This window comes from Carcharhinus amblyrhynchos, chromosome 21 (assembly GCF_965287045.1).
Source record: "Carcharhinus amblyrhynchos chromosome 21, sCarAmb.v2.hapA, whole genome shotgun sequence".
In the NCBI taxonomy this organism is placed as follows: domain Eukaryota; kingdom Metazoa; phylum Chordata; class Chondrichthyes; order Carcharhiniformes; family Carcharhinidae; genus Carcharhinus; species Carcharhinus amblyrhynchos.
In genome coordinates this window covers 19,836,903-19,897,850 of record NC_137344.1, presented here as the reverse complement: position 1 = coordinate 19,897,850, position 60,948 = coordinate 19,836,903, and the positions used below count along the sequence as shown (strand labels likewise).

General features: G+C 40.4%; 1 protein-coding gene across 1 annotated transcript; it reads left to right on the top strand.

Annotated features, from left to right (window-relative positions):
* Positions 1–4,997: 4,997 nt before the first annotated feature.
* cbx2 (chromobox homolog 2 (Drosophila Pc class)) lies at positions 4,998–34,910 on the top strand. The gene is made up of 5 exons (XM_080209593.1): positions 4,998–5,082; positions 5,187–5,230; positions 13,397–13,462; positions 13,820–13,889; positions 32,100–34,910. The coding sequence occupies exons 1-5, from the start codon at positions 5,011–5,013 to the stop codon at positions 33,564–33,566; spliced, it is 1,719 nt and encodes a 572-aa protein (XP_080065719.1). The 5' UTR covers positions 4,998–5,010; the 3' UTR covers positions 33,567–34,910.
* Positions 34,911–60,948: the final 26,038 nt, after the last annotated feature.

Genomic DNA, 60,948 nt, shown 5'->3' with positions numbered 1-60,948 from the left:
GGGAGGCTGGTTTGCATGATGGATTCGGCTACATTCACAATCTTTTGTAGTTCCTTGCAGTCTTGGGCAGAGCAGGAGCCATACCAAGCTGTGATACAACCAGAAAGAATGCTTTCTATAGTGCATCTGTAAAAGTTGGTGAGAGTCATAGCTGACATGCCAAATTTCCTCAGTCTTCTGAGAAAGTAGAGGCATTGGTGGACTTTCGTATCTATAATGTTGGCATTGGGGGGACCAGGGCAGGTTGTTGGTGATCTGAACACCTAAAAACCTGAAACTTTCAACGTTTTCTACTTCATCCCCATTGATTGAGATGGGGCATGTTCTCCTTTATGCTTCCTGAAGTCGATGACAATCTCTTTTGTTTTGTTGACATTGAGGGAGAGATTATTGTTGCTGCACCAGTTCACCAGATTCTCTATCTCATTCCTGTTCTCTGTCTCGTCATTGTTTGAGATCCAACATACTATGGTGGTGTCATCAGCAAACTTGAAAATCGAATTGGAGGGGAATTTGCTCACACAGTCATAGATGTATAAGGAATATAGTAGGGGGCGGAGAACACAGCCCCCATGTGACAATAATAAATCAAATCAAATATATTGTCTTTTCATGTTCTTCCTACCAAAACGCATAATCTCACACATTTCTGCATTGAACTTCATCTCCCACCTATCTGTGCACTCCACCAACTCATCCATGTCTTCTTAAAGTTTTAGACTGTCCTCTTCACAGTTTACAACACTTCCAAATTTTGTGTTATCTGCAAACTTTGAAGTTGTTCCCTGCACACCAAAATCTAGATTGTTAATATATCAGGAAAAGCAAAGGTCCCAATTACGACCCCTGGAGAACACCACTGCAAACTTTCCTCCCGCCCTAAAAATATCCTTCAACCATTGCTGTCTGCTTCTTATTATTCAGCCAATTTTGTATCCACACTGCTACTGTCTCTTTTACTCCATGATATAATGTTTCTCAGAAGTCTGTTGTGTGGAACTATATAGAATAACTTCTGAAATTCCATGTACACCACATCAACAGCATTACCCAAAACAACCCATTCTGTTACCTTCTCAAAAAGATCAGTGGATTAATTAAACTCCCTTTAGAAATCTGTGCTGGCTCTTTCTAATCAACCCAAATTTTTCCACGTGACTACGAATTTTATCCTGAATAACTGTTTTAGAAGCTTGCCCACCATTGACATTGGCTAACTGGCCTGTAATTGCAACAATTTTGAATAAGGGCATAACATCTGCATTTCTCCAACCCTCTGGCACCCTCCCTAAGTCTAGAGAAGACTGGAAGATTATGGCCAGCGCCCCTACAATTTCCAATCTCACTTCCTTCAATATCCTTGGATGAATCTCATTTGGTTCTGGTACCTTGTGAACTTTCACTATCAATAGTCTATTCAACACTTCCTCCTTGTCAATTTTGAATATTTCTAGGGACAGAATTTCCTCATTTGTTACCTTGTCCTGGTTAGCATCTACCTCCTTGACAGATGCAAAGTACTCATTTAATACCTCAGTCATGCCTCTGCTTCCATGTGTAAATTCCCTTTTAGGTCCCTAATTGGCTCTTTTCCTCTTTTTATTGCCCTTTTACTATTTATATACCTAAATAAGACCTTGGCATTCTGCTTTGTGTTGGCTGCCAGACTTTTCTCATAATTCTTCTTTGCTCCTCTAATGTAATTTTTCACTTCTTCTCTGAACCTTTTGTTCCTTTTGGTCAACTTTTGGTATTTTCTACATTACACCTGTCATAAGTACATTATTTCTTCCCTGTCTTTAATTTCTATCTCCTTTTTCATCCAGAAAACTCCGAATTTGTTTGCCCTCCATTTCCCTTTTAAGGGAATAAATCTTTACTGTGTCTGGACCCTTTCTACTTTTAAGTTAGCCCATTGTTCATTTACAGTTTCTCCTACTAACCTTTCTTTCCAGTCTAATTGGCCCAGTTCTCTTCTTGCCCCATTGAAGTCAGCGCTCCCCCAGTTAATTAGTTTTACTCTGCAATGCCAATTTTCCTTTTCTATCATCATCCTAAATGTTACAATACAATAATTGCTGTCTCCTAGATGTTCCTCCTACTGACATTTGATTTACTTGGCCCACCTCATTTCCAAGAATCAGGTCTAACAGTGCAATATTTGTTGTTGAACTGGACACATTCTCATGCAGAAAACTTTCCTCAGCACAATCTAGGAACTTTTGCCCCTCTCCAACTCTTACACTACCATTGTTCCAGTCTACATTTGGGTAATTAAAGTCCCCCATTAAAACTACTCTTTAGTGTTTGCATCCTGCTGTAATAATCTGTGTGATGTTTGCATCTCTGTATCAGAATCCTGGAGTTTTCGATGAATGAGGCATTAAGGAAGAAATGCAATCTGCTAAAGAGAAGGATTAAAAAAATGTTAATGCAATGACAAAAGTGGATCAGAGACAAAGGCCAAGGTGGAGGCAATTGATTGGCAAGCATGATTTATTTCAAGAGAGAATATGTGCATCATAGATTTGAATAAATTGAAATTAAAGAAGGATAAAAGAACAGTATGGAGAACATTGGAGTGATTAACCTGAGTAGATTGGCACCTACAGACGCTGAAAGACACCCTTGTAAGAACAGGATATGGCACTCAACTCATCGATCGACAGTTCTGATGCACCACAGTGAAAAACCGCACCGACCTCCTCAGAAGGCAAAAATGCGACATGACAGACAGAGTACCCTTCATCGTCTAGTACTTCCCCGGAGCGGAGAAGCTATAACATCTTCTCCAGAGCCTTCAACATGTCATCAATGAAGACAAACATCTCACCAAAGCCATCCCCACACCCCCACTACTTGCCTTCAAATAACCGCACAAGCTCAAACAGACCATTGTACACAGCAAACTACCCAGCCTTCAGGAGAACAGTGGCCACGACACCACACAACCCTGCCACAGCAACCTCTGCAAGACATGCCGGATCATCGACATGGATGCCATCATCTCAGGTGAGAACACCATCCACCAGGTACACGGTACATACTCTTGTGACTTGGCCAACGTTGTCTACCTGATATGCTGCAGGAAAGGATGTCCCAAGGCATTGTACATTGGTAAGACTATGCAAATGCTACAACAACAGATGAATGGACACCGCTCGACAATCACCAGGCAGGAGTGTTGCCTTCCTGTCGGGGAACATTTCAGCAGACAAAGGCATTCAGCCTCTGATCTTCAGGTAAGCATTCTCCAAGGCAGCCTTAAGACACACAACGCAGAATCACCAAGCAGAAGCTGATACTCAAGTTCCGCACACATGAGGACAACCTCAATCGGAATTTTGGGTTCATGACACACTATCTGTAGCCCCCATGCCTTGCTGGGCTTGCAAAACCTCACTAACTGTCTTGGCTTGAGACAATTCACACGTCTTTAACTTGTGCTTAACCCTCTCTCCACTTGCATTGTCAGTACCTGTAAAGACTCGCATTCCAACCATTATCTTGTAATTGAGTTTGTGTCTATATATGCCCTGTTAGTGAAACAAATCCTGCACTCACTTGATGAAGGGGCAACACTCCAAAAGCTGCTGCTACCAAATAAACCTGTTCAACTCTAACCTGGTGTTGTGAGACTACTTACTGGAGTTGTTAAGCTCTGATTTGACAAAAGCTAGCTTAAAAATTTCACTGGCAAAAGGTTTGAGAGTGTGGGTGCAAGCCATCTTGGGGAGGTGAAAGGAAGTAATTTGTTTAATGTATCATCCACAAGACAGCGTTTCTAACAATGCATCATTCCCTTTGTAATGCGCAAGAGCCACATATGTTATAAATACACACAACCAGCAATGCATAATCGGATAAAATTAACTTTAATTTAGATTGCCTTCTGTTATTATATAATTGTGCAGAAAATGAAAGCATTGTCAAAAATATCTCATTCTCGATATAACCCTTTTTGATTCCTGAAAAGCACCTGTGGCATTCATGTGGAAGCAAGTTACAACATGCACTGTCCCTAGCAATGAATGTCAATAGACTGTCACCGTAAGTCGGTGTGGACTGGGTGGCACACTAGGTGAATAAACAGTAAAGGTTTATTTCCTTGGTCGGGAAACTGATAGACGTTTTTGAAGAATCATTTCTTTTTGGGATCCCTTGATGTGCGAACAAAATAAACTTACGACCAACTTTACCAATTAATCTAGCCAATGAAAGAAATCGACCACCTGCTACAAAGTGGCAGCGCAATATCCGAATGTCTTTGTTCTAACTGTGCTTGTTCTCAGTTGTAACCGTTTGACGATTATGTTGGGTAAACTTCGACAGTAACAAATATACTATTATTTAACCCAGTGACTTGAGAAACTTCTCACCGTAGTTAGCAAAACGGTTTAAAACGCTACTTACTGTATTTTTAAAAGGGGGAGAAAACAGAATCAAACTTTATTATTAAAACCCAAAATTTTAACACGATTGAGCATGCTTATTCAAAGAACATAATAAAAGAATGACTAAATTTGATTTTAACTGAAGCAAAGAGTGAGAGCGATTTGACCGGGCTGTCATTGTTAAGCGATGTTTTTGTTCGTTTGGCTCAAGTTGAATAAGTTAAATGTCTTTAAGAGAACCAGCCACATTGAAACACTTGGCTGCATTTTATACGCAGTGCCACTAAAGAAGGGCTTGCCCCCCAGTCCTTAAAGCGACCCTAACTATTTGTTTGAGAAGTTGTGCTGTAGAGTTTGGGGTGATTTTTGATCCTTTGTCTGCTGCCTTCTGACTTGATGGCAGAGCTTGCGGCGCCGAGGGGGTTAATCCGACGACTCGCTACTCAACGTTCTCTATTCACTTGGCAACCGCTGACCCGTGCCTAGCAACGGTCAGGCCAGGCGCAAGCCGATTGGTCAGTTGGCGGTGTGGGTGACGTCACCACCGCGAGGCCGGAGTGACGGCAGGGAGAGGGGGGGCGGGGGGAGGCACAGAGTGGAGCGAAGCGGCGCGGGGATGGAGGAGCTGAGCGCTGTGGGAGAGCAAGTTTTCGCAGCGGAATGCATCCTCAGGAAAAGACTGAGAAAGGTTGGGTTGGGGTAAAAGATGCAGTTTTGCAAACCCCGGCTGCACAGGGTTTCATTCGGGGGCTGAGTGGGCAGACTGATTTATTTGTTTTTTTTTCTCTGCAGGGGAAGCTGGAGTACTTGGTGAAGTGGAGAGGATGGTCTTCCAAGTGAGTGGCATCAGGTTTAACAATACAACAACAGCAGCAGCGTGCTCCCAACTCCAGCAAGGAGCTGGCCTCAGAGCTTCCTCCTTTGTTTCCCCCTTTTCCCCCTGCATCTTATTTTTCCTCATCACTTCCATTTAAAACTAAACATTCTCTGCTCTTTTCCCCTATATTTTGTTTTACAGCCCTCTAATTGCACCTATTTGTTCTCCTTCCACCTTTTGATCTTTAATTGTTGATTTGTCTGGTCTATTGTTTTAGTGTAGCTGGAATCCTCTAAGTGAGTTACTTTTCTCTAACACATTCTTCTTTTGCCATATTTTGCTAAGGTATTTAAAACTTGGTTTTGTAACTTTCTAAAATTCGTTTTGCTGCTTAAATTCTGACTTGGTTTCACGTTTTGTTAATTGGTAATACCTTTACTTGTATAGATGCTTTTATTATTTTATAACATGTTACTTATTTTTGTTCATCTCTCCATGCGTGTTTCCTTTAAACACTTTAAAATATAGTATTTATATATTCTGAAAGATGTTTGTATTCTATTTATGAAATGAAGATAGTAATTCTTTTAGATTATAAAATTTAGGAATTATGGGTTTACAGTTTCTGAATATTCATTATTGTTCAAATGAAGTAGATTTTGTTTAGGATATAAAAATAATCATGCTGTTTTGTTGCATCTTAATAGCATAATATTTACTTTCATTTAGTTACTACAATTGTTTTAAAATTGTAGTTTTTGAAAATGCATTGATTATATCTCTTTAGATGTCATTACTTTTAAAAAAAAGACACAGAAAATGGTGTTCTAATCTGTGTTTGTTTTGATACAATCAGGTGGTTCACAATGACAAGCTGTTCCCGTTCCACAGTTTACTTACTCCTCCATCTGTGCACCCAGCCCCCTTACAAAAGTGCATCCGTTGTTCTGTATTAAACCAAGTGCAAAGTCATGATATGATCCTTACTCTGTTTTTATTGACAAAAAATGAGTTGAAAGTGGAATCAAAGGCACAGGAGCTCAGGTTTTTCTATGAGCTTGTGTGAATGCTTTTTTTTTAGCCATCTAACCCAACCAGAATAATAGCTTAGTTTCAGAGTTGGTGCAAATCATAGTAAATATGTTGCAAGGACAAGACTTCAGTTTTTAAGATGCAACAGACGTGGAATCCTGACTGAAACATTCCACTTGGCAAATAACCTGGGGCTACTTTCTACAAGTCACTCACCAGTCTGCAAGAAACTTTATCCCCTCATCTCCAATTCCTTGCAGTACGTTTTTCTCTGCTCTTTTTCTAGCTGTGCATAATCCTTTGTGGCCTTTTGCATTCCTTTCCCGCTCAAATCAGTTCCCAATCTAAACCATTGAAGGCACTTTATTTATGTTACACTTAGTTATTTCTGCTTAACAAATCAATAGTGTGTTTTTTTTTGGTGTGAAAAGTCACTTAAAACCTCACATTGTGGAAAGTCTTTCTAAGCTATGGAGCTGTACCTTTCTTTTGAAAATTTTTTCTTACAGTCCAACTGTTTAAAAGCCTTGAAACAAAATTAAATGTCACATTTGCAATACCTTCTATTACCTTGTTAGTAATCTTGAGGTTAGAACTGGTTGACAAGAACCTAGTAGACCTTTAATTTGTTCAGTATTGTACAAGAATGCAACATCTACTTTTTCTTCCCCAATCAAATTGCAAATATTTTAGGATTACTTTATTGTGAAAGGAACTTGTATAAACAAATTGCAACAGTGGTGCAAAAAAAACTTTAATTAACCGTGCACTACAATTTTTAAAAAAGTGCCACCCGCTACTATGGCTTTCTGAATGTATATTTTTTAAAGAGAGGAAATTAGTTCCTTGCGCTCCTCAGTTATAATGTCCTTAATAGCATGGATGGACTGCATTAACAAACAGCTACTATTCACACGTGCCTTAATGCTTTGTTAGAAGCATTGTATTTTTAATTCAAAACTGCTCCTGTGACTGGGACATCTGACACTTGCATGTGGCAGTTAAACCACAGTTCAGAGCTTCCTTCATTCAGGCTGTGCATGTGGTTGCTATTGTGTTTGGTTTGGCTGTTTTAAAAATATATGGAATTGAAGAAGGATTGACTCATTATTATTGACTTATTGTCTTATTGTCAGGACCCCCTGCCAAATTGGGGCCTGATAAGTCAAAGAGATATTTGTATTGCCAAGTCCCCATTAGACCTGTCATCGGAACAGACACTTCCGATTATGACAAAACTGGATTTTTAATCTTCTAGGGAAAGTACAAAGATTTTTGAGAAAAATAATTGACAAATTGTTAGGTATTTTAATTAGAAAGTGTACACCAATTGGTCTGAATGAGCAGTACAAAAGACAGCAGTTGGCCAGAATGTGGTTTAGATTAATACCAATAGTGTGGGTTCCCATAAAGGCTGAGGTCATTCTAGGAGCCTTGACTTGTTCCATTATGATTTCATGGCATAAACAATGATTAGCAACACTTGACCATGGGGATGCTACAAGGAAAGAGAGAGAACAATCATGGGGTTATGTTAATCCACATACTTATTGTGGGAAGTTGTGAATTTTAAACCAAGTTCTTCACTTTTTGCTCCTTGCTGGAAGATGTGTACCAGGCTGTTGACTGTCCTCACTATGAAAGGCATGAAGGTATATCGAAATGGGGCTATATTTACAAGGGCGAGGTTATTCATACCCTGAAATCATATGAACTTGCAGCACAGGAGGTCAATAGTCAAAAGCAGATTTTGGAGTTCTAAGAGTCTGATTACCCTACCTTTATTCCTGGGCATTTTTCCTTTTTTTAGTCAAGTCATGTTCTCTAAATTTGTCGGATCCTTTAGCAGCTAATTGCATCCATTTTTCTCTGGTATTTTTCTTTGGTATCAATGGTTGCTATTCTGATTGGCGGTTGGTGACTAGTGGAGTGCCCCAGGGATCGGTGCTGGGGCCTCAGCTATTTACCATTTATATAGATGATCTGGAGGAGGGGGCTGAGTGTAGGGTAACGAAATTTGCTGATGACGTAAAGATGAGTGGAAAAGCAAATTGTGCAGAGGGTGTGGAAAGTCTGCAGAGGGATCTGGATAGGCTGAGTGAGTGGGCGAGGACCTGGCAGATGGAGTACAATGTTAGCAAGTGTGAGGTTATCCACTTTGGCAGAAATAATAGTAGGAGGGATTACTATTTAAAGGGCGAAAAGCTGCAGCATGCTACGGTGCAGAGGGACCTGGGGGTCCTTGTGCATGAGTTGCAAAAACCCAGTCTGCAGGTGCAGCAGGTGATCAAGAAGGCGAATGGAATGCTGGCCTTTATAGCGAGGGGGATAGAATATAAAAGCAGGGAGGTCTTGCTGCAACTGTACAGGGCACTGGTGAGGCTGCAGCTGGAGTACTGTGTGCAGTTTTGGTCGCCGCACTTGTGCAAGGATATTTTGACCTTCAGGGAGTGCAGACGAGGTTCACTAGGCTGATACCGGAGATGAGGGGGTTGGACTATGAAGAGAGACTAAATAGACTGGGTCAGTACTCGTTGGAGTTTAGAAGGATATGGGGGGGGAATCTTATAGAGATGTATAAGATAATGAAAGGGATGGATAGGGTACAGGTAGAGAGATTCTTCCCGCTCAGAAAGGATAGCAGGACTAGAGGGCACAGCCTGAAGATAAGGGGGGGGGGCAGTTTGGAACGGAGTTGAGGAGGAACTTCTTCACTCAAAGGGTGGCGAATCTCTGGAATTCTCTGCCTGTTGGTGGTGGAGGCTACCTTGCTAAATATATTTAAGTCACGGGTAGATAGGTTTTTGGCAGACAAGGGAATTAAGGGTTATAGGGAGAAGGCAGGAAAGTGGAACTGATCCACTTCAGATCAGCCATGATCTTATTGAATGGCGGGGCAGGCTCGAAGGGCTAGATGGCCTACTCCTGCTCCTATTTCTTATGTTCTTATGCTCTAAAAGCAAAATCCTGCAGATGTTGGAAATCTGAAATAAAATCAGAAATTGCTAGAGATCCTCAGCTGATATGTCAGCATCTGTGAGTTCAAACCATTAATGTTTCAGGTTATGATCGCTGAAATGTCAAAACCTGAAACATTAACTCTGGTCAGGATTTTCCTATCCCACCTGTGGTGGGAATTACTGCAGGTGGGATGAAAAATTTGGTGGACCAGCCATAGGTCTGATATCTTTGGGCAGGACTGGAAAATCCCAGCCTCTGCTCCTTTCTCCACAGATGCTGCCATACCTGCTAAGCATTTCCAGCATATTGTTTCTATTTCACCCTTTCTCTTTGCCAGTTCCACTACCTTCAAGACCAAGTGTTATTCTGTAAACTCCACTGCAAGTTTGCTCCTGGGAGCTGGTTTGAAAAGCTTCAGAAACTCGTACGCAATGTTGTCTTCTTTGAGTAGATAGCACAAAGTCATGGATTCCCAGATACAGAAAAGTGTAATCGAGGGAAGTTATGAATATTGGTCCCTAATGGAGTCAGCTGAATATCATCATGAAAAGGTGTTGAAGCCTAATAAATTCCACTTGATTTAGGTGATCAAGAGCCAGAACAACAGACTTGTATGCATGCTTTTTTGGTTTAAGTGAGCAACTGAATTTTCAGAGGAGTTTTTCTTTTTTTTGGATAAGACCATAATCAAGAGGCTTGTAAAAGTGAATGCCAGAAGATCCTACAGATTTTTTTTGTAAAAGAACAGTAGAATCCACCCAGTGCTTTGTCCCTCAGCCGGTACCTTCAAAACAAATCTACTCGTGCTATTTATAAGACCTCGTGTGTGCAAAGTGAGTTGTGTTTGTCAACAGTGACAACACTGCATAAGTATTTGATTGGCTGTGGAGTGCTTTGGGAAAAGGAAGGTGCTACAAACAACTTTACAATGGTGAATTTCCATGTGATACGATACATTTGTATGCTTGTGATTCTCCTCACAGCAAGTTCCGATGTCGCTTGTGCCATCGGGAGAAAATTGATAGGCAGGTCACCTCAGCCTGTCCCCTCGTACCTATCTGGGAATAAGTGCTGAGACCTGGGAAAGTAAGCTGTGCACAGTGCGATTATCTTTTTTAAAAAAGACGTGAGGGTCGAGAAATACAGATAAGTGCACCTGCATTTTTTTTTCAGTTATCATTTCTTTTTAAATCTTTCACCTTTCCATTCGTTAGTCTATTTTCTTTTCTTATTACTTCACTCTAGTTGTTCTTCCTCTTTTTCTTGTGCTAGCTTCCTCATTTCCTAATCTATTTCGTTAGTATGCTTGTTTCTGCTTCCTAACTCTGTTACACTCAACCTTCGTTTCAGCTTAAATCTGCTGTTTTTTTCCTTACCCAGACTGGTGCAGTGCTGAAGGTTACTTTGTTGCATGCTCCTGAAGCCTCCTTCTTCACCTTTCATTCCATTCCAGCAAAGCAGGAAAGAAAAACAAATATTTCCCCCACACACATTACAGTCACCTCATCAGGCCTGTCTGGCTTACCGCATCTCTAAATAGTTGCTGGTACAGCTCTGCAGGGAAAAAAGAGGTTTCAGTTGGGCAATTGTAATGGATGCAACGAATGACCCCCAGGTCCTAGTGCCTGCAGTTTTTTGAATGAACTGGCAGCAGACTGATGTTGCATTCTCTCTTCAGATATTTTAAAGCGATTGTAAATAGAAGTCCTTTCTCAGTAAACCTGTATTTATATTTCATAGATTTAACATTACAATATAAATGGTAAATCATATTGAGGCACCTTTACTTTCCATTTTATCTGCCTCTTGTCGTTGTTGGTTAATCTTTAATATTTCATATTCATAGCTTCCTACATTTTCCAATTTCGTTCCAATCTTGTGTTCTTTTTGCAATAGAAGGAAAGAAAGTCTTGCATTTACATCCCACCTTTTACAACCTTGGGATGTCACAAAGCATTTTACTGCCAGTGAAGTACTTTTAAACTGTAGTCACCATTGTAACGGTTGAAATAGCATATAGGTTCTAAGTCTGAGAAATGAATGTCATTCAATGTGAAATGTGTTATTGTTTTAAAATTAACTTACAATTAGGACTATTTGTACATTCAAGTTTTTTTTGGTCAGAATCTGGAATTAAGCAAATATCCAGAAAATTAAACTTTCACAAATTTTGTAAGCCTGACTACTGATGTTCACAACCTCCTTATCATAATCCCAAGTCAAGCTTCTAATTAGAGTCTTTACATAGTGCAAATAGGCAATCTTCACAGTCATAGCATCCATCTTTGCACCCATGTGTTGTCATCATTCCTTTAATTTGTCACTTCCAGACTTGGCTATTCCACACCTTCCTAGCCAACTTCCTTCATATCACCAAAACCCTGGTCACATATCATAGATTCCCCCCACCACCACTGCCGCTGCCGCCGCCATCACCATCATTACATACCCATTGCCCATCCGTACTGATAGTCCCTTACTGGGAGTCTATGTACATTCCCAATTCTACAATGCCACATTTAAAATCATCCTTGTCTGGAAATCTTCTCATAACTTTGTCCCACCTTCTCCAAACCTTATAGTACCACAGCCCCTTCAACAGTCTCCATCCTTCTGACCTCAGCTTCGAGTTTAACCCCCCCTCCTTTTGGTCCTACTGGTGGTGGTTGTGCCGACAGCTCTCATGCCGCACACCCTGGCATCCTCTCCACTTCTCTCCAATAAGACTCCATTTAAAACCAAGCTCTCTGAACAATCTTTCAGTCTACCTTCCCTTCATAATCTCTTTCTGTTTGGTTTAGCAGTCAGTTTTTGCCCTTCTGTGAAGTGCTATGGGATGTTTTTGCGTGCTAAAGGCACTACACAAGGCAGCCTGTGCCACCTAGAAGAACAAGGGCAGCACTGTATCAGAATGCCACCACCTCCAAGTCACACACCATTTTGACTTGAAACGTGTTGCTGTTTCTTTATTGTCACTAGGTAAATCCCCACAATGCTGTTCGCCACAGGGACTGCAACTGTTAAGGAAGATAGTTCACAGGCACTTTTTCCAAAGCATGTAGGGGTGGAAGTAAATGCTGCTTTTACTCACATTCTAAGAATGTTTTCTTTTAAATTGTAAATTGTGATTGCACTAATTTCTGTTCAGATCTTCCATTGCTGCTCGAATTCTTTCACCTTGTGTTGGTCCTAGTGATTAACATGGATAGTAAGCAACATAAATGCAGGGGATATTCTACCACATTACACATTTTTACCACAAAATTGCTTCTTGTGATATATAGGGACAAAAGGTTAACCACATTCATGCAACCTTTTTCTGTTTGCTCTTTTAACAGTTAGGTTAAACTTTTAAATGGACTAATTCCTCAAATGCTATTTTAGATTCTGCACTAATATTAGAAGCTAAGTTTATAAGTTTATTATGATTCACTTAGAATGAGAAATTTAAAAAATCATTAACAATCACAAGGGGGCAACATTTTAGGTTAAAGAGCAGGAGAATCAGAGGGGATTTGAGGGGGAAAATAAATCACTGAGGATAGTGGCAATCTAAAATGCACTGCCTGGGGTGGTAGTGGAGGTCAGAAACCTTACAATGTTTATTTTAAATTTGGATGAGCACTTGATATGGGACTAGTGCAGGAAGATGGGGTTAGCTTGCCTTTAGTGGTAGCTATTGTTAGTGCTGACTTGATGAGCTGAAGGGCCTTTTCTGCACTGTATGACTTTATGACCTGCGATTTGAATGCTTTGTGTGGAAGTTATATTTGTTAATTTTTGATAATAGCTTTCTTGTGCCTGGAAGTCTTAGTTGGCCTTGATGTATTGGTTAAGTTTTGATTAACAAAACCTAGTTTACAGTAAAATGTTTGTAGGACACTGTTATATTAATGGGCCATGTAAAAGTTGTAGCACTTAATTTTTGAAACTTAAGAATCAGATTGAGTAGACTCTAAATAGCAACAATTCAATAATGAAACAGATGAAACGTTTATACTGAAAAATAATTCACTTAATAACACTGAAATATAAAGGAGAATATTTAAAAGGAGAATAGTAGTATCAGCAAATCTGTAATCAAATTCATGGAATTAGTGAGGATTAGTTCAGCTTCTCAACAGAATAAAGTACAACATCTACATTTTGCTTTACCTTGTTAATAAGATGTTATGTTGTGTTTTTCTGATAGACATAATAGTTGGGAGCCTGAAGAAAATATCCTTGATCCGCGGCTCCTGCTAGCTTTTCAAAGGAGGTAAGAATCTTTGAATACTACATGTTTTTTTTTTCTCCTCTTCTTCCTTTTACTCTGTTTCTTGTTCTGCACCTACGGCAAGAGGGTGAGCAGGTCACCTGTACCCTCTACCAATACTGAAGCAGATTCAGATGCTTTGAAACGCAAAAGCTCAACTCCCCCTTCCAATTTTTGATTTATTTTCATTTTCTTCCTTTAGTTTCCCCGCTCCTCAACATTGCGACTGAGATTGGGAATTTGTTTGCACTTTTTTTTCCTCTTTTATTGTGCATTTGAGCAGCATGCTTGAGTTATTAAGAGCCACATGAATATTTGGTTCCATTGGGATTGATGGTGGAAACTTTTTGTTTGTTGCAGCCAACAAGAAAGAGAACTGCAGAATCGGAAACGAGGCAAGAGGCCCAGGGGCAGGCCACGAAAACATGTGGTATGATTGATTTTCCTTTTGTTGTTTCATGTCAGGCTAATGGTCAATAGTGTACCTTTTTTTCAGTAGCACTGGTGCTTAAATGAGCTCAAGCCAAATTAGCATTACAAGAAAAGTATTTCTGGAGTGCCACAGAGGAGTAGTATTGTAAAATCAAATAATCTATTTTAATAAAAAAAATGACCATACAAACAATCAGATAAATAGCATGCAACAGTAACTAGTACCGATTTTAGATCCTATCCTGATTTGTGAAGAGTAATGTAAATATTTAATGACAATATCCCCAGAGTTTTAATTTCAGATGACTAGAACCTCCTGTTGGTTGCATGTTAGTTCGGGTAGCAGCCACATCTCTTTGGGCTTCAATGGAGTCATTTCATGTGGAAAATAACAATGACTCATTTATCTAAAAACCAAGTTCTTGTGCTTAGCAGACAGTATAACTCAATTTGTGCCGTTTTCTAATGGATAAGTTGAAAACTCTTTTTGATGTGCAGATATTACTTTATTAATGTGTAATGTAAAGAACAAATTCCATTGTAATTGCTTGATCGACCATAACGCACCCCATGATGTGTTTGAAGTGTTCATGTTGATTTATTTCTGTTACGTTAGTAGTGAAATAACCAGACACGTTGGAGAGAAGTGTGAAGTGATGCATTTTGGGGGGAACAATAGAGAAACAATATAACTCAATTTTAAATGTGGTCCAGGAACTGAGAGAACTGGGGATTCACATATATAAATGTTTGAATGTAGCCAGGATAAGTTTAAAAATCTTTATTGAAACCAGCAGATGGAATCCTTGCCCTTATAAATAGAGGAATATAGTTTAGAACTATATTTATAGTTCTAAACCAAGGAAGCTTTGCAAAGCCTTCTAGAAATTGCTAGTTGGGCTTCAAGTGGAGCGTGCTATATCCAGTTCTGGGCAGTGCAATTTGGAAAAGATATCAAGGCCTTGGAGTTGCCAAAGAAATTTACCACTATGATATTTGGGATAAGGAGTTTCCGTTATGTCGAAAGACTAGAGATGCTAAACTTGCTCTCCTTTAGAGCAGAGCTGATTAAGCTTAATAGAGTTGTTCAAAATGGAGTTCTTTTGATAGAGTAAATGAGAAGAAACTGTTTTCACAGGCAGGAAGATTAGTCTCCAAAGGGGACAGATTTAAGATATTTGCAAAAAGAACCGGAGGAGATGAGATATTTTGACCTGAAATGTACTGCCTGAAAGGGTGGTAGGTGAAGATTCAATCGGGAGTTTAATATTTACTTGTAAAGCAAGAGTTTGCAGGGAAGTGGGACTAATTCAATAACTCTTAAAGAACTGACAGGACTGCACTCAGCCAAATGTTGCCCTCTATGTTCCACGAGCAATTTTGTTTCAACTTCCAACGCTGCACAGTGGAGAAAATTTGTCAAAATAAGCCTCGTTACTGCATGCTGTACATACCAACGCAACAACGGTTTTCATAAAAGAAAATATATTTCTGTTTAAAATTTAGTCGTGCACTAGCTGAATGGTAAAAGCTTGTATACACACATGGGTCAATTGGTGGGCCAGAATTTACTGCTCAAAAAATAAGGTCAACGGTGCTCACTGTTACTTATGCACAAGTCAAACAACTTCTGGTGAGTGCACATGCTTGGGTACATTGCAAAATTCCAGAAATTGCTCTTCAAGATGTGCCATTTTACCACAAGCTGAGGTTCCTCATGGCAGGTTGGTGAAAAAGGTTATGGCTCATGGGATACAAGAACCAGTGGCTAGATGGGTTGAGAACTGGCTTGGCAACAGGAGACAGAGGGTAGCAGTGGAAGGGTCTTTTTCTAGCTGGAGGTTTGTGACTAGTGGTGTTCCGCAGGGCTCCGTACTGGGACCTCTGCTATTTGTGATATATATAAATGATTTGGAAGAGGGAGTAACTGGTATGATCAGCAAGTTTGCAGATGACACGAAGATGGCTGGACTTGCTGATAGTGATGAACAGTGTCAGACAATACAGTAGGATATAGGCCGGTAAATTGGGTGGTGAAATGGCAGATGGAATTTAATCCAGATAAATGCGACGTGATGCATTTTGGAAGAATAATGTAGGGGGGAATTATACAATAAATGGTAGGACCATTAATAGTATAGAAACACAGAGGGACCAAGGTGTGCAAGTTCACAAGTCCTTGAAGGTGGCAGTACAGGTGGAGAAGGTGGTGAAGAAGGCATATGGTATGCTTGCCTTTCATAGGAAGGGGTATAGGGTATAAAAGCTGGCATCTAATGTTACAGTTGTATAGAACATTGGTTAGACAACATTTGGAGTACTGCATCCAGTTCTGGTTGCCATGCTACCAGAAGGACGTGGAGACCTTGGAGAGAGTGCAGAGGAGGTTTACCAGGATGCTGCTTGGTATGGAAGGTCTTAGCTATGAGGAGAGATTGGGCAAATTGGGGTTGTTCTCCCTGGAAAGACGGGAGACTTAATAGAGGTGTATAAGATTATGAAGGGTATAGATAGAGTGAACAGTGGGAAACTTTTTCCCAGGTTGGATGTGAAAATCACGAGGGGTCACAGGCTTAAGGTGAGAGGGGCGAGGTATAATTCAGATGTTAGAGGGAGGTTTTTCACACAGGGTTGTGGGGGCCTGGAATGCACTGCCAAGTAGGGTGGTGGAGGCAGGCACGCTAGAGTTGTTTAAGGCTTACCTAGATGGGCACATGAGCAGACTAGAGATGGAGGGATACAAAAGAATGTTCTCGTTAAGGATCAGGATCCTCAGGACGTTCCTGGAAATCAATAGATTCCTATGGTCCATCCAACATATTTTATGGCTCACCTGTCTCTTACATTGGAGCTACTGGGGATCTTCCGTGAATGTGTAGGCTGTTGTATGTTTATTGATGTCTGTTTTTTACATCCACAGGCGATTCGGTCTGCCTTGTTGGCCAACAAGGGTCATACACGCGGTGGGTCATGCAAGGGCTGCTCTTGGATGTTGCTTTGAGAGTTGCCTAGTGCTTCACGTTGTTAGTGTACGCTTAACTAGGCCAGTTGACGGGCAACACGACAGCTCAGTGACTATCACTGTTTGCTGTGCAGTTACAGGGACCCGGGTCGGATCTCTGACTTGGATTGGTGTCTGTGGGAGTTTGCACATTCTCCCCATGCTTGCGTGGGTTTTCTCCGGTTTCCTCCCACACCCCAAAAACGTGCTTTTAGGTTGATTGGCGTTAATAAATTGTCCCTAAATTGGATCTTCCTTAATCTGGCGCACGTATAATTCTCTAAATTTGCGCCCCTTTATTATGGAGTCCAAGAGATGTAGACAAAAGTCGTAGGTAGAAGAAGGATTGGAATAAGGCACTCACCAAGTGTTAAAATGGGCGGCGCGGGCTTGTAGGGCCGAAGGGCCTGTTTCCTGTGCTGTGTTGTTCTTTGTTCCTGTGCTTGGGTCAAGGTACAGACTAGACTCGCCACAAAAAGTTAGGACTTGTTCTTGAAAATTAACTTTAATTGCGGAGACTCATTCTTTCAACTTTTTAAATGGCGATTTTGTATTAAGTTTCTTTCTCCTCTCTCAATTCACGTTTTATCCTCCCTTTCTCTGATTTGACATCTGAGTTTACTATTATAACTTGCACTTTCCGGGTTTTACTCTTGTGCTGTTTGTTCATCATTTTTCAGTCTGGTTGGTTTTGGAGATGTACAGTTGCTTGTCCTGTTCACACAGGTCCCAGATGTCCTGTAGAGGGTGCCACACCATTTTAATGGCCTTCAGCAACTTGTCCTTAAAAATGCACAAAAATTTACCTTGCAAGGGCGAGTGTAATGAACAGTATCATCTGCCAGTTACAGTAAATTCTGGCCTTCTTACTGCCATTGCATAAAACGTGACCTGGGTAAAATACTTGGGACTACAATTGGATGGGGAGGATTTGAGGTCTGTAACAGAGCCTATTTACTTTGCCTTCCATTTCACATAATTTATAATGTAGCAAAATTGGGCAGATCATAGTCCTCTGCCCAGTTTTTCCTCTCTCTTCTCTAGATGATACTTGATGCCTAATGATTAAAGTTTACTAGCAAAATTCAAGAGTTGGAGCTGAATTTTTAGATAAACTCTGGGTACGGAGGGGGAGACCTGAACTGCACATTTTGCAATTCACTAAATACACACTTGAACCTGTGTGTAGTCGTACAAGGGAAGCTGATTGTCGCAGCTCACAAAATGCACTGGGAACTCAGAGTTCATGAGTGTGGAGGCAGACTGGTTAGAAGCCTCAGCTCAGTTCTCTAACAGGAGTATAGCTCCCAACATAGTTGGCTATACCTCGTAAGAAGTCTCTGAACACCAGGTTAAAGTTTCCACTCACCTGACGAAGGAGCAGCACTCTGAAAATTAGTGGCGTTTGCTACCAGATAAACCTGTTGGAGTTTAACCTGATGTTGTGTGACTTCTTACTGTTTACCCCAGTCCAACACTGGCATCTCCACATCATGCCTATACCTCACCAGATCGATCATACCCTCCCCATGTCACCTCACATTTTCCCTGTGTCTTCACTTCACTGTCACTGGTTCAAAATCATAGTCTCACTCCCACTCAGGCCATACTGCCCCTGCCACACGTGCCCAACTGAGCAGTGCCAGGGTGTCAGGTGGCCACTGTCCAGCCATGCGCCCAACCACCTGGGGGCTTCAGTGGCTTCCGATTTCTCCCCCTACCCATGTGTCCATGACAACTGGCCTCTGCAGGTGGAGACCATCAGTGGTTCTCACCGGTGTGAGGAGGGAGAAGATTCTGGGAGGCTGGAAAATGCCATCCTGCATGCGCTAATGCGATTGAAATGCATTCAATCCCATGCAAATAGGCTTCTTGTCCTTTCTAGGCATGAAGCTGATCTCACTGGCAAAACAGAACCAGGATAATTGTGTGAGAGGCCAGGTGTGAACCGGAGCTTTGGCCTCACATGCAATCTTAGCGACTTACCATGCAGTGAACCGGTAAGATCACGCGCAAAATCTCAATCTAAGACAACCTTGAATTCCAACTCGCCATGAAACTGGACCAAAATAAACGAAGAGGAAAATACGTTTTTAATCCTTTTTTTAAGTGCCTATTCTGTTTGTAATCAAACAAGAAACCACATCAGAGACATGTCTTTGTTATAATACAACACCAGTGGTAACATTTGAAGATGTCAAAACATTTTACATTTGCCTTTCAGAATGTTCCCAACACCTCAGCAAACTTTCCATTTTCTTCATAAACTTGGAATGCTTTTAATGGGCTTCCAAACACTTCCACTTCCACTACCACCAAAATGGTACGTGGGAGGTAATCCAATTTTTATACCCACCCACCCTCCCCCACTCAAAATGGGGAGCCTGACGTTAGTGGGGAAAGGTATGTATTTTGTGCACTGGCCTTTTTGTGGGTTGGGAGTGCCTGGAGGTAAATGATGCAGTGTCAGGAACGCAGAGGGAAATCCAATTTATTGCAAAAAGAATCAGTGTGGTTATTCACACACAACACGCCTCCATGCCCAGGAAAACACACCTCTGGTGCGTGAAATCTGAATTCATGGACTTGGATTCCTCCATGCCCCAGTTAAAGTCTTGACTATTAAAGTAGTTGAGGAAATAATATTTGTCAAACTTAATTGAAACTTTACACTGCTCTTAAATCTAAATTGGTGTTATGTTACTGTCACTGTCTATCCTTTTGATTAGCCTACAAGCAGCACTTGACAAAACTCACTATGCGAAACGGGTTACATTGAACTCTGATCAATTCAACAATATTAAAAGAAATACTGGGTGTTGAATGGATAAGATTTGAACAAATTTTGCCATTGCTGCATTTGTCACTGAAAATGACACCTCCCCACCTGGCTCTACCTACCACCACTTGCCCTGCTCAAACTGTTCGTGCAGTATGGTTCTTATCCCTCTATTCTTCTCTCTTCCTTTTAGTTTCATCCCTCTCTCCTTTCCTTTCAATTAATACTCATTCTCTACTGACCACCCAATTACCAGAAAGAAATTGAGATATCTTCAATACTTCTCTCCCTTTACTCTCTGCACCATCTTCAGTGATTTGAACCTCCATCTCATTTTATCATGCCTTTCCGCCTGTGAATTCACTATCCCCTATCCACCCAACAAGCTCCCTGATCTATCACACATGGCTTCTTTATTCCCACCATGCCGATTATGGATAAGGCCATCTCTGATCACTCCCTTGTATTGCTCTTCACCCATATTCCCTTATCACTGCCCAACTCTGCTCTCTTCTGTATCGGTTTCTTAAAATTCACGCAACAACTGCCCTTCCAAAATCCCAAGTACCTTTGGTTCCCCATTCACCATGCCGTCTCTGTAGCTACTGAGCTGCTCAGCTGTGCCCTCACCTCCACCTTTGCTGTTCTAGTCCCCACTGCAACTATTATTCGCCCTCATCCTAGCCGTTTCCCTGACACAAACCTAATTTCTACATCCTTAAATTCCAGAGGGCACAGATTTGAATGGAAATGATGGACAAGTAGCTTAACCATTCACTGTGGTCTGGCTGGACTTCATAAAGCACCATCTCATGCTGCTCTAATCTGCCAAAACCAGTAACTACTCAGAATCGCCCTGGAATGTAAAGATAATCCTAAGATTCTTTTCTCTACTGCAAACCATCTTCACAAACTCCTCCCTCACTTCCTCCACCTTAGCCTTCAGAGGTGTGATGAATTCCTGGAGTTCTTTTTCACCATGATTGAAATTTGCTGCTTCCCCATCTTCCCCTAGCCCACTTCTCAAAGATTCCCTCATCTTAGCCCTGAATTCACACCTTTCTCCTGTTTCTCTTCCATCCCCTTTCACCTTGTTAATGAGACTCTCCTCCCACTGCTCAACCATGTTGGCCACCCCATTTTCCTTCCTGGCTCCCATGTTAGCTGCTAATGTTAACAATCCTCTTTCATGTACTCTACCCCGTTCTTACCTTCATAGCCAGAGCATTACTGCTAATAGTTTCTCTTTCTGCATCTTGAGATCTATCCTTCAGTCCACCTCCTTGTTTTAGTAGTTACGTGCTGCCCCTCAGTGACATCCTCTGGTTCCACATATACTGACAACACCCAGTCTACTTCACCCCCACCTGGTCTGACCCATGCAGTGTCTCTAAACTGTCATTTGTTTGTCCGATGTCCAACACTGGATCAGCAGAAATCTCTCCAATTAAATAGCAGGCAGACTGAAGTTTTTGATTTTGGTCCCTGCCACAAACTCCATTTCCAAACCACCAACTCCATCCATCATTCTGACAGTGCACACCCAAACTGTTCACAACCTTGGTGTTATGTATGAAAAATAGAGTATGAAAGTAAGCTAGTGGGGAACATAAAAACTGACAAAGTTTCAAAAGCTATGTAGAGAGAAAAAGATTGACAAAATGTAATGTAAGTCCCTTGCAGTCAGAAACAGGAGAATTCATAATGGGAAATAAAGAAATGGCTGAGGAATTAAATTTGCACTTGTCTTCAGTCTTCACAAAAGAAGACGTGAATAATGCACCAGAACTGCTAAGAGAAACATGTTTTAATGAGGAGCTGAAGGAAATCAACGTTGGTAGAGAAATGGTTTTGGGGAAATTGATGGGATTGAAGGTGGATAAATCTCCAGATCCTGATAATCTTCATCCCAGAGTATTTAAGGAAGTGGCCCTGGCAATTGTCAATCCATTGGCGGTTATTTTCCAAAATTCTTTGGACTGTGGAATAGTTCCTATAGATTGCAAAGTAGCTAAAGTAAGCCTGCCGTTCAAAAAGGGAGGTAGAGAGAAAGTGGGGAACTATAGACCAGTGAACCTAATGTTGGCATGAGGTAAGTTGCTAGAATCCATTTTTAAGGATTTTATAACTCAGCATTTTGGAAGGCAGTGGTATAATTAGACAGAGTCAGCATGGATTTACAAAAGGGAAATCATGCTTGACGAATCTATTGGAAATTGTTTGAGGATGTAGCTAATAGAGTTTACCAAGGTGAACCAGTGGATGTGGTTTATTTAGACTTTCAGAAGACTTTTGACAAGATCTTACAATAAACTACTATGTAAGGTTAAAGCATGTGGGATTGCAGGTAATGCCTTGAAATAGATAGAAAGCTGGTTAACAGGAAGCAAAAAGTTGGCATAAATGGATCTTTTTCTGATTGACAGTCAGTGATTAGTGGGGTTCCGCAGGGAGCTATGCTTGGACCCTAACTGTTCACGTTATATACTAATGATTTGGAAGAGGGAACTGAATGTTTCATCTGCAAATTTGGAGATAATACAAGTTGGATGGGCGGATGAGCTGTGAGGGGGATGCAGAGATGTTTCAGTGTGATTTGGACAGGCTGTGTGTGTGGACATCTGCATGGTAGCATAATGTGGGTAAATATGAGGTTATCCACTTTCATAATAATAGGAAGACACATTATTACTTGAATGGGTGTAAATTGAGAGAGGTGGATACTTAACGTGACCTTGGAGTCCTTGTATATCAATCACTGAAAGTAAGCGCAGGTCCAGCAGGCAGTAAAGAAGTCAAATAATATGTTGGCCTTGATAGCAAGATGATTGCTGCAGTTGTGTAGGGCATTGGTGAGGCCATACCGAGAATATTGTGTGCAGTGTTGGTGCCCTTATTTGAGGAAGGATGTCCTTGCTATAAAGAGACTACAACAAAGGTTTACCAGGCTGATTCCTGGGATGGCAGGTCTGTCATATGAGGAGAGACTAAGTCCATTAGGACTATATTCACTGGAGTTTAGAAGAGTGAGAGGGGAATCTCATAGAAACTCAGAACATTCTAAAAAGGTTAGACAGGGTAGATTAATGGGTGGCATGGTAGTTAGCACTGCTGGTTCAGCAGGGTACTTGGGTCACTGTCTGTGTAGTGTTTGCACATTTTCCTTGTGTCTGCGCGGGTTTCCTTCAGGTGCTGCAGTTTCTTCCCACAGTCCAAAGATGTGCGTGTTAGATTGACTGGCCATGCTAAATTTCCCCTTAGTGTCCCAGGATGAGTTAGTTAGAGGGATTAGTGGAGTAAATATTTGGGTTTATGGGGATGAAGCCTAGGTGGGATTGCAGTCGGCGTAGACTCGATGGGCTGAGTGGCCTCTTTCTGCATTGTAGGGATTCTATGATTCAGAAAGTAACGGGAGTCATAGTTTGAAGATAGGTAAATGTGTAGAATTCACTACCACAGAATGCAGACCAAAATATTGTCTGATTTCAAGAAGAATTTAGATACAGCTTTTGGGGCTAAAGGGTTCAAGGCAAATGGGAGGAAGGGGGGGGAACAGGATATTGAATTCGATGATCAGAATGAATGAGCAGGCTCGAAGAGCCAAATGGCCTATTCCTGTTTCTAGTTTCTATTACCCCGAGAGCAGATTCCCACCATTCATCCAGGCCATCACTAAGAACACCTGTTTCCACAACCCTGCAGCTGCTTATTCAACTGCTGCTGAAATCCTGATCCTGGCCTTTGTTGCCTCTAAAATTGATTATTCCAAAGCATTCCTGACTGGTTTCCCGCTTTCTGCCATGCGTAAACTTGATATCTGCTGCTGACTCTCACCTTCCAGTTCACTACATCTTCCCTGTGCTCTCTGATCTACATTTGGCTCTCGGTTCAGCAATGCCTGAATTTAAAGTTCTCAGCCACGTTTTCAAATCTTTCCATATCTTTACTTGACAGCCCTCAGCGATACCCACACATCTCCAATTCTGACCTTGAGAACAATCTCGCTTTTAATTGGCTGTGTCAAAGCTCTGGAATTCCATCCTCAAACCCTCCTCCCTTCCTTTCTTTAAGACACTCTTTAGAATTTTATCTGCCCTAAAATCTCATCACATGCTTTGGTGTCAAATAATGCTCTTCTGAAGTGTGTTGCGCTGATTTACTTTGCAAAGGTGCTTTTTATGTGCAAGTTGTCGCTAAGCGTGCAGTGTAATACCAATTAAGTAGTGGGAATTTTGAATTTAGTGTAAATCTAGAAGGTGTGCACTACAAACCCAGACCTCCTTGGTCTCAAATAGGCCTAATTGAAACCTTCCCTTGCAGCTTTTGAAGAGCTATCACTTTGTTTACTAAGTGAAATATGATCTGTTTCCGATATCAGCTTTGTGGAAGTAGTCTGCTTAGGAAAGTGTAATGTCAACTAATATAGACTGGCAGTCCCTTTTCAATACTAAGGAAATGCTGTGTTAGCATAGTTGGCATCCTCCAGCTGAGAAGTCCCTGATCTGATAGTTCAGTGCAATTAAAGACCCTGTTTCACAATATATTTGCTTTTTAAAAAAAGAAACAAGCAGGATGTCCTTGGGTGACCTGGTCAGGATCTGTCCCTCAACCAAAAATATTCTTTCTAATAAGTGGATCAATATGACATTAGACTGATTATTGTTTTGCAAGGATGTTGGTTTAAAATGGCTGCTGATTTTTGTCCACAGGCAATTAGTGTTTCTATACAAAATGTACTTGCCTAAATGAAAGTATTAGAATTATTAATTACTGTGGTGTTGTAAGAGACTGTCTATTGAAAATTAGAAATGCTAAGATATGCAGATCAGAAACAGAAGGGCGTGTAGTTTCTTTTGAAAAAGAGGCAACCCTAGAATGGTCCCAAGTGCAAAATGAAGAAAGACAGAGTTATTGTTGCTGCAGGGATTTTACAAAATATAGATAGCTTTCACGGGAGTGTTGCAAATGTTTCTTATATTCTGCATGGTTCAGGAAAATACAATTCTGGTTGTGCGTATGGTGAGTCCCTGAAGTTAAAGGGATGCTATGTTTTTGTGTGAAATTATTATCAAGTATTTTAACCACTGAAAAGTCACACACAAGGGTCTGAATTTTCAGTCCCATGAAGAGCTTCTCCGTTGCAGTGAAAATAGTGGATGCACCCAGAATTAGGAAGGTCCTTCTCACCTCTAAACATGGCATCTACCATTTTTGTGGGGAGGAGAATGGGCCTCGATCAAGATTTATATATGGACGTTCCATCGAGTCAGCTGCCTCCTCTGAAGTCAGATTTTGGTATCGCAAGTGTCTGAAACGTGATGTGCACAGAATAAACCTGTTAGGAGCAGGTCTGAACTTTGTTCATTTCTTTGGATAGTCCTTTCCAGAGCTGCATGTGTTCTTGTGGGATCCTCAAACTTGTTTCAGCTGCCTCAGAATTAGCAACAACTCAAATTCAAAGCTATAGGAAGCTTTGTGGGCTGCTGCACTCACAGGGCAATTTTTTTTTTTTGTCCCTACTGAATTTGCACCTAGATGCCAGCAAGAACTTTGCTTCAGAAGTATGCATTGCACTTTGGGGTGAACATGGCACCCTTGTGCCTGGATGCCACAGAAGCCAATCAACATAAACAGTCAGAGGGCAGAAGGCCCAGAGGAAGATGCAGCATCAGGAAGGAGGAGGAGAGCATGGCAACCAAGTAGTCCTCGGTGGAAAGGGTGTATCAGACCTAGGACATGTACCTCGATTTGATGGAGAACCAGTTTCAAAGATGACAGGTTAGGCCATGAGGTGGTGATAGGCGCATGTTGCATGGTCCAGAAACAATTTAAGCCACATTCTGTTGACCCCTGTTTCCTGCCAATGGTAGTAAAGGTAACCATCTCTCTCAATTTTTATGCCTTAGGCTCTTTTCAGTCTCAGCAAGAGACCTATCTGCTATATCTCAGTCAGCAGCAGCACAGCTGCATTAAGACTGTAACTATTGCCCTGTTTGCTTGTATGGGGAATTGCATTAATTTCCCAGTAGATTTGGTGTCTAAGATATGGAGTACCATGGTCTTTGCTCAATTAGCAGCCTTCTCTCAGCTGCAAATTTTCAGTGATTGCAGCCGTGTTGCTGTGAGGACTTCAGATTTGAACAATTTTGTCAACTGGAAGTCCTTTCATTCAACGTACAGGTGGATTGTGACCACTACGTTCAACTGTGTGCAAGCTGTCACCATTCCTTTGTATTGAGAAGTTCCCAACATCCTCAGCTATTCCAATTGCTCTGAGATCCATTGTTCTAGGGGACAAGGACTATCAAGGACAAGTAATGTGCTGCACGCTGCGCAACATTGTGTAGCAATGGGGCGGTGGGGGAGAAATGAATCAATGACAACAATGCCATGGGCAGATCTCCAACCTCTGAGAAGGTGGTGGTGGAGGAGGAGGAAGTCGTTGTCCATTTTGACAATTCCCAGACAGAGGAAGGTAAGAAGGCTGCCAATAGCAGATCAGCTGGGAAGCTTGGCAGTATAGCCAGGGCTGATCTGTGCAGGTGGGGATCATTGCCAAACATGCTCTTTTGCAAAATAGATTCCCAGAAGGCCCTCCATGCTCAGACTTGCCATGAGCCAGTTCTTAATGAACAGTCTAATGTAAAGAACCTTTTTATATTGACGATCTAAATCAGTGGGTTTGACTTTAAAATGGCTGAAACCCCTCCATCATAACCATAAACCTCAACATATTACAAAGAAACATGGTAAGATGTCCTTCATAACCTGGTCCCTCACACATTCATCAGTGCCTGTAAATGAGGTGCCAAAGCCAGCACCTTGTCCATAACCAAGCCATGTCCACAATACTGAGACTTGCAATCCCATCAGCTAAAAGGGTGTAATGTGCCAGTGGAAATCGCAATAAGGTATATTGCACAGGATGAGCCAGCGGCTGCGCAGCAACAGCTCTTTGAAAAACCTGTACACCATCCTTTCCAGCCAGTGGTCCTGTTTCTGAGGTGGGTGCCTCATGCAACATTCCTGACTTGCCTTAACCTCTGCTTCCCCGACGGCGCATTCACTGCCACCTGGGAGTCAAATGCTGCCAAAATAGTGGGAACCTTAGGCAAACAGATATTTTCTGGAGTGTACATGAGATGTTGAGGTGTGATGCCTACGTCTAGGCCAATATTTGACAGGTTACTCATTTGCACAGCAGTGTGTTTGACTTGCACCTGCTATCCAGTATCTGTTTGTGGAGCCTGTTCATTAATTATCCAAACTTGACTTTAAGGGAGACTCAATGAAAGAGGGAAAGAGCATCTCAGTGCTTGAGCTTTTGAACACTGGATTCTAGTGTGATAAATTAGAGAGGGGAGAAACTCTCCAAAATCCATCAAATATGGTCAGACCTTTTGGAGTTCTGTGGTGTAGAAACAAACATTCATAGATGACTTGATTTAAATATATTCAAAGAGTGCTCAGGTTTTCTTTTCACATCTACATAAATCATATCAGCTCTGTAGGTAACCTGATGCCCTGTGCGCACGCTCATTCCTATGATGTCCGCCGCCCTGTATTGTCTCTGAAGAGGTGGAGGCAGGCTGCTGAATTTTCAGTCTATATGATAATAAGGAGCATGGTGTCTGGCCTCATTGTGCCAGCACCTGCTGGGAACTTCATTCACACTGGCTTCTGCATCCCTACATGGAAAACTGTGGTCACTGGCACACCTGGGGCACTTAACGTGCTGGTGGACAGATTAATGAAGTGGAAGAAGGGTGCTGATGAGCTCTTGGTATCTTCACCCTCCTCAGTGACCTCCACAGCCCTGTGTTAGCCTTCAAGTGGGATTGATGGGGCTGGCTGTTGGAACTGTTTACCAACAATGTGACTGTCCTGTCAGGGTAGGCAGATCTTTATGTATTCTGTGGATGTCAGCGCTCATACTGAGCAGACCGAACTAGACCACTGTGAAGCTTCCACCCTTTCCTGGCCAAGAGGTGCTGTTGCATCTATTCTGAGTGTTGCTGCATGTGCCTGAGTGAGATTGGCCAATCTCTCATGTCAGAGCTCATGCAACTGAGACCCTGGGACAATGTGCAGCATTTGATTGCAATGGGCTTTCCATTTGCAATTCAAGGGCTTCCACTGCCTTGGGAAGCTCTGCCAGATGTCCCCACATCTGCTAATTGTCTGAACACACTGCCTCAAAATGGTGCCTTCTAAGACTCCACATTCCTGCTCACTGGGGCATCATTGTGATTTTCCTCCTTCTGGTGGGGGATTATGCACTGTTCTCATACCTGCTGCTGGTGTGGTGACTCCCACCCTTTGCCACTGACTCCACATGTATGCTACATTCCCCCAGTGTGCTTGTATGAGTTAGCCAAGTGTGAGCTAGAAAGATATGACACATCCTCCTCAGACATCTTTTCCTCCATTTGATGCCTGAAGGATGATCTGAGACATAAAAGAAGTTATTCAGGTATAGCCTTTTTTATTGTGAAAGCACACACTGACACACGCCATTGCCTTTAACCCTGCTTGCACTTGCCCGTATGACACAATCCCATCCTTGCATTCCCCCTTACACAATGTCCTCTTGTGTTCAGTGACCTGGCAACATAACCTCCACCACGTTCCAAGATGATTTCAACACTGCTTTTGCTACCGGCAAGTCACAATCACCAACAGGCAGTTGCTCAGGCACATGTGATAAACTTCATGGCCTTCTGCTCAGCCAAGCAAATTGTTCTCAGCCAGGTTGAGCCACCCTCAATCCAGGCCATCTCTTTAGCATTCTTCACCCTTTCCAACTGCAATGACAGAAGCATGATTTTCTTGTTAGCCTGGTATGCAGTGCATGCAATAATATTTCCCTTCATTGTGTCTGTGCATCATAGTACTTGTTCACATTTGTTCTGTACGTACTCACACAAGCAACCTACACTTCAAGTCTATATCCTGCTATGTGCCAGGTGTTGTACCTTAGTTGGAGTACAAGGATATGACCCTTTCCTTGGAACTCTGTGAGTTGAGTTATTCACCTTGCCAGAATGCAGCAGGTCATTGAACCATTCCCTGCACTGAACCCATGAGGATTGATGCTCTCTTGCTGCGCTCACCACAGCCATTATTTGAACGCTGGCCACCTTGACTGTTGCAGTTGGAGTGCTTCAACCAGCAGGGCAAAGGACCGATCCACTCTTCTGAACTTCTTCCACAAAAACTTGAAGATCCTGATCAGAAAAACATGAGGCATCTGGACACATCCTTACCCCCATGTCTCCTCTGTGACATTCTATTAAAAGGGTCATGAGTCATTCAGATTACAATGTTCTCATTCATCTTCATATGCTTACATGCACTAACCATTTTCTGTTTACTGTTGAGGATTGTTGGAGAAAATGGCTCTGTGCAAATCCTTGGTGCCACGTGTGTTGTTGCTATCACTCCAAGATAGCATGTTGTACTCTGTGAACACTAACAGCCTGACTGATTCCCTCCCTCCTGGCAATGCCATGACAGGAGGGACCTGGTCACACTCAACTGTACTGATTCATTGTGATAGAGGGCAAATGAGTGAGGAAATGACCATGACACTGTTCATTGTTCATCCATTGGCTTTTGGCAGCTAACTATATGACTTTGAAATATCTGTATCAGCTAGTGGTGGCAATGTCTTATGAATCTGCTATGTTTTAAGTGCTTCATTACAATACACAATGGGTAAGAACAATTATGGGTGGAATTTTCCCAAAAGCTAAATGTTGAAACAGCAAGTAAATTAATGCGATCCACTTCAGTCCGTCTGGCATAGAACGAACTGCAATCGTTCCACACTTAAATCATCTTCTGGGGGAATGGTGAGTTGTATGCCAGTTCTGGGAGGGCTGGGCCTAAACACGATGGTGAGCCTGACTGCAAAGCGATGAGGCGCTGTTTTGAAAGGGCACCCGCATCTCTGTGCCCTGGGAGACCCCTGCCTTCCTTTCATGGACAATAGGGACTGCTCCACTTCACCCTCACTGGTGGCATGTTTCCCCATCCCCTCCCTGACATGGATCATTGGCATTGAGCCCCTTCCAATGTGTTCCCCTTCATGAGCCCCGACATGCGCCCCCTCTGCATAGCCCCTACCCCCTCGGTACTGTCCAGATATGTCCCCGACAACCCAAGGTTTCCGTGTCCTCCAAACTCTCCCCTGGTGTGGTCAGCAGCACGAGAGCTGGAAGAATCTAGCATCAAATGGGCAAAGTATATTTAAATGCTACTATAGATATGCTAATCAGCCTCACGCTTTTGGGTGCAATCTAGTTTGCGTCAGTCGAAAGGAACAAGGACAATTGCAAACTGTTTGGTGCCAGACAAGAAACCCATTTTGAGGCCCGTGTGCAATTTTCTGGAATTGCTGCGATCTGCACCAGACACGGTGAGGCTAGAGTGTCAACTCCTAACATCTTTTGCTGAGGGAAAGCCCACAAGGGGCCAACCATTCTAGGATCACTACCAGTTGGACAACGTTTACAGAGCTCCCACTTGCCTGATAAATCAGTGATGTCTCGTGTAAGGCACAGGGACATCACCATGGATGACTAACTTTCTTATCTGCTCCCAAGTCACCCAACTCATGCCAAGCTCACCTCTGACCCATGAATACTTCCAGGGGTTGCCTGCCTGGGTTCCTAATATAGCTTACGCCTCATCCTGAAAAGCTGATGTTGAGGCCAAGCTTTCCTGGGAGCTTTTGCTGGTGGATTAGGCTTCTGCTTATTCTGATAATGCACAGTGATATAGCTGCATCACTTACATGTTGAATATGTATTGGGAAGTCCTTTTTATACAAATGTCTATTTGTGAAATAAATTTGCCAGTCTTGAAAGGTGTGCTCTGCATGTTACAGAAAACGCAAAGTGTACTAAACTCTTTCCCAATGAGTATCAGGAATGATTAAACTAGTTTAATCAATCTGGATCAGAAGTAATCAAAGAAGAAGTTGAGGAAAAATAATATGGAAAAGAAGATAGCGATGGGTGTTATTCATTGCAGCTATGGCAAATGGATTGTGATAATGCTACCCCAAGCTAATACTCATTGTTTCTATCCTAGTGTGAGAGTAACAAAATGGCTGTATCCAGATTCTGCTAACACCACGTAATGTTTGCCACCTCTCAACATTTTATGCTCTTAAAAAAAAATGCTAGAACTGTAAAGGAAATGTCAAAATTATTGGGTTTCAGGAATGTGACAGCAAGAATTTAAACCTGGTGAATCTGTCAGAAACCCGATTGCACTATTATTAGAGCTTGATTTAACACAGCTGGTACCTTAAGGGAATCAGCGACATCTAATGCGTAATCTAGATGACTGGTCGCATTAGCTGCTTGATTTTATGAGAAAATTGAATCATTTGTGAGTAAAGTTACATGTTGAAGCTCAGTCCCTTGATCTCCAAAGAATGACAGAAAAGAGACTGACAAGTATTTACTCAGTTTGCTTGCCATAGATATGATTCTGTCATTATCAATTGGAAATGTTCAGTTGTTGAATTTGAAAGGCAAAAGTGCTAGTTGGAGAAAGTGATTTTTGGGTAGAGAGTTTTACAATGAGTTTCTTTCAGCATTATAAAATTCTCCTCCCCACTGCTACCAGCACTATGCCTAATCTTCCAGCTGAGTAACTAGACAGGAAACCTGCTTATTCACTTCTGCTCATTTCTCTCTGTAACCAATTACTAATATAAGTATTCCTGGACTGCAACCTTGGGTGACTGGACACTTTTTTTTCCTCCTCCTGCCCTGGCAGCCCAGACAAAATGAGCTGATGCTATAGGTAATTATGGTCATAGCGTAATTTTCTTTTGACAATAAAAAGACACAATGCATGTAAATGGTTAGGCATGGAAAGTGATTTTAGCTCTTTAATTTACTGGCCAGCAAAGTGGACAGGCTGATTACCTAGCCTCTGGCAACAAGAAAGATGGTCATGTTCAAAGACTTGGTCTTGCTAACGCATATCTAGGTGAGCTGCAAGTTTTGGGCTCCGAGTCAATGCAGTGTCCTGGCTACTTGAAAGGTAGGTCCAGAACTGTAGTCACCATAAATTGATTCTGGAAACAAAAGTGAGACCTAGCAATTGTTTACACTTGCAGCAAGAGCGATTTTTAAATATCCCAGAACAAAAATGCTGGAAATGTTTAGCAGGTCAGGCACCATCAGTGAAGAGGGCAAACCAACTGATGCTTCCGATGTGAATCCAAAATGTTCTGGGGTTTCCTGAAGAGTTCAAAGATGTGCTCTGATGTTATGAGTGTTTGCAGTATTTGCTGATTTTTGTCTCAGATTTCCTGAATCTGCCATTTCCACTTTAAAATTTTTGATTGTAAAATTTTCCAGGGACAGATTTAATTTGTCTTCGTTTCTTTCTTTTGTCTTGCTTAGGAACAAGAAGCTCCTCTTTCTTCAAAGTCGAGCAGCTCTTCTGAAGAGGATGAGGATGATGATGATGAAGAGGAGGACGAGGAGGAGGAAAGTGATGATCAGACCCAGACTACTTCCCGGAACAGTGAGCGGCGGGAAGAATTGGACCATATCCCTCAAAAAAGGATCCAGACTGAAATCGGCCAAACTAAAGCAGATCTGAAAGACACTGGCAAAAAGAAACGCACCAGCAAAGTCATCTGCAGTGAACTTCGAAAGAACATAAAAGTCAAACCAGGAAAAGCTTTAAAAACATCTGGAAATGATACAAGTGGTGACTCTGGAACTGATGAATCGTCAAAAGAGAAGTTGGAAAAGCCAGAGGGATCTTTGACAGAGAATAATACGGGCTCAGAAAAGAGCACTTTGGAATCTTTGAACGTATCTAGTGGGATGCTAAGTTCGGGCATTTTCAATTCAAAATCCAATAATCCCAGGTCAGCCTTGCAAACAGCAAGTCGCACAGGATCTGGCCAGCATTCATCTAGCTTGCATCCTGCCAGTCCAATGGCACTGAATAAATCTGCCTCTGAAATGCAGCCTGGGAATACGACGGTGCTAAATCCGCAAGGTGTGAGTGAGAAAAGTAAGGTTGGATTAATTAAGAACCCTGGAAATGCAAGAAACTCGGTGGAGTTGTGCAAATCAGACTGCGACTCAAAGGCTTTGAATATTCCTGGACAAATAAAAGCCAATTCCAGTATTTGTAGTTCAGTTAATTCAGGCTCAAATTCCCAGAGTGTGAACAGTCAAAGCCCTAGCATTCTCGGTCGCAATTTACCAGTACCAAATTCTCAGAACACTACTAATTCAGGGTTAAATTCACATGCCTTAAATCTGCAGAGTGCCAACAAGATAGGGCTGAGTTCCAAAAGTGTAACCAGTCCATCGGGTTTGACTTCAAAGAACATCAACAACAATTTGTCATTTGTTATTTCCAGGAGTGTTGGGACTCCAGGATTGAATTCAACTGAATTGAACTCTCATGGTGTTTCTAATAAAGTATTAAATTCACCGGCGGCCAATAGCCAGGCAGTATGTGAGAGCAGTGGAAAAGACGGTGGTGAGAAGGAGAATCAGATAAAAGTGGACAAAGAGGCTACAAACACTTCAATCCATCATCCTGACAACCAAATCAGAGACAGTGACAAAAAGGATGCTTCATCAGAGATATCTAAACAGAGCAGCAACGTGCCAACAGAACTGAGCACAGGGGAGGATACGATGAGCTCAGACTCTGATCATGACTCTTCATTTTCAAGTACGATTCCAAACCCATCCATTTCAGTTCAGACAAACCAAGACTGGAAACCCACCCGCAGTTTGATTGAACACGTGTTTGTCACTGATGTAACTGCCAACTTGGTCACGGTAACCGTGAAGGAGAGTCCGACAAGCGTGGGCTTTTTCAATATCCGACATTATTAGCTTTTTTTTCTGAAAAACAAACTCTAGTAAGCAGATGTTAATTTTCCATAGAAATCCGTTTCGATCTTGGCCAATATGGCCTTCTGACTCATACTTGACAACTGTCTGCACCATTTACAATGATGCACAAATGACAGTTTCTTCCACTTTGAACAAAAAGAGTGCATTAAATAGAAAGTGGTCATTTTTGGCTATTTTTGTCAGATTTATGCTGCCATTCAGCAGTCCAATTAAAAAGAATTTTTCTTTTGTACGTAGGATGTATTACGTAAACTAAGTCCAATTTATCTGCAAAATAATGTTCATATTTGGTTGTTCGTCTTCATGAAAATGAAAGTTAAAGAACGAAATATATGAACATGTAAGAAAAACATGAACAAATAATTTGTGTTGATGCCAGGAGCAGTATAAGCCTGGGGAGATCAGCCATGATGAAGGGTAATGTTTGATATATTCTAGGTGTTTAGTCAGTGCATGAAACTTTAAGTATAGAAGGAAAGGTAACCAGGGTGGATTAGTATAACTTGTTGCTGAAGCAATTTATGATTTTGATTTATTTTTGTTTGCAAATGGAAGAAAGTTACTATCCAGAATCAAGTGTACATGTCCTTAACAGCAGAGAAAAGACCCAGTATTGACCAAGCTCTGGAAATTCAGGGTAGCTGGGAGGTGACACCATAACCAGCCACTAGAAATTCACACTATCATTCATAATTGTTCATTTCAATTGGGTTGATTTAAAATTAATGTTCTGCAGGCGCATAAGATAGGAAGTGAACAAACTATTGCTCTTTGAAAATAAAGATGGGCAGTTTTACTCTTTATTCCTGCACACTGGAAGCTTCTTGAAATGCTTTCTTGATGATTAGGAAAGCTGTACAGAACATGCATTTTTGTTGTTAACAGAACCCATTACACTGATTAATAGGCACAATTCAATCCCTGGTGCTATTCTGTTATAGAAACAGAATGATCTTGAGGCCACCAACAGTGTATCAAATGACAAGAAGTAATTTTGAGTTTGTTTCATTGAGCAGCAGTGCTTAGGAACTAGGTTATAGGATGGAATAAAGTATTAGCCTTTAACATTTTGGACAGATGTTTATTCCCTTGTGGATTCAAAGTAACTATTCAAATCTTAAAGTTTTTAGAACCTAACCAATTCCTACTTCCTATTTATGTCCCATTTCATTCTTGCTTTCAAGCCTGGTGGTCTCCACACTATTAGATTTGGCAATGTCAGCTGTGGCTCAGCAGATGGAACACTCTTCTGAGACAGAAAGTTATGGGTTCTAGATTCACTCCAGAGACTAGGCCAGGTTGACAGTCGTGGTGCCATTTTTAAAAAAAAAAGAAGCTGTATGCCTTGTGGAGCTCAGTTAATGCAGATGGCTAGTGTGTGATGCGGAGTCATAGCAATGGCACAGGGTTCAATTCCGTACAGGCATGAAAGCCTGCCTTCACACCCAGCCCCAATCTTGCAGAGTGATGCCTCTCAAGCCATGCATAAACAGTCTCTCGCTAACGGAGAGAGATGTCTGTGGCCATTTGTAGCCTTAGGTAATTAGCCAAAGTGAGATTCCATGGTGAATCCAAATCAATCTAACAGCTGAAGTTTTGGCTACCATGGCTTGAACCCATGACTGGTGATAGAATACACTGAGCACGAGTCGCATTTGATCCTGTTCTGCCACTAATTAGATTATGGTTGATCTGTACCTCACCTCTTTCCCTTGCCTAATGTGTCAATTTCCGACTTTTAAAGAAAGTAAATTGATCCAACATCCAGTCTTTGAGAGGGGCATATTCCTCATCTCCAGAATGGTCTCACTCTAATTACAATTAAGCCCCCCTTGTTCTGGATTCCTCCACCACAGAAAAGTGCTTTTCTGCATTTATTCTATTCAATGCCATTGCTGTTTTAAATACCTCAAAATTAGGTCACCTAAGTGCAAGGGCATATAACCCAAAATTATGCAACATGTCTTCGCAATTTAACTCTTTAAAAACCCTATTATCGATCTGGTGATTCGACACTAGTATTTTCACCGCCTCCAGCTCCTCCAATGTCATGTGCCCAAAACTAAGTGCAGTATTTCTGAACACTTGAAGGACAAGTTCCTTCTCTTTTAGTCTTCATCTCAAGAGGATTGGAATACAAACATTCCATTAGCCTCTTCAATGATGATTTGTAGCTGCACCAGCCAAACTCTTAATCCCATTAACAACCTTGTTGGTGCTTAAGTTGTGAGAAGTAATTTTAAAATTAAGTAGCTCATTGTCTAACAAATAGGTAACTGCCCAATGCGGCTGGGGTGCTGGATAGTGATTGGTGGTTGTGATACCATTACTTGAGCAAGGGGGTTGGAGGAGGGAAGAAGTAAAATATGGGGGTGGGGTAGAGGGAAACTAACTTTTTTTTATTATTAAGGTATTGAATAGCTGTAGATTTAACCCTTAGGCTAACTCTCAGCATTAGGTTCAGCATTAACTTAATTTTTTATAAAATCAAAATGTGTATCAAAGTGCTACTGTGAAGTTGTTTTTGTACTCAATTTTTTTTCTCAAAGGAGCAGAACATTGATAAATAAAAATTTCAAACCTCAATGAAGTCATTATTTTGGACAACTCTAATATGTACAAAACATCCACTCCCCCTCCCCCATCCACACTTAATAGGAACAATTATGTTGGATATCAACCCCCACTGCTAGAAAGGACAAGACTGTTTGGGCTACCTTCCTCCAACATGTTACCCATTTTGTGTTAGCAGTGTGCTGTTTTCACTGGAACCACTGCACCCAGCAGCTCCCTCCACCTATGTTTAGCATGTGTTGGTACCTGTGTGCCCTTTTACAAGGTGCTAAGTATTTCTCAAGCACATAAGCCCTCTGTTGGTAAACCAACAATTCTTACAAAATGAAGCAGTGGAAAATATTCTATCCCCATATAGCATTAGCTATTGTCTGCTACAAATGCATCAACTGAATCAAAAATGTCAACTAAAACATGGAGTTTTAAATCCTGCTACAATGAAATCATCAGAGTTGTCATTTTGCCCTTGATGCAGTTATTTAATTTTTGTGTTTGTTCTGGTAACCCAGGTTATGAGGCAGCAAGGATGAAAATGAATAAAGAACACCTGTGAAGGTGATGGCTGAGTGGCATAACTATTAATCCAGAAACTCCATTAATATTCTGGAGACCTAGATTTGAATCCTGCCGTGGCAGATGGTGGAATTTGAATTCAACTAAAAATAATTGGAATTAAGAATCTACCGATGACCGTATAACCATTGCCAATTGTGGGAAAAGCCCATCTAGTTCACTAATGTCCTTTAGGGAAGGAAATCTGCAGTCCTTACCTGGCCTGGCCTACATGTGACTCCAGAGCCCTCTGAAATGGCCTAGCACACCACTCAGTGGTATCAATCGCTACGAAGTGTCAAGAAGGTAGCTCACCATCACCACCACGTCAAGGGCAACTAGGGATGGGCAATAAATGCTGGCTAGCCAGCAACGCCCATGTCCTACGAATGAATATAAACAAAGACAGCCCTTTTAAAAAAAAAGGATTTATAGTTCCCATCACCTTGTACAGTTTAAATTCCTAAAACTCAGGTATAGTTTAGAATAAATGGTGATGGTACCTAAGCTCGAGGTCAAAATGAAATTGGACCTCTGACTTTGTTAAAAATAACTGGGTGAGTTCCTCCAGTCTGTTCCTCCATTTGAATATCATGGACATCACACTGCTTGGCTATCCCGCAGCTGCCCAAAATTAAAGCTTGGGAGGGACCAAGTGGATGGAAAGGGGAGAGTGTGGTGATTGGGAGTGTGGTGAGTGGGGTCTAGGATACTACCACTATTCTGAATGGTTGATTTTTATTTTTATTTGAATATGATTTTTTTAAGTTTTCTTTTGTTGGTTTCTTCTGCAGCCATTGAAAAAAATAAAGAGTAGGCTGTGGCTGGCAGTATTGAATTTTTCACAGGGAGTTAAGTCTTTATATGAATGAAGGAGAACAATAATTTGTATTTATCTCACACCTTTAATGTAGTAAAACGTCCCAAGGCATTTTCTAGGAGCTTAATTTATCCCATTGTGCAAACCCCTCCTCCCCCCCCAAACCCCACCCTCTCCAGATATGGTGATCTCCAAGCTCAGCACCAAAGCACAACCTAATATCTCAGAAACACAAAGAAAAAGCTTATTCCAAATAATTCAAGTGTTCTAGCAACATGGAATTGTCTACAAATGATGGAAAAATTACATTTTGACACCAAGGAGAGATCAGGGCAGATCATCAAAGGTTTTAATGAATGTCTTGAAAGAGTGATGATGTGGAGTTACTGACATTGGACTGGGGAGGCACAGTAAGTAGTCTCACAACACCAGGTTAAAGTTCAACAGGTTTATTTGGTTGCACAAGCTTTCAGAGTATTGCCCCTTCATCAGATGAGTGAAGTGTTCAGAGGAGAGAGGGTTAAGCCTCTGATCTTCAGGTAAGCGTTCTCCAAGGTGGCCTTCAAGATGCACAACAACGCAGAATCACTGAGCAGAAACTGATAGCCAAGTTCCATACGGAGGTTGGCCTCAATGGGGATCTTGCGTTCATGTCACACTATCTGTAACCCCCATGACTTGCCTGGGTTTGCAAAATCTCACTAACTGTCCTGGCTGGAGACAATTCACAGCTCTTTAACCTGTGCTTAACCCTCTCTCTACTCACATTGTCTGCACCTGTAAAGACTTGATTACCTGTTAAGACTCGCATTCCAACCATTATCTTGTAATTGAGTTTGTGTCTATATATGCCGTGTTTATGAACTGAGTTCTTCACTCACCTGATGAAGGGGCAATGCTTTGAAAGCTCGTGCTACCTAATAGACCTGATGGACTTTAACCTGGTGTTGTGAGACTACTTACTGTTTTAAAGAAGGAAATTGAGATGGAGAGGTACAGGGAAGGAATCCTTGATCTTCGCAGCCAATGGTATGATCAACATTGGTGTAATTAAAATTGGGACGGTGAAGAGGCCAGAATTAGAGGAGCGCTGCTATTGAGGATGGGATGAAATAATTACAGAAACTGCTGAAAATAGCAAGACAGGCAGCATCTGTGGAGAAAGAGAGATGTTAATACTTCAGGTCAATGACCTTTCATCAGACCTATGGTGGGATCAAGGAATGAGTCAGCGCCTGACTTTACCGCATACTTTCGTTCTGCCGAAACCCTCATTCTTTCAGGTTACTCAAAACTCTGCTGTTTCTGTGCTACCATGCAAAGTCTCATTTACCTATGACTTAGGTGGTTACTGATGCCCAGTTAAGCAATACCTTTTTAAAATTCATCACCTCTAGTTATACAACCCCTTTGAAGTGCAACTAGGGATGGGAAATGAATTGGCCTAGCCTGCAGTGTCCACATCCCATAAATGAATAATTTTTTTAAAATGTACTCTCCTCTAATTTTGGTCTCTGTAGCATTTCCACAATTTTAATAGCTTCACGGCTATATATAGCTGTCAAGGCTATATTCTCTGGAATTTCTGTCTTGAACTGCTCTCCACCTCACTTTCCTGCTCTAAGATGTCCCTTAAATCTTTTTCCTTTTTGATCAAGCTTTTAGTCATCTGAATTAATGGATGGGCTTCTCCGACCTCCCAGCCAGGTGTTTCTCAGCAATGGAAGGTAGGATGCCATTTGCTGAGGTTGGGACTATCTGGTCCCACCAATATCATAGGAATTCCCATTGAAGCCATCCCATGCTACTGGGAAACTTGGGGGCAGGGACTGTTCTCCAGGAAGACCAGAGAATCCCACCGGCATGAATAGCTGGAGAATTCTGGCCAATATTTCCTTATGTTGACACATTTTATACTCATGTTCCTGTGAAGAACCATGGGACATTTTATTACATAAAAGGTCCACAGTACTTACAAATTCCTTTTCCATTACTGAGTTGAAAGTAGACAATATTGGCGAAGACATAGGTATATGGTCGGGAGCTCATTTTAGGGTAAAATATGACACTAAAGTTGCCAATAGGAAAGGGGTGGGATCAGTGTTTAGGAAGTATCCTTTGGGGAGGGAATCAAAAGCAATGGCTTAAATTTTCTCCACTAATTTGCTGGAGATTTTTACTCATCTGGTAGAAGATATCAATCTGACAACCTGAAGACAATGGAAGGGTTGAGAAAAGTAGTGCTGAGGCAAAACTGGATGTTGCCAGCATGTGTTTAGAAGCCAATGTGGTTTTGAATGTTGTTGCTGAGGGGTAGTGTGTAATGAGAAATAGTTGCAGGGCCAAAGATAGATCCTGGAGGAACTCCCAAGTTAATGGTGAGACTGGAAAGCGAAATCATTACAGTTGATTCAATGGCCATTAGATAGATATGGGTGGAATTAGGTGAGTGCAGTTCCACCCAGCTGGATGATAAAGGCGATATACTGGAGGACAATTATGTGATCAACTACATGAATAGCTGCAGACAGATTGAAAAGGACAAGAAAAGATGTAGTCTACCATTACCACAGTCTCAGATTTGACTCAGAGCTGTTTCAGTATTTTGGCAGGATGGAAATCTGGTTTAGGGGGATTCAAACATAGAAATCTGGGAAAGATGTGTCTTGCTTTGGGAGGGAAGAGCACAATTAAACAACTTTGGAGAGAAAAAGGAGGATGGATATGGGACAGTAATTTGCAAGAGCTGAGGGCTTTTGAGAAGAGGGCTGAAGGTGACAGATACAAAGAGGAGAGATAATTGCTGACAACAAGAGTGATTGTGAGGATAAGGAAGGAAATTAGGTAGTCAGCAGTTTTGTGGGAATAGGGTAAAGGGAGCAGGAGGTGGTGTCATGGACAAGATTAATTTGGAGAGGGCATGATAGGAGAGAAACAAGAGAGTGATGAGAATTCAGGGAGACAGCAGAGAGGAACCCCAAGGTCAAAGGTAAACAGTAGAGGTAGCTGAATGAATGACCTTATTCTTAGTAACAAGGAGATCCATTAATATCTTGTTGAATAAAAGGGCGAAGGAGACAAGGGGAAGTGATTGTAAAGCCACTATGTAGTACAGAAAAGAAGCACAGGGGAATTTTTGCAGTCCCGAATGATTCTGGAATCGTGAGTAGTTTCAGCCATGACAAGATCATCTTTGAAATGATCCAGCCAGATTTAATGGTAACTGGCTAAGCCAGCTGTCTGCCAAATACATTCAAGTCTTTGTCCATTGGGCTCAAAGGAACAACGATGAGAACTTACTGGAGGAATGACCAGGGTAAGAGGAATTAATGGTTTTAACAGAGTCTAGGGAAGGTCATGGTGTGGTTGAGAAGATAGTTAGCTATAGCAATGTCTGTGAATGGAGGGCCAAAGCCTGGCAGCTGGGATTTTGGAAAGGCAATTGATAGTGAATAGGGAGAAAGATTTCCCAGTACTGGGCACAATCAGATAGGATAACAGAAAGTAGGGAATTAATGCCCATTCCTTTAACAATCCTTTTAAGGATCATTCATTAAATACTCCATCCTTCTGTACCTCAAATTGTAATAAGGACCCTACGTTTGTAATAGTACACATATGCATATCACAAAATGTCTGCCATTTAAAACAGGTGGAGACTTCAGCATTCTATGCAAAATGGCAGCGGCTGTAGTGCCAGCATAAACAGACAGGTAAGTGATCCCAGGTCAGTTTCTGACTCATTTACACTGTGGTCAGATATGGAGAGGCACTTAATATTTACCTTGGTGAATCTGACCTGAACTGTGGTAAGTCAAGGGTCTAATATCTGAAGACCTGAAGATGGAAATAATCTTCCCGATGCAAAATGAATATAAAGTTTCTCAAGACATCAGTCATGAGAAATTAAGTGTGGGATACATGTGGAAATCAGTGATTTTAAATGATGTTGCTGATACAATAATTATGTGGAGAAGGAGAAAAATATAAACAAAGGCTCCTGCATGTTGGGTGAATAGTATATTGGAGGCAGGTTGGCGAGCATTGCTGAGATATGGTTCCATGGGTGCTGGTTTGCTTTGGCATTTTGCCCAAGTGCTAGCTCTTAATTTGCAAATCTTGATGAGTGTCACAAGTTAGTTTATCATGGCGAGCACCACAACCAAGCCAGTTAACCTAACGTTCACAACGAGGCATGTTTCCAGCATGTATCACTGAATAGCAGTCATGTGCATCTTGCATCTGTTAATTGGTCTAAAGCCACTTGTAGCAACCCTAAAACCACCCTGCAAAGATTAGTGAAAGGAATAGGCTGGTAATTAAATCTGAGACTTTCTGGCCTGTTTGGCACAATTACATGCAGTGCTTGTCAGCCAAGTTAGTTTTATTTAAAATCCTTACCAGGTAATTGCTATTCTTCACTCTATTTGATACATAATATTTCCTGCTTACATAGGGAACGTGTCCAAAAATGCTCACAATGAACTTATCAATGCAATGTTGATGGGCCCCACTCTCATTACATTTGTTTTGTTAACATGCTGAGATTACAGTTCTTGGCTTTTTGACATCCTGAAAGAAGTGTGGCATTTTTGCATTCTATAAACCCAAATAATTACTGTCCAATATTTTTAGTTTTTTTTAAAATTTATGCTAACATTTCAACAAATATAAACCAATTTTTTTTAAAGAAATGTATAGCAAAGAATGTTTTTTAATAACTTAACTGCATATATATATATATATATACATATATATCACATTCCATGGCTTCAAAAATGTTCCAAAATACCTTACAAATAAAATGAAGTATTTCTGTTGTAATGTAAGAGGTGTGGCAGCCACTTTGCACATAACAAGACCTTATAAACAATGAGGCACATAAGCTGTTTTTAGTTATGTTGGTTGAAAGCTAAATATTGAATGGGAAACTGGGGGAACTCCCAAACTCTAATGCCGTGGAATGTTTTACTTCCGCATCAGAGGGCAAGTGGATCTTTGGTTTAACATCTCATCCAGAAGATGGCATCTCCAATAACGCACCCCTCACTCCTGCCATGAAGTGGCAGCTTGTGCTATGCGCCAAAGTATCTGGCACCTAAAGCGGGAGCAAACTAAATTCCTTCTCTTCCTGAAGGAAATATTATTTGGAGGCAGGACTACACAACATCTGTCAAGCAAGCAAAAGGCCCTTCAGAACTCACAGCTCTACAGTTTTACAAAGGGTGGGGTAAACTGGCAACAGGCACAATGGCACAGGAAATTATCTTGTAGGAAACACAAGGAACATGCCTGCACTCCATCACTTTGTGCAATAACCTCCCTGTAAAAGAGTGGTTTTAGAGGATTTACAAAGCAAGGGAATATACAATAAATGGTCAGAGGCTAGGAAGTACAGAGGGCACCTTAGGGTGCATGCCCGTAGATCCCAGAAGGCAGCAGGACAGTTAGATAAGGTGTTAAGAAGGCACATGGGATATTTACCTTTATTTATCAAGGTGCAGAATACCAGAGCAGAGAGGTTATGATGGAACTGTATAAAACGCCATAGCTGGAGCACTGTGTGCAGTTCTGGTCACCACACTACAGTAAATATGTAATTGCACTAGGGTTGATAGGAAGGAACTTTTCCCCTTAGTTGAAGGGTCAATAACCAGTGGGCATAGATTTAAGGTAAGGCACAGGAGATTTAGAGGGAATTTAAGGGGAAACTTTTTCACCCAGAGCATGGTGGAAATCTGAACCTCACTGCCTGAAAGGTTGGTGGAAGCAGGAACACTCACAACATTTAAGCATTTAAATGAGCACTTGAAATACAATAATATACAAGGCTACAGATCAAGTGCTGAGAAAAGGGATTAGAATAGACAGGTGCTTGATGGCCAGCAAAGACACAGTGGGACGAAGGACCTCTTTACTTTACATTTGGATGTTGATTCTTAGGCACTCTTAGTTGGAGTTTGATCCATGTAAGATCTCTAATAATGAATACGTCCTCCACCATTCTCTTACTCACAAGTGATATCATCAAACGATAGGACAATGTGTTGATTTGATGCTGAGTGCTATAGGCAGGAAAATTCACAGTATGCTCATGATTCCCAGATATGCCTTACTGATGAGTTAAGCTGTCCAACAGTGGAACAAAGGGATTTTGTCATATCAACGTTTACAGCTGTGGTAGTCTTCAATGCCTAAGGGAAGAGTCACACCTTTGTTGCAAACTAGTTAGTTGGTCTTCAATATGCAAACTATGGCGTAGCTTTGTGATGATTTCTTTTTAAGTAAATTTTCAAAGACAGATAATCTTTGATGTGCCCAGAAAATACTTTCAAGGCCAGTAAATGCAGATCCTGGTTTTAGGACAGGTGCATGTGAAAAGTGTCAGACACACCTGCCTTTTTTTGTCCTCTCAATGATTGCTCTTTCTGCTTCATTATAACCCTCAAAGGAATTTTGATCCTGTCCATTTTGGTTGCTGCAAGCGAAATGGCAGCTGAAAAACACCACAATTCTAAGAAATGCAAATGAAAGCACAAATCTTGCCTTACATGGAATCACGGTGACATAGCAACAAATAAGAAAATTAGATCAAACAGTACAATGACCAAAACTAACTAAGAAAAAAAATGCTTCCTGTTTGTTAGGGGCCCACTCAAATGGACACGACTAACCACAAGCTTCTGTGACCGTTTCGTAAAAGCCGGCAGTGCTGCCAGTGAGAAAGTCCCATAATCAAGCATGAGACCTATTTAAATAAAATTTCAATGGTGAGCAAATCCCTGCTGGTTACCCAAGCAGCTTTGAAAATGGTAACATTTGACTTTGCCGCCAAACGTGACTTACTGTGAATCAGTCATGTCTTATTTTGCAACCCACGCTCAACTAAATCTGAGTTTATAATAAGCAGTTCATTAGACAATTACTGAATACCCTAGCAATTATGTTATGTCATATTAATGTATCAACACTTAAGTACATTTATACAAAATTATTTTGCCTGTTTGTTTAATGATGGTGTTAGTCAGATTATTTTACTCCCTTTCAAATGGGTTAACACCTCCTTTACAATAGTGTTTAAATGCTAAAAATGTGCACTGTAATTTCTAGGTTATAAGTGATCAGAAAACATAAATGTCTAATGCTTTCGACTCAAAACAATGTGAAGATAGCCTACCCTTTGAGAAATGCTTCTATAGTCTAAAATAATATTTGATTCATTTCAGAACCACTTCAGCAGCCTTGATAATTGTGCCCTAGGAAAAAATACACGTCAATAAATCCTACATATCTCCATTGACAAGTTCTTTGCTATTAGGTAACATCTTCAAGAGCAGATCTGTACTATTGTCACTGTCATTTCATTGAGATTAAGTGAGCTCAGTGAAAACTGGATGTAGAAGCTTTAATTGAAGGCTGCAGTTTGTTTTTCCAAGTCTATGGTGCTGTAATAGGAACATAAATAGGCCATTCAACTATTGAACCAGCCATGTCAATCTGTTAGCCATGTCGACTCTGTCTTTTTAATCCCAATTCCCTGCCTCATGTTCAATTATTAATCCCCTGGTGTCACTGTGGTGAGGCACATAGAGTGCATTGAACAGAACCAGAATAACATCATTGCTTAAAAGCTACATTGCTGTATGTTCTAACAACTGGTATGTTAGAATGATCTCAATACTCTAATTTAATTGTGGATTTGGATGAATAATATTGACTATTTAAACCTGATTTCATGGTTTGACTTTCCCTTAGCTGACCTTATCAGATTTCTACATTTTAATTATTTCAGAAATCCATTTTTCAAAATACAAACTGGGCTTTATATTGAATTTTAGTGCCTTTCTTGGCTGAAGCAATATTACAAATGTACTTATAAATAGTAAAGGCCTTTGATTTTTCAAGATTTCATGTTGCCTTACCACGGCAACCAATTCCTTTAACACGGAAGTCAATTTACAAATTAATTTAGTTTTCCCAGACTGGGTTCAAAATGGATTGCTATCCATATCTGAAACATTAAATCATCAAAGAACTCATGATGCAATCCCCAGATAGCTAACATTTGTTTGTAGAAATGGGTGGGTTAATACTTGAATGCTCTCAAGTGAAACAGGAGAGTGATGTTTATTAGCATTGTTGCTATAAATGTGCATCTAGTTTTCCAATGGGAAGGTGGGTTTTGTAATCACATATGGCACTGCAACCTGAAAGACAGAAAAAAGCACAGCTTTAGAATCATTGTCGCCACGCATAAAAGGCTCTGTGTTTTAAATTGGTGCACAGAATGTATAAAGGTTAAATGAGGGCAAAACCAACTTGTTAGAATGTTGAGTATTCGCACGTAAATACCAAAATATGGCTTCTCATTTTTTTCATACTGCTTTTCACCAGAAAGTACTCTGTTTAGTCTAACACTAAAATACCAATCTTCTAAGTCACTTTTACTCATCATTCTCATACAGGCATAACATTTCCTCTAATAGTTTGCACACTAAATACTCAGACAACTGAATGTTCTTAGTGCACCAGCTAAAACAGAAGTGGTCCATTGGGAAGAATGCTTGCAGTGTTCCTTCATCCCACTTCTGCTTACCTATTCCATGTCACCACTTTTAGCAACATTCTTTCTTTTTGAACTAAGTCTTAATTAAAGAATGTTCCCATAGAACACACAGGATAGCTGTCTCAATCAAGCAGAAGCAAAACAGCCAGTCTGCTAACACTACACAGGATATACATTACTCACTAATATGCAAACTGATGTCTGATTATAGAGGTGATCTGTGAGAGTTTGCATCACTGCCAGACACCAGCAGAGTGCACCTGCTTCACTTCCATTTGATTGAAATGTCGAACCTTTGTGTTGTGCAGGTGGAAGTGATCACAGGACAAAAATAAGTGTTAAGATCTGAAAAAAAACCTTTTATTCATGGATCTCCTTGGTTGTATCTTAGAAAAAGATACTCAGCACCAGGTGTGTGGTTTCCAATTTTTAGCATGGCCACACTCTAAAGATCCTGTAACTACCCTGGAGCTGTCCTGCTGTGGCCCTGACTTTGGTATTGGCAATTCTTCCTGGCTAATCCCAGGAGTCTTAATCATTGAGAAAGAAAAAAAGACCAATTTGGAAGAAGAAAACTCAAGAAATGTTCAGGAAGATGGGTATTCACAACAGAAACTACTGTTATGGTGTTACTTTTCACCTGCTGTCAGTAGAGTGAGATTTAACCCAGGTTCTGAAGTTATACTGGCATTTTCATTTTGCTATCAATGAAAATTAGTTTTGAGTGCTAATCAAGCAGATGCTATAAAAGCAACCTTACGTGTGGCTTCCTAGTGAACCGCTCACTATTAATTCCTTAAAACTTTGCCTCAAATTTATTCAGTTTTATCTTTGTGCTTTCAGTCTTATGTTTATCTCCGCTGTTTCTTTCTTTCATTCCTGTCAACCATGCTCTCCGATTTTTTTTCCCCCTATTTTGTCAAACATACATCTGTGAAGGTTGCCGCATCTTTTTAAACTCTTGCACTGTGGTGAATGTAAAAATGAATTGATGCGCTTCAAGTCTGAAAGGTAAGTCAGATATTTTCAGAAACATTATGGACAAGGGTAATGCCAATGCGAAACTTGAAAAAATATTTACAAAGAATCTAACTACTTCTGGTATAATCATTTGAAAATTACATAAATTAGCCTGCAGTCAATTGTTGACATGATGACACTTTACATATCAGCTTTACATATAATACAGGAATACACTGAGTTCAGATCACAACATAATTGCATCAATGGCATCCCAATCCCAAAGAATGTTATAATCTTAAAACAACTCATACATTTTTAATAATCCCTAGTTGCACTATTAATAGATACATTACTGAGTTCTATGGGTTTTTATTAGCAGTAAGGAAAAGCATATTGGCTTGCAATTTTGGTGGCCTTGTGTCAGTTCATAAGAAATGAACACAATATTCTGACTGGAGGATATTTAGCAATATTAATATGTTTGCTGAAAACATCCAGTACACTGCTAACATTGCATCATTAAATAAAACATTTAAAATTAATTTTAAGAATCTATACTTAATTCTTAAAGATCTTGAGAAAGATTTGAACCTCAATGTGCCCGTTTTCTGGGCAAAAGAAATGTCCAATTTGGGGGATCAAACTCCACTACTCGACTCTGACAAGACTCAAATTCTGGATCCATCCCTTTTTTTTTTAATCAATTTATCATAAAGCATTTCTGTCATGTTATAACCTGCAAAAAGAAAATGTCTTTATTATATCATTATACATTTAAATTGCCAAATTGCTTAAAAGACTCATATCACAAGAATTGAAACTGGGCTTTTATGGATCCTGGATATAACATGCTTCATTTATATTGAAAAAGTATTGAACTGGTTACCACTGCATGCGCAACTATTTGAATCTTTTCACTTTATTTAGAAATTAAGTGTTAACTGTTAACTGCATCTTAAAATCTCTTTCGATTTGGATGTCTGCCTTAATATTTCCTTGGGGCTCAATGTCAAATTGAGTACTATGTTATTTTACTATGTTAAGGCTGCCATACAAATATAAGTTTTGTTGTATTTCCAGCAACAAGGAAGATTCTGTTTTGATTAATTCTGGGACATGGACCCCTGTGCAAATTGATCAGCTTTTTGTTCCCTCATCACAAAACGTAATAAAATGTGGCACACTGACTGTACAGTTCAAGTGTCTAAAGAAGATGGTTAAATGTGAAGCAAAAGAGTAGCAAGTAAAAGCCGAGCAGTAAATGTATTTACATCACATAGTCCAAAATAACAAACAAAAATAGTGTTAAACTAATGTAAAAATAAAGAAATGCAATGCCAAATGTGTATTGCAAAGCAGATAGACCCTCCCTCCCAAATGTGCCCATGGAGACAGTCTCATCATATTGGTCAATAACTAAAATAATTAGCATTACTGTTAAATTAGCTTCTGTTGTTCACTGCTGAGAAGCACAAAGCAATAACACCTTTGAAAAGATTGACTATTACATTGCCCATCCATCTTTGCCTTTTCTAATTACTAAAGCTCTCCTCAGTTACAAACATTCAGCCCCTTGTTTGGGGATAATTGCATTTGATTCGCACTGAAGCAAAGTAATGAAAACGAAATGGAAAAGCTGATTGAAAAACTGGGAGTATTCAAGAAAGCACCACCCTTGTTACCATTGGCAACAGCAGTAGTGTGCAAAAGCTTATATCTGCCATGTGATGGAGTGTCTTAACCACTTTGTCAACCTGCCAAAAAAAACCCATTACAATTACATGAGAACACAAATTTAAAAAACACAAAAAAATGAGAAGATGGAGCAAGATATTTTATACAAACTGTTGTTGCACATAAACTCTTCTAAAATGGCTTCAGATATTTTCTTGCATCAAAGAGCATTTTTATTTATTTAGCAGATGTAAATTCTTGAAGCCAAGTAACATCCTCCTCATTTGCTAATTTAAGGTGATTAGTCTTCCTCTTAGTCTGTAGAGGGGACACACCTTGGAAATAGGCAGCAATATCTATCACTTTCCACAAGTGCAAAAGGGGTTTGCACATAGGCCCCAACAGTGGAGGTTTTCTACACAGGGGCCCTGGCCTTTACTGAACCTGTTTCGCAAAGACCATGTTCCCAATTTGACAGATGGTGTTTATCACAAGGATGACTTCCGGTGATGTCCATTTCTTGATCCAAAGAATGTTTGCTGGTAGATCTTGCTTAGGACGCTTCTCCACATGGGGAGCTGAGATGGAAGGTAGATAATAGGCAGGGGTTGAGTAGGCCATCATGGAGTGGTAAGTGGGGTGCAGCAAATATCATCTCAACCGTCTTGAGGATTTTTATCAGTCAATGTGTGACAGAATGATGTTTGCATGGATGGGAAGCCAGGAAAGGGTGTTGAGTGGAGAGTTCCAGTTATGATTTGCATTGTTCCATTCAATTGAGTATCAACAAGATCTGTGTATGATGACCTTGCCAGACAAGTACACAGTACTCTGCTGTGGAATATGATAGAGCAAGTGCTGAGATCCAGGATGTTATGGCAGCAGCACTCCACTTTGATCCAAATAAGTTTGGCTAGGTGTTATTCCTGATTTTGAGCTTTGTTGCTGTTTTCTTCAGATTTTCCAAAAGGGCAGTATCCTATTTAGAGTCACTCCCAGGTAATGGGTTGGGATAATGCTTTAGTCTCTGGCCATCCATGTAAGTAAACAATTATTTGTTTGTCATTGTGGAAGTGGAAAATACTGGATATGTTTTTCGAGGGATTTAATGCCATGTGCTGCAGTAGTTTGTCAACTTCGTAATACTTTCATAGAATCATAGAAACCCTACTGTGTAGAAAGAGGCCATTCGGCCCATCGAGTCTGCACCGACCACAATCCCATCCAGGCCCTACCCCATATCCCTACATATTTACACGCAAATTCCTCTAACCTACACGTCTCAGGACACTAAGGGGCAATTTTTTAGCATGGCCAATCAACCTAACCCGCACATCTTTGGACTTCATTAAGCATCTGGTGCAGTATGTGGAAGGATGGAGCTTGGATAGCACAACAGATTTAATTGGCATAGATGACCCTACAGGACACAGTTGTTGACAAGTCATTTGTTAATATGTTAAATAGGTTTGGGATTAGCACCGAGTATTTGGTAGTTCATTGATCTGCTGTCTCCTGGCACTTCTCCCTTGCCTCAGATGGACTCTGAATCAGCTGTTGCAAAGAAATATTTCAACAGCTGTCCAGACCCAGGTTGGAAGCATTCTGGGCAGCTTTCAGAGCAGGCCAATGTGCCAGAGGAGCATTAATGAGGAGAGTATGATTAGATAATTCATGTAAAACAAACGCCCAGTAGATATTTGGGCCTAATTCTGTGCTTGTAACCTTTATTTTCACACATATAATTTACAGAGTGTGTGGCCCTATTGGGAGTATTAAAATCTAGGCATTGCTTAACTGGGAGATAGTGTAGGCCAATGAGCACAAGGGTAAATGGGATGGTGTGTGTTAGACACGAACACAGTAAGAAGTGTCACAATACCAGGTTAAAGTCCAACCAGTTTATTTGATAGTAATCCCACAAGCTTTCAGAAATGCTGTTCCTTTCGTCTTGCTATTCAGGTTAACGGTAAAGACTTGCATTCTAATCAATATTCTGTAAACTGTGTGTGACTTTATATGCCCTTCTCTGATCAGAACCTTCCACACACCTGACGAAGGATCACCGTTTCTGAAAGCTTGTGAGATTACTATCAAATAAACTGGTTGGACTTTAACCTGGTGTTGTGAGACTTCTTACTGTGTTTACCCCAGTCCAATGCCGGCATCTCTACGTCAGGACATGGACAGTTGAATTTTGAATGCCTACAAGTTTAAAGAAGGTAGAACATGGAACACCGGCCAGGACTGCATTGGAATAGTGAAGTCTCAAGGTAACAAAGGTATGGGTGAGGTTTTCAACAGCACATGAACAGAGGCAGGGACAGATCTGGGCAATGCTATGCTGGTAATCCAATTTCTACCACATTCAGTGTTCAAGGCCATTGAAGTGAACCAGATGGTAATGGCCAAGATCAGGTTGCAGCTACCCTGTACAACTTGAAAAAGATTTATTCAGTCTTTTATTCATCTAGCAGATTATGACTGGACCATATTTACTCCTGACTTCCATGTACTGAGGAAACAGGAACTGCTGCAGCTGCACCATTAACAACCAAGCTCACTTTTAACAAGCCTTTGTTTTCTTCCAAAAGCCAGCAGGTTCAAGCCCAAAAGGCATGTTTCCTTGATAAATTTCTCTCCTGCAGCAGCTTTTATTTTGCCACCTTGAACACAAAGAAAAAACTCAGAACTTTCATGAGCTGTGCTGTACAACACATGGAGGAGAACTTCAATCCAAGGAGTATTATATGTGTGGTGAGCAATCTGTACTTCTATGCAAGGCAGCAGATCTTGATCAGCATTTGACAAGACAAAGTACTATAATGTTACTATGTTAGCTCATGAAATTTGTCGTAGCATCATGAGGTGACAGATTCATTTTCAGATTCAGAAATCATCCTTTGTGTGTAATAGCTTGATATAAACAATGATTTTTGACAAACAGCCGTCAGATACCCTCCATATATTTAGTACTTAGACCGTTACATTTGTGTCAGACTCTGAAATGTATTTTTGAAGTACAGTTTGTCATGAAAAGTAAAGATCGAATACCTCAATGTATTTGAAGTAATGTTAACTATTTAACAACCAATAAACAATTTCTAGTGAGCCCTAGTGAGCCGCACAACATTGAAACACTAATGCTTTAGGGATGAAACATTCTCACTGCAAAAATAGAATCAATTTCATTAATCCAGCAATATGAATGACTAAAATTAACAATGGTTTTGCTTAATTAAAAAAAAGGAAGAAGGTGTCCTGTGTGGGCAGACATAAAATGTGCACTTTTTCCACTGAATGATGTGGGAGGAGTGGAGCACAAAAAAAATTGAAATTGATTGAATCTTGAGAAAGCCACTTAAACAGAATTCAAATAGTTAAGGTCAGTTCTTATATAATGTGTATTTTGCACAGGAACAAACTCTCTCACTTATCAGAATACAACAACAGGAAACGCCGAAGTGTAACATTATTTTTATCGATTTGCCTTTGTTAATATATAAGCATTGCAGATAACAAGGATAAAGAGACTTATGGTTTAAAAATATGCATACATTTGCAAAAATGTTTTAAGTGGAGTTTAAGCACAATATTTAAAAGATAGAACCCATAGGCTGGCCCAGTAACATAAACAGCTCGGTGTTTGTATCGTGCCAGGGGATATGTTTGAGCCACATCTCTACCACTCACTTAATGAATATCGTATATTCTGTACTGAAGTCTTAAACATCAATACATGGAGGAAAGGTACTGTGTAGCACCCTTTCATGCGTGCACTTAGACTATAAAAAGAATATGTGAAGTCAAGAAGCTTGCACGAACAAAAGGGGAATGGTAAAAACTGAACCAAAAACTATAGAAATCTGCTGAGTCATGTCTTCGAAAATGATTTATATGTAAAATTTCTAAACTTTGAGCAACTTACAAATAAAAAATAAACAAGAGAAAGTAAGTACTAGGTTTTGCAGTAATTTATGATTTTCTTAAATAACGCTTCCATTCATAGATTTTGATTAACAGAACGATCCTGGCAATATGAAATGAATTGTGAATCAATGTAATCCTTAATCTAACAATAACTATCTCAAAGATGTTTGATCTGTAGATTGTTTATATAGATAATACAAACAGAACCTTTCTCTCCTGCTATACAATAAGACACTGATCACTTACATCTGCAATTTTTATCCTGCATTAAAATGACTGTAGAACTGAAAGTTAAATAAATGATTGCACCATTGGTAAAGACTGCTGCTGCATACTGAAATCGCTGAAGCATCTCATTTATCATTTGCCTGACATGTTGTTAAAGAAAGAACAAAATGTGACATTCTTAATAAAAACAAATCACCATTTTTTGTTTTGTGTTATGCATTACAATACTTTGAATGTTCTGTTCTTATGACACGTAACAAGTCCTTACCTGATTCAGCCACTGTTTTCGCACTGAATGTTTCTGTATAAGGGCACTGTGTCAACATCGAATAACTCAATTTATCATGCTAAATGGCAGAACAAAATTTGTGCAGACTCCAAATTTAGAACTAAAAATGATAGCAGAACTTGTTTGTTTAAATCGGTGCTCTGTACAGTTCAATGTGGTACATCAGTTATTACACATATTTTGATTAAACAATTGATTTATTCATACAACTGACTACCCTAAAAGATTGGTACAATGCAAAGAAAACAGGCTTATACGTGGAACCATGATGGAGTCTACAATACTTCAAGATATAACTAGAAATAATAGAAATATAAATAGAAATAATAGAAAAATAAGGGGGGGGGGCAGTTTAGAACAGAGTTGAGGAGGAACTTCTTCTCTCAGAGGGTGGTGAATCTCTGGAATTCTCTGCCCATTGAAGTGGTGGAGGCTACCTCGTTGGATATGTTTAAGTCATGGGTAGATAGATTTCTGATCGATAAGGGAATTAAAGGTTATGGGGAGCAGGCGGGTAAGTGGAACTGATCCACTTCAGATCAGCCATGATCTTATTGAATGGCGGGGCAGGCTCGAAGGGCTAGACGGCCTACTCCTACTCCTATTTCTTATGTTCTTATGTTCTTAAAACAGTAGGTTGTATCAGAGAAGATGACTGCAGTATTCTCCTCCAGGTCTTATGCAAATAGATATCTAGCCTAGTGAATTTCCACAAAACATTTGCTCCAAATTTAGAAAAAGGGAACACTTGTTCAATTATTCCTGCTTTCAAATCGAATGCAAATCTTACTACAATACAACTATGACAAAGGTCCATTCTATATTTCCTACTGTAGTCAACATAATAGGTCATTTAATTTTTCTAAAACTTATCACTACATTAGATGTTTTCACAGGTACAAAGTAGTGAGCAACATTTTTTATATAAATATGGCTAAACTCAAAACAACAATATAAGTACAGGTATGCAGTCTTCTGATTTAATATTGCATTTGCTAACAAAACAAAAGTATTATTATTATGAGACCTTAAGAAAGCTAATCTCAAGATACAACAAACAGAATTATCTAACTCATATGCTATGAATAAACTATAAAATATGTATAGAAGAGTGGAATATTATCTATTTATATCCCATTTCTTGCACTTTCTGACAGTTCAACTTGCTGTTGTAATGATTTTGGCATATGGTTTGAGTCAACATTTTCACATTATAAATTTCCATGTCCACCCTTAATTATTATAGAATTAGATTAAATACACAGCACAGAAACAGTCCATTCAGGCCAAGCAGTTCATGCTAGTGTTAATGCTCTGATTGAGCCTCTTCCCATCTTTTCTGATCTGAAGGTACCATCGTCACTACCTATTCTTAGTGTTCAAAATAAAGTTTAAATAAAACTAAAAAGTGCATATTTCCAAATCATAGGATTAAATCCATGTATTGAATTGCCCTGTGTTTATTGAGACCTTACAATTTCTAATCCTGGACTTGGACTATTCTTCAGAGCTGTGACTCAGTAAATTAAATTTGAACTGTACAATCTATGCATGTAGTGTGTTTAATGCCCCAGGATGTATTACTTGTACCAATGGAATATTTTGTTATAACTTCTATTAGTTTCTGTTCAAAGGTAATTCAACAATTGTTTAAAGAAGATAAACTTGCTAAAGAAGATAAACTTCAAAACTCTTCATTTGTGTTGAAACTATATCATTCTTTTTGGCCAGAGAGTCTAAATATGTGTTTGTCTGTCAGAGTCAAAGAAGAAAGTTCTATTGATTAGATACCAATGGCTTTTTTTTAATGTTCTTCAAACTTTGGAGTTCTAAAGCTCAGACACTGTCCTTGCTCTTTACAAAAGCAATTATGGCTGGAATTCACCGGCCATTCATGCCCTGCCACTGCTGCCAGTGAGAACAGAGAGTTTAATGCTCAGCCAAGTCTCTGTTCACTCCAGCGGGACTGGAGAATCCCAGCTGCAGGCAAAGTCACAGAATCCGGTCCTTTGAACTATTTCACCTGATCTTCTATGTTGAAAGATGGACCATTATAATTACCAACAGCTATCAGACAGAGAATCACATACAATGTTATTTGATTCCCATTTAATTGTTCCTTTTAATTTGAGTTAAATTATTTAAATTTTGAAATCTACCATTTGTTTTGTTGATAGCTGGTAATCAGAATGCTCATGTTGTTAATAAAAATAAAACAAAGAAACTAAAAATCTAATGACTTACCAGGAGCAATGCCATGGAGACTCAGCTAGCATTATAATAAATTCTTGTGGTCTGATAAATAGGAACAGGAGTATAGCACATGATGCTCATGCATGCTCCATCATTCAATGTCATCGTGCCTGATCCTTTGCCTCAACTCCACTTTCTGCCTGCTATCCATATCACATGATTCCCTGAGATACCAGTTATCTGTCTATTTTAGTCTTAAATATGTTCAATGATGAAACATCAACAATCCTCTAAGTTGTTAAGTAGGAAATTTCAAAGGTTCTTAACCCTCTGAGTAAAGAAATTTCTTTTCACTTTATGATCTATCCCAACTCTATTTTGCGCATTAATCTTTTTTGGTACCCCTTGGATATCCAAGTTTATTACAGCTACTGGTTCTCCTTTATCTACTTTACTAGTTGCATCTTGAAAATACTCTAATAACTTTATCAAACATGATTTCCCTTCCTAAAACCATACTGACTTTATCTGATTATACTATGATTTCCTAGCATAGTTAAGGCTTCCTTATATAGATTCTAGCAGTTTCCCAGTGACTGATATCTGGCTAATTGTTCTGCTGTTCTCCACGTTTTTCTCTCTCTCTCTCCTTTCTTAGATAATAGGTTAACATTTGCTAAACATCCAATCCACTCGAAGTAATCTAGAATCGAAGGAAATTTCGAAAATCATAATCAATTCACCCAATTTCTCTGTAGCTATCTTGTTTCGAATGCTAGGATGTAGCACATCAGATTCTGAGGATTATTTTTCTATTAATTTAAGGGATGTGGGCATCACTGGCCATGCCACCATTTATTGCCCATACCTAATTGCTCCTGGGAAGGCATTGGTGAACTGCCTTCTTGAACTGCTGCAGTCCTTGAGGTGTAGGTACACCCACAGTGCTGTGAGGGAGGGAGTTCCAGGATCTTGACTCAGTGACAGTAGAGGAACAGCAATATATTTCCAAGTCAAGATGGTGACTGATGGAGTGAAAGTTGCAGCTGGTGGTGTTCCTGTGGGTCTGCTGCCCATGTCCTTCTAGATGGTGGTGGTTGTGGATTTGGAAGATGCTGCCTAAGAAGACTTGGTGAGTTCCTGCAGTGCATCTTCTAGATGGAATACCCTTTTGTTGTATTATAGACTATAAGTTTATCTAATACGGATTCTCTGCTAATTTTAATTAGTTTAATTTCTTCACTCTTATTATCCCCTTGGTTATCCTCTATTTATGTATGTAATTTGTGTCTTCTACCGTGAAGGCAAACATAAAATATTTGTTCAATTGTCTCTGGCATTTGTACATTCCCAATGGTGATTTCTCCTGTCTCTAATGTTTATTTTAACTTTTCTCCTCTTTATATACTTGCAAGGCTCTTACAATCTGTTTTTATATTCCTGTCTGAATTACTCTCATATTATATATTTTCCCTTCCTTTGGCACCTTTTGCTGATTTCTAAAATACTCCCAATCCTCAGATTTCTACTTTTTTTTGCAACTTTTTAAGCCTCTTTTTCTTAACCTTATGATATCCTTAACTTGCCCAGTAAGCCACAGAAGGATATTCCATCTGTAGCTTTTGCAAGGACCGTATTTTTGTTGAACATTTTGAATTATTTCTTTAAGTGTCCTTGAATGTCTATTTACCACCAATCCTTTCAGGTCTCTGTCGCTGATCAATCTTAGCCAGTTCTTTTCTCATATTTAAGGTTTTTGTTCAAGATTTGAGCATGTTGCTTATAAGCTTAATATGGAATTCAATTGTATTATGATCTCTTTTTCTGTGACTCTGCACACTTCCTAATTCTATGTGTTTTGTTTTTTGTTGCTCCTTATGACATTTAGTGATGTAGAATGTAATGCCTGTGACATTAGGTCAGTGCTAACACCTGAGTTCTTTTTCAAAGTTACAATCACTTCCTTTGCAGTGCAGGTGCCCCTGAACAGGATGTCAGTGCTGCTTGTCCTTTTTTCCATTTTTCAGTTAAATCAACAATTATACTTATTCCATGTGTTCTTTCAGACATGTGAGCGTCGTACATCCATACACAGTCGTAAATGAATTCACATGGACCTACAATAAGAAGAAAAGGTGTGAAGGGGCCATTAATCACCTCTAACTTACTCATTATTGAGATCAATATTCAAAGTCACACAAATTGTTCATATCTCTCCTCTGGTTCATTACCTTTTACTTCCTGTAGAACTGGGTTCCATCAACTTTTCTCTGGGTATAACAATCAAATTACCATTCCAGGTCATAGCATAGTCCATTAATTAGCTACAATTAGTAACAAATTATGTTCAATCAATGACTTACTTGCTTGTGAACATAACCTTCATAGCGAGGGGGATTGAATATAAAAGTAGGGAGGTCTTGCTGCAGCTGTATAGGGCATTGGTGAGGCCGCAGCTGGAGTACTGTGTGCAGTTTTGGGCGCCGCACCTGCGCAAGGATATTTTGGCCCTGGAGGGAGTGCAGAGGAGGTTTACTAGGCTGATGCCGGAGTTGAGGGGATTGAGCTATGAGGAGAGGCTGAATAAACTAGGCTTGTACTCATTAGAGTTTAGAAGAATGAGGGGAGATCTCATTGAGACGTATAAGATGATGAATGGGATGGATAGGATAGAGGTGGAGAGACTCTTCCCGCTCAAAAAAGACAGTAGGACTAGGGGGCACAGCCTCAAGATAAAGGGGAGGCGGTTTAGAACGGAGTTGAGGAGGAACTTCTTCACTCAAAGGGTGGTGAATCTCTGGAATTCTCTGCCCGTTGAAGTGGTGGAGGCTGCCTCGCTAAATATTTTTAAGAAGCGGGTTGATGGGTTTTTGATAAGAGAGGGGATTAAGGGTTATGGGGAGAGGGCGGGAAAGTGGAACTGAGCCACAACAGATCAGCCATGATCTTATTGAATGGCGGGGCAGGCTCGAAGGGCTAGATGGCCTACTCCTGCTCCTATTTCTTATGTTCTTATGTTCTTATGTATCCCTGATTCTCCCTTTTCTGATTCCCCAAGAGAGATATCTATCCTCAAGATTTTCTTTTCTCGAAGAATTTGTTCACTTTTTTAACAGCCCCTTAAACTTTTTGCACATTTTAACGATCCGCTGAATTATAAAAGTACGTAGAAGTGATTTTTGCTGCAAGCAATTTTGCTAAAATAATTTAATTAACAGGATTGATATTAAATTAGCCAATCATGATGCATCTAATACATTGTTTGAAACCCTTCTCACTCAGCTATTTAGCTATATCTGGTGCAAACCCTTAGCATAAGGAAGCCCATACATGGATGTAAGTTGACGGTTTGGTTACTTTAAAACCTGCTCAAGATTCTACCAGCCACGACTCAATGAGTATGGTGGCACAGTCGTTAGCATTGCTGTCTCACAGCACCAGGGATCCGGGTTTAATTCCCAGTTTGTGTCACTGTATGTGTGCAATCTGCACTTTCTCCCTGTGTCTGCATGGATTTCCCCCAGGTGCTTCGGTTTCCTCCCACAGTCCGAAAGACATGCTGTTTAGATGCATTGGCCATGCTGAATTCTTCCTCAGTGTACCCGAACAGGTGCAGGAGTGTGGTGACTAGGGGATTTTCACAGTAACTGCATTGCATTGTTAATGTAAGACAACTTGTGATACTAATAAATAAGTTTTAAAATTCTAAAAGTGCAACTTTAAGAAGTTTTGTTTATTCTTTCATGGGATGCAGTGTGCATGTTTCATTGAAGATAGCATCAAGAAAGTTCAGCAGTGAGTTTGATAGTTGCTGCTTAGAATTGCAAATTATTTATCATGTTGATATCATTTTATCTACCCCAATAACCAGACTTGTGGCAGATCTTAGGTCATAAAGTTGCTTATTTATCATGCACTCCAAACAACTTAATACTTAATTCCAGTTACTTAATCTGGAATTGAAAGCTAGTCTTTGTAATTGGCAGGATGGTGGCACAGTGGTTAGCATTGCTCCCCCACAGTGCCAGGGACCTGGGTTCAATTCCAGGCTTGGGTCACTGTCTGTGTGGAGTTTGCATGCTCTCCCCATATCTACATGGGTTTCCTCCAGGTGCTCTGGTATCCTCCCACAGTCCAAAGATATGCGGGTTAGGTGCATTGGCTATGCTAAATTAACCCTTAGTGTCCTGGGATATGTAAGTTAGAGGAATTAGCAAGATAATTATGTGGGATTATGGAGTTAAGGCCTGGATGGGATTGTTCTTGGGCCTAATGGCCTCCTTCTGCACTGTAGTGTTTTTATGATTCTATGATCCTAATTTTGACCATGACAGCTATAATCAATTGTTGTACAAACCCATCTGGTTCACTAATATCCTTTAGGGAAGGAAATCTGCCGCCCTTACCTGATAAGAACATAAGAACATAAGAAATAGGAGCAGGAGTAGGCCATCCAGCCCTTCGAGCCTGCCCCGCCATTCAATAAGATCATGGCTGATCTGTCGCTGCTCAGTTCCACTTTCCCGCCCTCTCCCCATAACCCTTAATCCCCTCTCCTATCAAAAACCCATCAACCCGCGTCTTAAAAATATTTAGCGAGGCAGCCTCCGCCACTTCAATTCCAGAGATTCACCACCCTTTGAGTGAAGAAGTTCCTCCTCAACTCCGTTCTAAACCGCCCCCCTTTTATCTTGAGGCTGTGCCCCCTAGTCCTATTGTCTTTTTTGAGCGGGAAGAGTCTCTCCACCTCTATCCTATCCATCCCATTCATCATCTTATATGTCTCAATGAGATCTCCTCTCATTCTTCTAAACTCTAACGAGTACAAGCCCAGTTTATTCAGCCTCTCCTCATAGCTCAACCCCCTCAACTGGTCTACATGTGACTCCAGATGCAGAACAGTGTAGCTGAGTTCTAATTGCCTTCTGAATTGGCCTAGCAAGCCATTCAGTTCAAGGGGAAATAAGGATGGACAAGAAATGCTGGCTTTGCCAGTGGCACCCACATCCCATGAAAGAATAAAGAAAAAAATCTTCTTAAAGTTGCATCTTTATAATTGAGTGACTGCAGTAGAATCTATAGCAGGATTGATAGTAACTAAAACATCAACCTGAATTTAGTCACTGGAATATAATGTTACTTAGCGATGTCATGGTGCATTTATACATTTAAAGATGCTAGGAATAACATTAAATTTGTTTCATAAAGGCATAAATGTTACTAAAGTGGCTTGGAAACTTGCCCTCTTTAATTGCCAGTAAAATAAGAACAACACTGGTATCTGAAAGACAAAACCCAACATGAAATAAAAGCTAAATACTGTGGATGCAGGGAATGTGAAATAAAAAAAGAAAATGCTGGAACTACCCAACAGGTCAAGAAGTATCTGTGAAGAGAGACAGTCATTGAAAATCTCTGACCACGTCCACAGCTGCGATTCCCCAGTTCTGCTGCAGCGAATGGAGTTCTGGCTGAGCACCAAATTCTTAATTCTCGCTGGCAGCGAGGCAGGAATGGATGAAATCAAAGAATGACACCCAGAGTTAAAGGGCAGAATTTAATGCCCTCCCAT

Excerpts from the sequence above, each read along its gene's own strand:
- cbx2 (XM_080209593.1), top strand. The coding sequence starts at position 5,011 with ATGGAGGAGCTGAGCGCTGTGGGAGAGCAAGTTTTCGCAGCGGAATGC. Across the intron at positions 13,463-13,819 it reads CTGCTAGCTTTTCAAAGGAG|CCAACAAGAAAGAGAACTGC; the intron begins GTAAGAATCTTT and ends TGTTTGTTGCAG. Across the intron at positions 13,890-32,099 it reads GCAGGCCACGAAAACATGTG|GAACAAGAAGCTCCTCTTTC; the intron begins GTATGATTGATT and ends TGTCTTGCTTAG.